This window comes from Hemiscyllium ocellatum, chromosome 24, assembly GCF_020745735.1.
Source record: "Hemiscyllium ocellatum isolate sHemOce1 chromosome 24, sHemOce1.pat.X.cur, whole genome shotgun sequence".
Classification (NCBI taxonomy): domain Eukaryota; kingdom Metazoa; phylum Chordata; class Chondrichthyes; order Orectolobiformes; family Hemiscylliidae; genus Hemiscyllium; species Hemiscyllium ocellatum.
In genome coordinates, this window is record NC_083424.1 from 49,222,904 (window position 1) to 49,275,499 (window position 52,596).

Sequence of the window (52,596 nt, forward strand, 5' to 3'; positions counted from 1 at the left end):
ACACAATGAAACATGAAGAACAAAATAAAGAACCCCTACAGAACTCAATCTACCCAGCTAGACTTAATGATGCTGTTCCGAATACACACAACAGTCCCAATAAGCAAACTCCCTTTGAAAACTATGCTTACAGGTTGAAGTTGAAGGACAGAAAAAAGAGTTTCCAGTCAGCTCCTTGTTGAACTTTCCAGTTCAAGACTGAACTACAACTGCTCAGCTCAGGTCAGCTAAAGAGCTGACTACTGCCCTTTCATTATACAGGTCACTTCTAAAGTATGACCATTTTGGCCTGAACTTTCATCTGTTTACATATAAACAAAAGGCCTCTCAAAATCCTTTTCATCTTTGTACCAAACCAGACTGATCAGAGTCCAGCCCGGTTTATTGCCCCTCTGAAAAAAATCAAGTCTCCTTGAGCCAGGGAACAGCTTTTAGGAAAAATGGGACAAGCTTTGTGACACTGGTTGGCATGGACGAGTTGGACTGAAGGGTTTGTTTCCATGCTGAACATCTCTATGACTCAATGTGGGTGTTACTGGCTGGGACAGCATTTATTACTCTAGTTACCCTTGAGGAGATGGTGGTGATCTGCCTTCTTGAACTGCTGTAGGCTATGTTCTGTAGGTAGACTCACAATGTTATGAGAGAGAGAATTCCAGGATTTTGACCCAATGACTTTGAAGGAATGGCAATATGTTTTTGAGTCAGCATAGTGAGTGGCTTGGAGTGAATTTGCAGGTGGTAGCGTTCCCATAAATCTGTTACTTTTGTCCTTCTAGATGGAAATGGTTGTGGGTTTGGAAGGATCGTTGGTGGATTTCTTGTGGATAGTACACACTGCCGCTACTGAGTATCGATGGTGGATGGAGTAGATGTTTGTGGATATGGTATCAAATAAGCAACCTGTTTTGTCCTGGAAAGCGTCAAGATTCTTGAGTGTTGAAGCTGCACCCATTCAGGCAAATTTGGAGTATTCCATCACGTCAAGGGATGGCGGGCATATTGTCTTTTATTGAAGATAGTCATTGTTTGGCATTTGTGAGGCATGAACATTACTTGCCAAGCCTGGATATTGTCCAGATCTTGTCGCAATATTATCTCAACATTTTAAAACTTATATCACATTTTTCAAAACATTCCACTTCCCACCTCTAAGTGATTGGGATTTATATAATTGTAATGAAAATGATTTTTGCCTTCAACTCCAGTCTCCCTGCTACAGGAAGATGTTAAACTTGAAAGGGTGCAGAAAAGATATACAAGAATGTTGCCAGGATTGGAGGGCTTGAGCTACAGGGAGTGGCTGAATAGGCTGAGGCTATTTTCCTTTGGGCAAGGATAGGGTGAACAGCCAAGGTCTTTTCCCCAGGGCAGGGGAGTCCAAAGCTAGAGAGCATAAGTTTAGGGGAGAGGAGAAAGATATAAAAGGGATCGAATGGACAACTTTTTTCATGCAGAGCGTGGTGAATGTACGCAATGAGTTGTCAAAGGAGATGATGGAGGTGGGTATAATTACAACATTCCTGAAGAAGGGCTCATGCCCGAAACGTCGATTTTCCTGTTCCTTGGATGCTGCCTGACCTGCTGAGCTTTTCCAGCAACACATTTTCAGCTCTGATCTCCAGCATCTGCAGTCCTCACTTTCTCCTATAATTACAACACTGAAGAGGCATCTTGATGGGTATATGAATAGGCAGCGTTTAGCGGGATATGGACCAAATGCTGGCAAATGGGACGAGATTAATTTAGGATATGTGGTCAGTATGGACGAGTTGGGCAAAAGGGTCTGTTTCCCTTCTGTATGACTCTTTAACCGGCTCTCCGCTCTGTTCACTCCTGATGCCGGTGTGTTGAGCTTGGTTGCTAAGGCCCATTCTCCTTCCCCTTGACCAGCTGCACCAATAGTGTGTGTGAATGGACAGAGCTGTCCCGAAACACCCAATCATAAGCAGACAGGAAGGCGGGGCTTGTTGATGCCAGCATTGATTGGCCTGTTAGCGCAACGGCCTGCCGAGTACGAGCGTTGATTGGTCCAATGCCGGACCGCTCTATTGATGATTGGCTGTTTAGATGAGGTTGGGGTATTATTGGTTATGACCAACAGAGGCTCGCTCCTTGCCCGATTGCTGGTCAACGGAGCGGCTTCCGGCGGAAATGGCGATGGGGCGGCAGTGAGTTTAGTTTGCGCTGACAAGCAAATTGATAAAGAGCAAACCTAATTGGCAACTTACTGTAGCGACGCAGCCAGAATACAGTCAAACATGGTAAAGTATCTGGAGTGAGCATGGGAGGTGTTGTCATTGTGGGGTGGGGAGACGGGACGGCGCAATCATGGGCATGGATTCTGGCCTCAGTCAGACTCGATAGCCCCTCTCCTCTGTTTCGTTTTGGGGTTGAGATGTTGGAACTAGCAGAGGCTCTGTGCTCAGTCATTATCATTAAATACCAACAGTAACGGATAAGAAATGTCCTAACAGAACGCATTTGTAATTTTGACTTCTGAATCCTAAAAGATTGTAGGAGCAGATTACTGTAGATGCTGGGATCTGTGCTGAAAATAACAGCGGGTCGGGCAGCATCCATGGAGAGAAAGCAAGCTAACATTTCCAGTCGAGATAGTTCTTGATGAGAGCTGGCGTGGATGGTGATGTAGGAGAGCGGGAATGGAGATGGTGACGAAGAGATGTTGATAATTCAGATTAAGTAATCAATGTGAGAATGGTGGCACAGTGGTGGTTCCAACTGCCAGACTTGAAAGAGCAAGGGTTAGACCCAAAACATCGACTTCTCCACCTCCTGATGCTGCCTGGCTCGCTGTGTTCTTTCAACCTCCTGCTTGTGCAGGGAGGGGAGAGAAGATATGGTGATAGAGAAAGTGAGGACTGCAGATACTGGAGATGAGATGGAGAGTGTGATGCTGGAGAAGCAGAGCCGGTCAGGCAGCACCCTAGGAGGAGGAGAATCGATGTTTTGGGCAAAAGCCCTTCATCAGGAATGAGACTTGTGGGCTGAGAGGGGTGGAACTGGGGCTGGGGTAAATGTAGCTGAGAGTGTGAGGACGGTGGGGTTGAAGGTGATAGGCCAGAGAGGGGGGTGGACTGGATAGATGGGCAGAAATATGGACCGATAGGATAGTTCAAGAGGGTGGTGCTACGTTGAAAGGTTGGCCCTGGGATAAGGTGGGGGAGAGGAATTGAGGAAACTGGTGAAATTCATACCATGAAGTTGAAGAGTCTCAAGGTGTTCTTCCTCCAGGTGGAGGGTGATAACGGTTTGGTGATGGTGACGGAGAGAATGTAACAAATAAAGCTAAAAGAAAGGGAAGAAATGCGAGTTGGTTCATAATTTGAAGGTGTTGAAAGCAATATTAAATCCAGAAGGATGTAAAGTGCCTAGTCTGGAGATCAGTTGTTGTTCCTCCAGTTTGTGCTGTAATGCACTGGAGCATTGCAGCATGCTGAGGACAGGCAAGTGGGCACATAAGCAGGATGCTGTGTTAAAAAGACTGGTTACAGGAAGATTGAGGTCATGCTAGCTCACAGACAGGAAGTGTTCTGCAAAGTGGTCACCCAGTGTGTTTGGTTTCTCCAATGTAGAGCAGGCCACATTGGGTGCAGCAAATGCAATACACCAGGAGGTGCAGGTGAAATGCTGCTTCACTTGGAAAGACTGTTTAGGACCTTGGATGATGAGCAGGGAGTTGGAGGGGCAGGTGTTGCACCTGATGCAGTTACATTGGAAGGGATGGTGGTGTTGGTGGGCTTGGAATGGACTAGGATGCTCTGGAGGGAATGATCCCTTTGAAATATAGGTGGGGGAGTGAGGGGAAGATGTGTTCGGTGGTGGCATTGTAGTTGTGTGTGATGGGGGAGAATGACCCTTTGATTGTGGAGGCTGGTGGCATGAAAAATGAGGATAAGAGGGACCTGGTTATACTGTAGTGAATGACGGGAAGAGGCAAGGGCGGAAGCGGAGGTGATCAGTTGGTTACGGTTGAGGGACCCTGTCAACCACAGTGGGTGGGAAACCATGGTCATGGAAGATGGAAACCATGTCAGTAGTGCTATTTTGGAAGGTGGCGTCATCCGAACAGATGTGATGTAGGTGAAGAAACTGGGAGAATGGGATGGAGTCCTTGGAGGACGCAGGCTGTAGTGAAAGTAGCTATAGGAGACGGTAGGTTTTTAATGGATAGTAGTAGGCAGCTTATTTCCATTTATTGCCTTAAATAATGGTGGGGTTTATTTGTAATTGTTAGAATTTGACAATTCCTGCTTTTTTTGGGGTGGTGGGGTGGTGGTGGGGTGATGGTGGGGATGTAGTGCTGGAAATGCACAGCAGGTCGAGGAGCAGGAGGATTGACGTTTCGGGCATAAGCCCTTCATCATCATCTGCAGTCTTCACTTTCTCCCAATTCCTGCTGAAGCCATATAAAATTCATCTCAAAAACCCTTCTTCGCCAACCACATACTAGATAGTCATGATAAGATGGTGACTTGGGGAAATTAAGTTAGAAATGATGAATCTATTACTGAACAGCTTTTCAAAGTGTTATTTGATCACTTGTAATGAACCACAATTTTGATCATCCCTGTGTGGAAATCGTTTAGCTGGAGAGTAGCATTTAATGAGATTACTGCAACTTTAGGTTTACAAATAGTGTCTGAGGACTGCTAATTTGTCTCCTTTTTGTGAACCTGTCAAAAAGTTTGTGTTTCCTGCTATATCTCTTTTGTTGGTTTAAACTGAAGGCAGTTGCTATGGTTTGAAAATTAGGGCAGTTGTGTTTTTTCAAAGAGATGTAAAATATCTAACATGAATGATACATTTTATAGAACTTACAATGTGCAAAAAGGTCATTTGATTTGAGCAGTGTATACTATGCATATAAGGTAACAGCTCTAATTGCATTTATTCATGGTAATCCTATATATCTTCAAAGGTGATTGTTTCTCTGTCAATATTGATCCTGGAAATAAATTCAACCACCTCATGAGAAATTGCTCATTGTTTTCTGCTTTAAATCTCTTGTTTTTAATCTGTCAATGGCTCATCATTTTTCACACCTCCGTTATAAGAAGCCATATGCTTTTAGTTAAGTTCTTCCATTCTTTCACAATGGTGAACTAGGTTTATGCTACATGTGATTAGGGAACAGAATTGTGGCAGGGGTCAAAGATGATAACTTCACTCTTTAGGTTGGAAGAAATTTCTGCTTAATCGGTACTGGATGTTGCACAAGTTAACGTAAAAATAGTGAAAGGTCATGAGTATGAGACAGAGCTTTATGTTGATGACACAAAGATAGAAATTGCTTTTGTATTTGTGTGTGTCATTGCTAAGGTTATATGTAGGTTATAAGTAGGAGATAGAGCTGAAAATGTGTTGCTGGAAAAGCGCAGCAGGTCAGGCAGCATCCAAGGAACAGGAAATTCGACGTTTTGGGCTACCTGCTGCGCTTTTCCAGCAATACATTTTCAGCTCTGATCTCCAGCATCTGCAGACCTCGCTTTCTCCTAGAAGTAGGAGATGGCCAAGAATATACCGCTATGAGATACCACGAATAATGTATGATTTGGGAATGAGAAGATACACATTGTGGGTGATTCTTTGTCTATTAGTATATAGATGAGAATGGAACTAGATGAGCACAGTCCCACTCAGCTGGTAAGTGGTAGAGACAATGTGGTCAGCCGTGTCAGAGAGTAGACGATGAGAAAAGCAACGAGGGACCGTTTGCAACTGTTACACTCATATTGGATGTCATTTTTGACTTTGACAGCCACTTCATCACTATGGTGGGCAGAAAACTACTTGGAGAAATCCACATTTTCAGTATTGACTCATAGAAGCTGTGTAGGTAGCAAGAGTACATTTAGTATATGTTTCAACAAAACATTTGCTTAATAGGTAATCTAGTTGTCTTTGATGTTACATGGGTCAGAAAGCTACAAGTCTGTAGTTTGCTTCTATTTTTTCTTTTTACCAAGTTCTTTAATGGTGGTAGTGCCCCCAAATCAAAGCTTTGAGCTTTGGTACAGTATGGTGCTGAAGACTTGAGGTTTTTTTTCCCCCTTCAAATCTGTTAATCACCGTCTTGGAAAATTACAGCGGATGCAGAATTCATTGCAGTTTTAGGCTGATAATTCTGGATCACTACTGCCATTTGCATGAAAGTGATTTCAAGCTCTAACATTAAGAATCAGTGCTCTTATTCAAACATCTCCCAAGCAAGGAAATTCATCCTTTATGAAGTCATTGTTTTAAGTACTAAACTAAAAGAAATTCAAGCCAATGTCATGCAATCTGTCCTCATTACATGAGAAAAAGGTTATTTTGGAGTAGGTTGAGAAGGTTTTTTAAGGGAACATGGAGCATTGCCGTCACTGTCCAAACATGCAGGGATTCATTAGTTGAGTTGTGTATTCATTTTCAATCCTTCTCCCCTGTATTACTCATAAAAGTTGATCTTAATGTGAAGATTGACTCATGAATTTTGGCTGAAAAAGTCACAATTTTACATGTGCCTCATGTAAAATCAAATGGACTCCTGTTCTTAGCTATGGACTCCAGCTATGCCTGCCTCTTCGTCGGATATGTGGAACAGTGCATCTTCCGTAGTTACACTGCCACTATTCCCCACCTTTTCTTCCGCTACATTGATGAATGTATCAGTACCACCTCATGCTCCCACGAGGAGGCTGAACAGTTCATCAACTTCACTAACACCTTCCACCCTGACCTCAAATGCACGTGGACCATCTCAGACACTTCGCTTCTGTTCCTACACCACTCTGACTTCATTTCCAGCAACCAACTCAACACGGACATCTACGTCAAACCCACTGACTCCCACAGTTACCTGCACTACACTTCCTCCCACACCATCCTGTAAAAATGCATCCCCTTACTCCCAATTCCTCCACCTCTGCAGTATCTGCGTGTCGGTGGAGCAATTCCACTTCGAAACATCCCCCACCCCACCCCCCCTCCACTCACCCAAGTCCTCACCTTCCACCCCACCAATTTCTGGATACAATGCATCCTTTGCTATTTCTGCCACCTACAGTCAGACCTCACCACCAGAGATATATTTCCCTTCCTATCCCTATCAGCATTCTGCAAGGACCATTCCCTCTGCAACTCCCTCCATTAAGTCCATGACCCCACCCATCCACCTCAACTCCCAACCCCTTTCCTTGCCACCATGGTGTACAAACTGCACCCATACCTCCCCTCTCACCTCCAACCAAGGCCCCAAAGGATCCTTCCACATCCAGCAGCGATTTCCCTGCACATCCAAACATGTCATCTACTGTTTCTGTTGCTCATGATGTGGTCTCCTCTACATTAGGGAGACAGGACACCAACTCATAAACGTTCAAGGGAACATCTCTGGAATACACACATCAAGCAACCCCACTGCCCTGTGACTGATCACATCAACGCCCCTCCCACTCCGCCAAGGACATGCAAGTACTGGACCTCCTCCACTGCCAAATCCAAGCTACCCGGCATCTGGAGCAAGAATGCCTCATCTTCTGCCTTCGGACCCTCCAACCACAAGCATCAAATTTGATTTCACCATTTTCCTCATCTCCCCTCCCCCACATCTCATCCCAGATCCAGTTCTCCAACTCCGCACCGCCCTCTTGAACTGTCCCACCTATCCGCTCCGCCCTCTGCTTTGACCTATCACCGTTGCCCCACACCTGCATCTATCTGTCACCTTCCAAGCTACCCCTGCCTCCCTCCTATTTATCTCTCATGTCCCCTTTTCCCCTACATTCATGATGAAGGGCTTAATCCTGTGTTGTTGACTGTTCTGCTTCTCGGATGTTGCCTGACCTGTTGTGCTTTTCCAGCGCCACACTTTTCGACTCCTGTTCTTCCTTTACCCACCGCACTATCCCTGTACTGCTTCATACACTTGCTGGAAAAAAAGACAGCAGGTAGGAGACATAGAACGGCAGCTTTAATTCACCAGTTTTTGTCGGTCCATCTTAATAACTTCAGAAGTTCCCACACGGCTTCGTGGCATCCAGCTGAGTTGCATCCAACAGTGTTGGATGTGGCTTTGCCTTGCCTACCCGAAATAGAAAAGTCAGTTGTCGCTTGGTGAATAATTGTTCAAAAGTGATACGATGTTTTGCTTCAGTCTTTTTGGCAAGCTGACATGACGTCTCAAGATACCACTATCACTCTTTGCGGCTCACCTATTTACCTGACTTGACTCAGAGGAAGTCCCACACACTTCTGAAATTCCTGTTGGGAGACTACCTGCTGCATCAGGAATTCCAGATATATGACCGCAACAAGCATCCTTGTTAAACCAAGACAAATGGTTAATCAAGCTTCTCTGTGTCAGTGAATTTGTTCTGGTCATGTTCCTAGTACAGAATGCTATGTGGGGCCCAAATCAAACAGTTGTGTCAATGTCTCAAACACATTAAGATCAATTTTTGAGTGTAAATACAGGGGAGAAGGATTGAAAATGAATACACAACTCAACTAATGAATTGACCCATAACTTTGCACCAATGAAATATTGGTCACAAAAACTTGTGTAGATGTGTGCATTAATTATTCTGTGCTTCAGATTAAGGTTTGAAATCTCTTGAGAGTGTTGGTTTGGATGGTTAAACAAGCCAGACTGCATTTATTTGAATTTGCATATTTAGATTTGACGTGTGTGTGTGTGTGTGTAAAATTGGTGTTCTAACTGTGACTCTTAAACACCAATTAAAGAAAATTCTTAGCAACTTGAAAAATCAAATTTTGAGGGAAAATTATGCCCATTGTCTGAGAATACAGTACTGAAAATGGATTTTTGTGCTATTGTATTAAGTGACGTGATGAGCTTTTACAATTTGAGAAAGATGCAAAAAAGGTGTTCTCGAATGCTGCAGTCGTTGTACTAGGTACCCTTGTATGGTTCAAGATGCTCAGTGGATTTGAGCTTATTCTCCCCTTTTTAATTCAATTTAAAGTAGCAACAAGGTTGCAAAACGTATTTTCAAATCGGTTTTGATTTAAAAATTTGAATTTCTTTATTGACTGTTAGATTACATGCGTGTTAAAATACACAAATATGTTCTTAGCTTATAAGCAATAGACAGCATTGTGTCTTCACTGTAGCAGCTTCAGGTTGCAGGGACAAGTTGGACCGAAGGGTATGTTTATGTACAGCACAGAAACAGATATATATAAAATTTGATTGTTCTCTCCTTTTTAAGATTTTTTTAAAAAAAACTATCTCTTATCTACTTTTTGGTCACCTGTCTTAACGTGTTCTGATGTGGCCTGGTGACAAATTTTACTCCGAGATAAATCTGCAGATGCTGGAGATCAGAATTGGTGTGTTATTGGAAAAGCACAGCAGGTCAGGCAGAATCCGAGGAGCAGGAAAATCAATGTTTTGGACTGGAGCCCTTCATCAGGAAACAAATTTTGCTCATAATGCTCCTGTGAAGTGCTTTGAGACATTATACTAAATAAGAGTCATTATGTCAATGGAAGTTGATACTTTCTCTGAATTAATTTTATTTCTGATGATTAGTCAGCTTAATGCCTAGAATCCCTCTGTGACACATTGGGCCCTGAGGAAGGACCAGGAGTGTTCAGACAAGAAAGAAAGACAAGGCTAAATGAAACTTCCAGCATATTCTATGACTTCCTTCAGTAAACCCTAGAAGATACAGTAAATATATTTTTTCTGCCTTTTTTGATGCAATGTATCTTGATCTTTTTCTTTGACATTTCCTCATTCCCTCTTTCTTTTTCTTTCCTCTTTTGTTGTAGTTTGCCTTCAATATGTTTGACCAGGCAATTCCACACGCCTTTCGGAATCGTTTCTCAACACAATACCGATGCTACTCAGTCTCAATGTTCGCGGGCAGTGATCGGTCAGACGTAGAGAAAGGAGGCAAAAGTAAGTGGATGGGGAAATGGGGCAGTGGGTGTGATTGAACATATTTGTTGGCAAGCTAGTGGCAAATGAATTTGCTCCATAAATGAGAAGGCTGAATAGCAAGTTTTATAGAGGTGGAAGAGGTTTGATATTCTGTGTCCTGTTGATAAATATTATTATTATTATTATTTTTGATATGAGTGCTAGGTATTGATATGAAATATATTTCTAAATGCCTATTTGAAAAATTCAGGAGAATCACTAATTGAGACCATGTGGAATAGTATCATCATTAAAGGGGGAGTTTCTGGGGAAGACTGCTTTGTGAGATAAGTGCAGCTTTGCTAAGTCAGTGGTGCTATATCTCTGAAGATCTGGGTTCGAGCCATCACTCAAGGACCTGAACATATAATTTAGACTGATATTTCAGTGCGTCATTGAGAGCCAGCTGCACCATTCAGATGAAATATTAATTTTATGCCCCCATTGGCATTCTCTGGGAATTACAAAGAATCCCTGATCATTGGTCAAAGAATAACTGGGGAATTCCTCATGTATCCCTTCAACTAGTACCCAGTATTACAGGACCTATTTGTGGCCTGCTTGTTAGAAAAGCAGAGGCACTGGAGAAAGTGCAGTAAAAATTTCTAAAGATAAAACCAGAACTGAGGTTACGAGAAAGACTGAACAGGTTGGGGTTCTTTCCTGTGGAAAAGAGGGCCAAAGATGACCTAATAGTGGTCTACAAAACTAGCACTTATAAGATGGTCACTAATAAATCCAAAATGGAGTTAAGAAAAAATGTCTTTGCAACTAAATTTTTTTCACTGCTGTCTTAGAGGCAATTTGATTCAGAGCTTAGGAATCGCTCTCGCGCTCTCTCTCCACTCTACCTTGCTCTGTATAGACTATTAGCTCATCTCAGACCTTCCTTTTCTTTTCAGAGCTCTTGAACTTGTAAGTTCCCAAATCAGTGCCCAATTCTCTCGGAACTATTATGAAAATCTCTTAAATTATGCTTCTGCCCCTTCCACAGTTATGAAACTTCCTGCCAAGGTCACAATGTATGCCCGTGTCTGTCTTAACCTGTCTATATTCTTCAACATGGATAACTAAACCTCATTGTCCTCCAAAGACTCTTCACTTCCACCCAGATGTCAGGGACTGTCCTTGTAGGGTTCCATACTTACTTATCATAGCTATGATTCACTTCCTGCTGTGGGCCATTAACTCTGATGTCCCTAAGAATTTGTCCTTCTCCCTGCCTTTTTACTAGGGCCTAACATCAGTTTTCACATGTAAGATGATGGCATCCATCTTTACCTCACCATCACACTTGTGGACTCCACTGCTATAGCTAAATAGCAGACTGTGTATCCGACAGCCAGTGTTGGGTAAGCAGAAATGTCTTCAAGTTAAATATTGAGAGGCTTAAGCCATTGTTTCGATCCCCGTACCAAAGTCCACACTGTAGCTTTCAACTCTCTCTTGCTTCAAGTGATATTCAGTCTATCCAACCTTTCTTTGTAGCTAAACTCACTCTCCCCCCCTCCCCCCCCCCCACCTCCCTGCGACACAGTCTCCAAAGCATCCACATCTTTGTAGTGTGGTGACCAGAACTGTACACAATATTCCAAGTGTGGCCTAACTAAGGTTCCATAAATGCAGCATAACTTGTCTCTCCTTGTAGTTAACGCCCCTTCCAATGATAGCAAGTGTGCCACAAGCCTCAACTACTGTTATCTACTTGCACTGCCACCTTCAGTGATCTGGGGACCTGCAACCCAGATCCCACTGCATATCAATACTCCTTAGGGTTCTGCCATTCACTGTATAATTTCCACTGTACTTGACCTGATCTTGTCCCAGATAGAAGTTTATAAGATTGTGAATGGCATGGATAGAGTGGAAAGTATAAAGCTTTTCCCTGGATGGAGGGGTCAATTACTAGGGGACACAGGTTCAAGGTGCAGTGGGGGATGTGGGGGAGTTTGTCAGAGAATGTATGAGGCGCGTTTTTCACATGAGTAACTAGAATATGCTGCCAGAGGAGGTAGTGGAAGCAGACACAGCAGCATTCAAGAAGCACCTGGATGAATACATAAATATTTTGGGGAGAGAGGGATACGGATCCTCTCAGTGAAGCCAGTTTTGATATGGAAGGGCAACATGTGCTGACCCAGGCTTGATGAATTGAAGGGCCTATTCCTGTGCTGTATTGTTGTTTGTTCATTGCTTGCTCTTTCTACCTGGTGATACTTTGAGATTGATCCTTTCTGTTTGCGATCTTTTTGAAATATTTGATTTTTGACGCAAGCTTTTAACATGTGTGCCGTCATGATGACTGAACTGCTGCTGAAACCCTCATTTGTTCCTTTGTTATCTGTACACTGACGTCCAGAATCCACTTCTGTGCGGTCAAATTTATCCAAAATGCTGCTGCCTGTGTCTTTATTCACACCACATCCTTTCACCTCTCGCCACGGTGTCCGTTGGGTCCTGATCATGCATCATCTTCATTTTAAAACTTCATCTTGTTCATTTTATCATACCCCACATTTAACCGACTGCTTTCTATCTTTGTAATCTTCTCCTGCCACAGAACTCTTTTGACATAACTTCAGTCAACTAATTCTGTCCTCTTGTGCATCTCCAATTCCTATCACCACCATTAGTGACTGAGCCTTCACTTGCCAAGTTCCCAGGTTATGGAACTCCCCCTCTACATCCCTTTTGTCCTTTTTAAGGTGCTCCTTTAAAGCCTGGCTCTTTATGGGAACATTTGATCATTTAGCCTAAAGTCTTTTTGTGGCCTAGTGTATATTTTGTTTTGTGATCTTCTTATTCGGCATTGGGATGGATTATTTTGTTAAAGAGTAATATACTGTATTTGATATTAGAGGAGCTTGTACTTTATTATGCTTATCTGCATTGTGTTCAACTTCTCTCTGCAGTAATAATGCCACCATCTGCTCTGGATCAACTGAGTAAGTACCTGAAGCCCTGAGAACCGTTTTTATCATTGCTTAACTTACATTAAGGATACTTTTAAAAGTGAATTTAGCAGCAGTTTGCAAAAACAACTAGTTCCTTTTATGCCTGGCTCATGTGTGTCTCGATATACGTCCTGTCAATTTTCTTGAATGAGAACTGAAGAGGGTTTCAGTCATAAAGCATTAACTCCATCCAAGTTTTCTTTTTGCTTTTAAGAAATGTGCGGTGTTCTGATCATGAGTTTACCTTTTGAAATTAAGGTTTTAACCTAAATACTTGACTACAGTAACAAGTTGTAAATGAGGAATCCAGGAGCAAGAAGGGAAGTTGTGCACCCAAAGGATGATTGACCTGTGGAGTATGTTGCATGTGAGGCTGTTGCTGAGAGTAGAAGTTGAATTGAATAAGTACAAATGGGGAAATGGGATAAGGACAATTGGAAAGGGACGGACCTGCTAAAGTTTTTCTTTGCCTCAAATATTTCATGTGCTTCTGCCTTTTGTAGCTATACTAGGACAAATTTATATGTTTTATTTTCCATCAGGTCGCCTGAATATTACATACCCAATGCTTTTCAAACTTACAAACAGAAAAACTGACCGAATGACACACTGTGGTGTCCTGGAATTTGTGGCAGAAGAAGGTATCTGTTACCTGCCTCACTGGGTGAGTGGTGACGGTGGGGAATGTGACCACAATACTGTATTTTGAGAAGCAGTGCTGCAAAAATAAAACCCTGTGAATGTTTTACCAAGGTTTTACTGATTTTTGGAACTTGAGCTGATGCTGAAAGGTACAGCAGAGCCATAGTATCTGCTGATTCAGTTTCTGTGGATTTACCGCAGTCCAAAAATATGCTTTGGAACATTCCAGAAATAATTCCAGGGGTCTGCCAGGGAGACAAATTTCCCATTTAAATGATAGAATTCGCTACTACCCACGGTTTTGGGCATCCGCAGTGGATCTTGGAATGTATCACCCATGGATATGGGGGACACCTGTATATGTTTTATCACTGAGAGCCAGGATTCCCTGAAGATAACTTGTAGTCAGGAGGCTAGCTACTTGGATTTTCTTCCTTTATTTTTGCAGAGATGTCTTTCGATACTTGAGGATATTCTTTTGGTTTTATTTTTGAGTATAGATTTAATAATTTCTATGATAAACATTTAATAGAAATGAATGTTCAGATAATTTCAATTTCAGCATTGTACATAATTCAGCATAGTCAGAATTTAATGCGACAAATTCTTTTTTTTTAAATGAAACAACTACCAATTAAGCAAAGTGTTGATTTCCTTTAGATTAGGAATTCAAGGCAGTTTCCTTCTCAGAGCTGAAGATGCCATGGAAGAAATTTGTTTGGTATTTCAGTCAAAAATACTCCAACCATTGTCATAAAAAAGCAAGCTAAATGCACACTCAGCATGCTGTTATCGGTGACAACTGCTGTGCATAAAATGATTGCTGCATTTGTTTCAGTGATTATCTAAAATACAAATTGCCCGGGCAACTAAGCTCCTTTTATGTTTCTTGGGAGTGACAGGAGGGCTGGAGTTTCAAGATTGGGAGGCCACAGCGGAAGTGGAAGAAGGAGGGAAGAAAGGGATGCTGCAAAAAAAATCAGATCAACTTCAAACTAAAATATTTTATTGAGCAGGATCCTATATTTTGCATCTTGGTGTGCCAACTTCTGGCAGGCAGCTGAGTCACTTGAGAATTAGATCAGCTTTCTTTCTGCTCTTTGCACCATCTAAATGTGGTGTGCTAGGATACTGTGCCTCGTATTGTTACAATGAGCAATGCAGTTCAGAGTAATTCATTGCAATTTATTATGTGTCTCAAACTAAACTTTTAGTGAAAGAATAGTCTTAAACTGAAAAGTCTGGGCGGCACGGTGGCTCAGTGGTTAGCACTGCTGCCTCACAGCACCCCAGATCTAGGTTCGATTCTAGCCTCGGTCGACTGTCTTTGTGGAGTTTGCACATTCTCCCTGTGTGCTGCATGGGTTTCCTCCAGGTGCTCCAGTTTCTTCCAATCCAAAGATATGCAGGTTAGGTGAATTAGCCATGCTAAATTGCCCATATTGTTCAGGGATGTGTAGGTTAGGTGCAGTAGTCAGGGGTAAATGTAGAGTAATAGGGTATGGGAATGGGTCTGGGTGGCTTACTTTTTGGAGGGTTAGTGTGGACTTGTTGGGCCAACTGGCCTGTTTCCACACTGTAGGTGTTCTATGATTCTGTCTGCAGAGGTCCAGAAATGCTGAAAGAAATTGCAGTGCTCAAGCCCTCTGACTTGTTTGAGAGAGAACTGAGGGGATGGACTGGTTATATTTCACTTCTGAATTCCCAGCACTGTCTCTCCTCCATAGGAAAGATGTTGCAAAACTTGAAAGGGTACTGTTTTGAAACTTGAAAGGGTTCAGAAAAGGTTTGCAAGGATGTTGCCAGGGTTGGAGGGTTTGAGCTACAGGGAGAGGCTGAATGGGCTAGGCCTTTTTTCCCTGGAACGTTCGAGGCAGAGGGGGCTATCCTTATTGAAGTTATAAAATCATGAGCGGTCTGATGTGGGAGTCTTGGCCTGGCTGCATTTCAGAGTATTCCATCATTTCTAAATCAGCTTTCCCTGAGTCCAGGAGGCAGTAACGGAACTGATGAATTTTGTCTTCATTTTACCTTTTTTCATTAAGTATGAGTTCTGTCACTAATGTCGGTGCCAGCTGTGGTGACCTATGAAACTTTTCACTGTACCTTTTCATGTAAAGGTATACATGACAATAAATTTCTATTTTTTTTTTATAAAAGTTCTGACAACCACACAGGGTAAATGCAGGAAAGATGTTCTCGATGACTGACAGGAGTCTGGAACCAGGGGTCATAGACTAAGAATACAGGGTAGTCCATGTAGGACAGAGATGAGAATCCATTTCTTCATGTTGAACCTGTGGAATCCACTGTCAGTGAAAGTGGTTGAGATTGTGGCATGCTTTCAAGATAAAGTTCTTCGTGCTAAAGGGATCAGTGTGGGGGGAAAAGTAGGAACAAAGTACTGAATTGGATGAATAGCTCTGATAATTTTGAATGGGACAGCAGGTTTGAAGGGCCAAATGGCCGCCTACTTCTCTGATTCTTTGTTCTTAATTCCATATAGAGAAGTAAGTGTCTGCAGTTTGCTTGCAATGCCTATTTAGTAGCACAACCAGGATTAACCAGTTTCGGAGAGGTCACTTGTCTGGCAAATTTTTGTCTGTCTAATGATAGAGGCGCTCCCAATGCCGAGTGTAATGTTGCAACTTGAATGGATATGCTGTACATGTGATGCTAAGGTTGATATGTAGTTCACGATGCAAAATACATTTGTTCATTTATTTGCTTTCATTGTGGTTTATCCTCCTATGTGTGCTCTAATGAACAAATCTTTGTCTCTAGATGATGCAGAACCTGCTGCTGGAGGAAGGGGGCCTCGTTCAGGTAGAGAGTGTGAACCTGATGGTTGCCACTTACTCCAAATTTCAGCCACAAGCTCCGGATTTCCTGGATATCACAAACCCAAAGGCTGTGTATCCTTCAGTCGCTCAACTGCAGTGTGACTACATAGCTTTTATTTCATTGGCTGTAGTTTTAAACTGGATTTTGCCTCTCACTGATCATATATATTTGAGATCATGTATGTATTATGGCATGCAAAATGGCATGATTATGTTACAAGTTGAATGGGCCAACGGGTCCTTTTTGCTGTCTGTCATGTAGGTGTCCACCTCATTACACTAAATCAGTGTAATTCAAAGAAATTGTTTATTCTTGAGATTATAATGGAAACAAATTTCAACATTGCAGTAATGGCTGAAGACTAGTGACAGAATATGTGATTTAATTCCAAAACAATCAATCCTTTTTCACACCACGCAGCAGTCATAAAACAGCATTGTAAAGCTTGAGGGCAGCAATTCCTGTAATATAAATTTACAAATCCCTATTGGAGTCCACAGTTTATATAATTTCAACTGTGCCCATGAACAATAAGTATCTAATAAATGTTGAATCTGTCCTATTCTTGATAATCTAGAGTCAGTATTTGAATTCATTTTGGAAATTTCAATAACATTTTTTATGGATGATTTCTATTTTGTAATGGTTTGTTTATAATATAAATATTTTGTTCAGATCCTTCTGCTATGTTTTATTGCATGCCATCAACATTGTTTTCTGTTCAGCTATTCTCTATCTCATCATATTAAGGAAGTTCCTCCTGGATTCCTTTAGTGGACTTACTAATGACAATCTTTCAACTTATGGGCCATAGTTTTGAATTGGTTATGAGTGAAAATGACTTCATGATACTGCCATTTTCAGACCTTGATTTAAACATGCCATTCTGCAATATATTAAAAAGAATCCAGGTCCAAATTCTAACAAGAAAATAGAAGCAAATAGAAGATCATGATTGCATATGGAAAGTTATTAAAAGAAAAATAAAGTATGAGAAAGAAAATTGGGCAGATAAAATGGAAACTTTGTTTTAAAAAACGTTCTTAAAATGCTCAGTTACTGTTTGAAGGAATTAAATTTCTATTGAAAGAGTGTGACTTAACACTTGTAATAGTTCACTTTCAGTGTCAGAGGTTGGTTGGCAGTACTTAACAATTATAATGTAGTTAGACGGGTATTCATACTTGAAGTGACAAAACGTTGTGGCATGCTTAGTATATGTACCATGTAAATACAACGTCCTGCCACTAAATGCATTTTACAGGTGAGGCAGACAATAAGTATTTTCAGCGCTAATAGCAAATAGGTGCAACTTGAACAACAACTTTGTTCTTATATTTGTTTTTTATCTCCATTTTAACTGTCCCATTCCCTCTGATTGTGCCTCAATTGAAGATTTATTTAAATATACAATCAGTTAGCCTTAGTATTGTACAGGACTGTTTAAACCATTCTTTATGTTTCTTTATGTTTCTTTATAAAGATTCTTTATGTTATGACCCCAGTTGAAGACCTGCCTGGAAAAGTCCGATCCCAGAATTAAATCACATTTTTAACTGTGATTTATTTACAAACTAATCACTGATTAATAACAGTCACAGTCACTTTCACACAATGCAGCAGATTTCTTGAATAGTATGACAGAAGTTTATTACACAAAAGTGGGGGATAAAAATAAATCAAGCTATCTCAATTTGTATGACAGTTGGGAAGGTATCAAAAACACACAGCAAAACAAAGCATCATCCTGTTTCCTGACAGTACCGGTACATAGAGTCAAGTCTAGAGAAATCAAACACTTTAAGTTGAAGATTAAACTTACCCCTTCCAGGTTCTTCCCCATGAATTTTGGATAGAAGTTCAATCATCTTAGGTGAAAGTTTCACAATCTAAACTCTTATGCTGAGGCAACATATTCCCTGAACTGCCCTGAGACATTCTGCAAGGAGAGAAACTAAATGAGCATCTAAACTCAACACTATGGCCTTCTGAACAGAGAAACTTAATTCTGAACTTAATTTTAAAAAGAAACTTGTTCATCTTAGATCCTTCTGAAATGAAAACCAGACTATTGACTGTATGTTTACTATGTCTATCTTCAACATTGCTTTATATGAACATCTTTCCATTAACAGGTGTTTGCAGTCATAAACTCTGACACAACTGAATTAGGTCACTGTGCCAGAAGGACTCTCTGATCTTTGTTGTGTATTTTTAAAAGAAAACCTCTCTCAAAAATAGTTAACACCAATAGGCCACCATTTTGAAATCCAAACTTCAAACCTCTCCCTCTTTGTGCATCCGTTATTTCATTCAGGTGCATGTGTAGTTGTTGAACACTGGTTCAAAGAATATTACACCCCATTTAATAATTCACTTTCTTTTCTTTTCCCTAATCCTTACCCAAGGTCACCAGGTTAATATCTGTAAATCAAAATATATGTGAAAAATACTCCTCTTAGAAATTCACACTCGTATCTGTCTAAGTCATAGAGATGTACAGCATGGAAACAGACCCTTCGGTCCAACCCATCCATGCTGACCAGATATCCCAACCCAATCTAGTCCCACCTGCCAGCACCTAGCCCATATCCCTCTAAACCCATCTTATTCATATACCGATCCAATTGCCTCTTAAATGTTGCAATTCTACCAGCCTCCATCACTTCTGGCAGCTTGTTCCATACACCTACCACCCTCTGTGTGAAAAGGTTGCCCCTTAGGTCTCTTTTTATATCTTTCTCCTCTCACCCTAAACCTATGCCCTCTAGTTCTGGACTCCCTGACCCCAGGGAAAAGACTTTGTCTATTTATCCTATCCATGCCTCTCATAATTTTATAAACCTCTATAAGGTCACCCCTCAAACTCCGATGCTTCAGGGAAAACAGCCCCAGCCTTTTCAGCCTCTCCCTATAGCTCAAATCCTCTAACCCTGGCAACATTCTTGTAAATCTTTTCTGAACCCTTTCATGTTTCACAACATTTTCCGATAGGAAGGAGACCAGAATTGCACTCAATATTCCAACAGTGGCCTAACCAATGTCCTGTACAGCCGCAACATGACCTCTCAACTCCTGTACTCAATGGTCTGACCAATAAAAAAAAGCATACTAAATGCCGCCTTCACTAACCTATCTACCTGCGACTCCTCTTTCTAGGAGCTATGAACCTGCATTCCCAAGATCTTTGTTGAGAAACACTCCTTCGGACCTTACCATTAAGTGTATAAATCCTGCTAAGATTTGCTTTCCCAAAATGCAGCACCTTGCATTTATTTGAATTAAACTCCACCTGCCACTTCTCAGCCCATCTGGAGCAGATCCTGTTGTAATCTGAGGTAACCCTCTTTTCTGTCCACTACACCTCCAATTTTGGTGTCATCTGCAAACTTACTAACTGTACCTCTTATGCTCGCATCCAAATCATTTATGTAAATGACAAAAAGTAGAGGGCCCAGCACTGATCCTTGTGGCACTCCACAGGTCACAGGCCTTCAGTCTGAAAAACAGCCCTCCACCGCCACCCTCTGTCTTCTACCTTTGAGCCAGTTCTGTATCCAAATGGCTAGTCCTCCCTGTATTCCATGAGATCTAACCTTGCTAATCAGTCTCCCATGGGGAACCTTGTCAAATGCCTTGCTGAAGTCCATATAGATCACATCTACTGCTCTGCCCTCATCAATCTGCTTTGTTACTTCTTCAAAAAACTCAATCAATTTTGTGAGACATGATTTCCCACGCACAAAGCCATGTTGACTATCCCGAATCAGTCCTTGCCTTTCCCTCGGGATTCCTTCCAACAACTTGCCCACCACTGAGGTCAGGTTCACCGGTCTATAGTTCCCTAGCTTGTCTTTACCGCCCTTCTTAAACAGTGGCACCACGTTTGCCAACCTCCAGTCTTCCTGCACCTCAGGAAGAGGTGATACAAATGTCTCAGCAAGAGGCCCAGCGATCACTTCTCTAGCTTCCCACAGAGTTCTAGGATACACCTGATCAGGTCCTGGGGATTTATTCACCTTTAACCATTTCAAGACATCCAGCACTTCCTCCTCTGTAATCTGGACATTTTGCAAGGTGTCACCATCTATTTCCCTAAGTCTATATCTTCCATATCCTTTTCCACAGTAAATACTGATGCAAAATACTCATTTAGTACCTCCCCCATTTTCTGCGGCTCCACACAAAGGCCGCCTTGCTTATTTTTGAGGGGCCATATTCTCTCCCTAGTTACCCTTTTGTCCTTAATGTATTTGGAAAAACCCTTTAGATTCTCCTTAATTCTATTTGCCAAAGCTATCTCATGTCCCCTTTTTGTCCTCCTGATTTCCCTCTTAAGTATATTCCTACTTCCTTTATACTCTTCTAAGGATTTACTCGAGCAATCCTGTCTATACCTTACATATGCTTCCTTCTTTTTCTTCACCAAACCCTCAATTTCTTTAGTCATTCAGCATTCCCTATACCTACCAGCCTTTCCTTTCACCCTGACAGGTATATACTTTTTCTGGATTCTTGGTACCATTTGCTGCACCAAAAGCACCTATAAGTTAGATTCACTTTTTTTTTGTACGAGTATTCAGAAGTAAAATAAACATATTAACAGCATATTAACCTCTAAATCCTGTGCCAGATAGAATTTTTTTTTCAAGAGAGGAGCACTTCAATACAGGGCTCATATGTTGTTGGCTCACTTGATTTGCCAAAGGAACCATGTAGCTTAAGATCTGCAGCAGGTAACGGTACATTAGTTGCTTTATTATCCTGAAGTTTATGTTGCCCTTTATCAACTCCACCGGCAGCATGGTGGCTCAGAGGTTAGCATTGCTGCCTCACAGCGCCAGGGACCTGGGTTCGATTCCAGCCTCGGGTGACTGTCTGTATGGAATTTGCACATTCTCCTCATGTCTGCATGCGTTCCCTCCAGGTGCTCCAGTTTCCTCCCACAGTCGCAAAGATGTGCAGGTTCGGTGAATTGGCCACGCTAAATTGCCCATAGTCTTAAGGGATGTGTAGGTTAGGTGCATTAGTCAAAGGTAAATATAGGGTAGAGGAATGGATCTGAATGGGTTATTCTTCAGAGTGTCAGTGTGGACCTTTGGGCCGAAGGGCCTGTTTCCACACTGTAGGGATTGTGATTCTACAGAACTGAGTACAGTACCTCACTTCATTGGTGAAATTGGTCATTGAATTTCCTGGTACTTTGTCTAATGCCTGTGTTCTGAGTGGTTTCTTAACATTCTCCTCTCAGATTGGAAAATGCCTTGAGGAACTTTGCCTGCTTAACTACAGGTGATGTCATTGCTATCAACTATAATGAGAAGGTGAGTAGTCAGTGCTGAATGGGTAGGACTTGACTGTTTCTAAGGTGTGAGTATTGCACTAGGGATACCTGGACATAAGTTCAAATTTATAACTTGCTTAATTTTTAGCACTAGAAATATAAAGAGTTGTGTGCAGTAAGCATGCTGTGATTTCAGAGTGTTAAAAGCTCCATCTCCCTGTCTTCCCACTCCACTGGGTGCTCCGGTTTCTTCCCACAATCCAAAGATGTGCAGGTTGAGTGAATTGGCCATGCTCAACTACCCATTGTGTTCAGGGACGTGTAGGTTAGGTGCATTAGTCAGGGGTAAATGTCGGATAATAGGGGAGGGGAATGGGTCTGGGTGAGTTACTCTTTTTGGAGTGTTGGTGTGGACTTGTTGGGCCAAAGGGCCTGTTTCCACACTGTTAATTCTGTAGGGACTCTAATGCTACTGTCTGTGTATTGGGATACATAATGCATCTATTTCTACAAGCTCAATGTAATATTTCACATGTAGTAAGGGGATGTTAATGCATTGTGTCAATTTGATCTGTAAATATAGGAAAGGCTTTTGAAGAATTTGTGTGTTTCAGATCTATGAGCTTCGAGTCATGGAAACAAAACCAGATAAAGCTGTTTCCATTATCGAGTGTGATATGAATGTAAGTTTTTTTTATCATTTAGCTCCAAGTTTTTTGTTTCCCGGTACAACTAATTTTGAAATTCTAAAACGTGCTCATGCGATGGTGCCTGCCTTATCTGCTGATGTGTTTGCCACCCTACCAGGTGATCTATAAGGTTATTAATTTTGTTGTGAAGAGTCAAGGGACTCTTGCCCTACTGAAACAGTCAAGCATAGAATCTCAACTGGTATTTGAGTGTTACTGAAGAGGTGCTGTACTATTGAAGATGTCACTTTTCAGTTGAGATTTCATATGCTGTCTTGGATATACAGAAGATCGTATGGGCAAATGTAAGAGCTCGGAAATTCTCCCAAAATTTCTTCTAACATTACCAGTAAAATTGTTTACTTAGTGATTTATCTCATTGCTAGTTGTAGAGCCTCACTGTGTTAATTTGGCTGTGAAGTTAGTCACTGTTGTGATGTACGCTATGTATGAAAAGTAATTTGTTGGTTATGAAGTACCTTTGGATATCTAGGGGACATAGCTGCGACAGAAATATTAGTATTTGCACGTTTTTCTGCTTAGAGAGGATAGATTAAACCAAATTTTTTGTGAGGCAACGTCTGCCATCAGAGTTAATGTTGTTTAAAAGCAATTAAACCCACAATATCAGAATTGTTACGGCACAGAAGGCCATTTGGCCCGGCATGACTGCACCAGTTCTCCAGGTAAAAAGCCTTCCACATCCATCACCCCAAAGGAGCCTTCCACATCCATCAATATCATTTATTGTATCCGTCGCTCCTGATGCGTTCTCCTGTACATTGGGGAGACTGGACGCCTCCTAGAAGAGCGCTTCAGGGAACATCTCCGGGACACCCCATGTAGATTAACCCCACCGCCTTGTGGCCCAACATTTCAACTCCCCATCCAACTCTGCTGAGGACATGCAGCCTGGGCCGCCTCCTCCACCGCTCCCTCACCACCCGACACCTTGAGGAAGAATGCCTCATCTTCTGCCTCCGGAACACTTCAACCCCATGGCATCAATGTGGATTTCACCATGTTCCTCATTTTCCTCCCCCCCCCCCCCCCCCGCCCACCTCACCCCAGCCTTCTAGCTCAGCACCGCCCTCATGACCTGTCCTACTTGCCTATCTTCCTTTTCACCTATCCACTCCACCCTCCTCTCTGACCTATCACCTTCATCCCCACCTCCATTCACCCATTGTACTCTTTGCTACCTTTCCCCACCCCCACCCACCTCTCATTTATCTCTCCACTCTGTGGGCACCCTGCTTTTGCCCAAAACATTGATTTTCCTGCTCCTCGGATGCTGCCTGACCTGCTGTGCTTTTCCAGCACCATTCTAATCTAGACTCTGCACCAGTTCTTCAGCAAGCTGTATGACTTTAAGCCATTTCCCAGTCTTTTTACCATATCCATGTACATTGTTTCTATTCAAATAGTAATCTCCTGCCCTCTTGAAGATCTCAATTGACTCTGCTTCCACCAAACTTCCACACAGTGCATTCCAGGCCCAAACTATTCATATTTTTCCACCAATAGTGTTTGTGTCAAACTGTCCACTTTTGAATTGTTTCTGATTTAATGTGTGTGTGTGCTTGTGGTTTTGACAGAGTACAGTGTAAAGTTACAAAGTAGTAAATTTGTTATGCATTTTTTTTACCATTCTGTAAAGAATAGTTTGTTTTCAATCAATAATAACTTGCCTGTTAATGTCAAAACCCGATCTGAATAACTTTTGTCCTGAACAGCAATGTGTTGGGCAAATTAATATCTTAGTATTTTAATTGGATCATTATGCATTTGTCAGAGCTTGTGGAATAGTAGGGCTTGATTATTGGTGCACTTTCCCCAACTGAGTTGTAACACTTTTTTTTAATGTATTAATCTCTCTTTGTCTAGTATCAGAAGTCATCACTTTTCATCATCTTTGTTTAATGCGTAGGTAGATTTTGATGCTCCGTTGGGGTATAAAGAGCCCGAGAGACATTATCAGCCTGAAGACACCTCGGTATGAAATTACTGTAGCTAAATATTTTCCGTCATTCAGGTTTAGTCAGAAATTTAAACAGTTGCTATCTATGCTGAAACTTTCACTTTTTGTACCTCTGATTACATAGTATGTGTCATGCATTTTGAGTCACATTCCAGTTGAAAACAAAATATTCACAGAGAATATGCAAAGAGTTACTTAATTTGAAACTTGGCATTGACACATTTGACCACTAGTTACTTCATTGCTGGTTCTGTTAGTGAATATTAGTGGAATGAATTTCTGGATATGTATCTCAATGGTATCCAAATGTGATTTGGAGCTTTGTGCAATTCAGCATCCAAGAAAGAAGTTCTTTCTTTATTAGCCATAGATTATGTATGCCTGCTTATCCTCATTTTATTTCCCTTCCCAAGTGTTTAACAATGCCCTCCAGTGCATCACCTCCACTTCCCTCACCTCTGCTCTCAAGTCTGACCTCTCCAACCAGAATAAGGATAGAACCCCCCTGGTCCTCACCTTCCACTCCACTAATCTCCAGAGAAAGTGCGTTATCTTCCACCATTTCCGCCACCTACAGTCAGGCCCCACCACTAAAGATATATTTCCCTCCCACCCCATCTGCATTTCAGAGACCATTCCCTCCACGACTCCCTTGTTAGGTCCCCGCCCCTCACCAATCCACACTCCAAACCCACCACCTTCCCAGGCCACTGCATGAGATGTAAAACCTGCACCTACACCTTCCCCCTCACCTCCGGTCAAGACTCCTTAGGATCTTTTCACATCCGGCAGAGATTTTCCTGCACATTGACCCACCTCATCTACTGCATCCGTTGCTCTCTATATGGTCTCCTTTACATTGGGGAGATGGGACACCAACTTGCAGAACATTTCAGAGACCATTTCTGGGACACAAGCACCAAACATTCCCACTGCCCTGTGGTCAACCACTTTACCTGCACCCTCCCACTCCGCCAAGGACACAAGTTCTGGGCTGCCTCCACTGCTAAATGAAAGCCATCTGCCAACTCGAGGAAGAATGCCTCATCTTTCACCTGGTTGCCCTTTAACCACACAGCATCAACATTGACTTCAGTAGTTTCCAAATCTTCCCCATTCAACCCCACACCTCCATCCCACCTCATCCCAGAACCAACCCTTCAACTCGGCACTGCCCACTTTGACCTGACTATCTTCGTCCATTTTCCTTCCCATCTATCCACTCCACCCTCTGTACGGATGTATCACAATTACTCCCCTCCTGCATCTACCAATCACCCTCCCACCTATTTCCCTCCGCCCCACCCCACTCCACCCCCATCAGCTCCTATTTATCTCTCATCTCCCTTCCCCTTCCACATTCCTGATGAAGGGCTTATGCCCAAAACATTAACTTTCCTGATCCTCGGATGCTGCCTGACCTACTGTGCTTTCCCAACACCATCCTTTTCGACTCTGACTTCTGTAGCATCTGCAGTCCTTTCTTTCTCTCTGTTATTCTAGTTTTCCCAATGTTGACTTCCAAGTGTGTTGTTGACTTGCCAGGTTTGAATTTAATTAAAGTATGGTGTTAACTGTTCACTCGTGAGTTCACCATGGCAATACCTCTACCAATCAGAATCCACTTGCCAACCAAACAGCACTTTCTTCTCATGCATTGTAAATTATTGTTCACTTTGTCCTGATGAATACAAGACAAAAAGCTTCAACAGATTTTTTTCAAAGACAACCTACTCAGGTTCTGTATTACCAAGATAATTTTACATTAAGCAATTTGTTCTAGATCACTTTGCAGAAACAAGTTACTTTATGATATACTGGAGTAATATATATGATGCTAAGAGTTGGAATTGCTTTATGACTATGTACAAATTACTGGTAGATATAGTAATTTAGCCAATTTTACACTATTGGGAGCAAGTACAATTTGAGCCTTAGAGTAAGGATAGACTGGGCCATTGTGCAGAATTCCAATCCATGGTCAACCCATCCCACACCAATTTTAATGTCATTTATATTTACTGTTTTATGTGATCATCTTTGTTTTGTTTCTAGGATATAGAGACTGACCACGCTGCCTTTGTTCCAATTGATTTAGGTTTCAGGGTAAGTAGAAAACAAAATACATCCATGATTTGCATTAGAAACCGAGGATTCAATTTTAGTTGTGGTGCATTTATTAAACCGGCTAACTTTCCATTTTACAGGCCCTATTCAGTCTGGCTCCAGATTGTTCAGGATGTCCTGTTGTAACCCCTTTATCCTGGGTTATGTTGAAAATTTGGTATTTTAGATTTGTTTTAAGAGTCCCACTTCCCCAAATTTGAAGATTGTCTTTATCTGTTCTTGCCTTGAGGTTAAGCAAGTATTTTTTAACCTTGTCAGGCTAAAAATTGGCAAACACTATTTAAGAAATACTTTAGAGTATAACGTTTGCCCCCCATTTAGTTCCTTTTACAGTGTTTGAAAACAATAGTATGCCTCAAGAATACTTGTTCAAATGCACTTTTTTGTATTTATTTTTAAAGTCAGCTCAGTTCAATATTTGGCTGTAGAATGTGTTTCTCTGACTCATGTCAAGAACATTGCAATTCTTAAGCAACTCTCTCGGAATTGACTTTCAGATGCATTTAGTAATTCAGCACTTGTTACAGTATCAACCTCCGTTCTTTTATAACAGCTTCTTGCCTTTTGTTAAGATTTGCAAGCTGCCTACTTAGATTCTCCAGTTTGTCCAGAATCAGACAAAAATTTTGACTCCTACATGCCAGAAAAAATTTTCTAGGGCATTCTATATTGTTAATTATTGACTATTTCAGTTTAAAAGAAGTATTCCAAAAACTGGATGAATTGGATAAAATTCATCCAGCCGCCTTGTGTCTCATCATATATTGGCATTCTGTTGGGGCTGGTACTTTACCCAGTCTGACACTTTTGGCCCCAGTATGAGGCCAGTGCATCACATTGAGTGATGAGTCATACCATTAAGTGATTCTTACTTTCTGGTCCTAACTCCATCACAGGTTTAATCAACTATGGTGCATGAGTTGAATGCTGCCAGAAATGGTGAATGTACCCCTCTCTCTCAAACTCTTTGAGTCTAACTCATTGACCCAATTCTTGCTAGAGTTCCAAGAGAATTTTTATGTTCAGCTAGATTTCAACAGGTTGTAAAGGAGAATGGTTGCACTTGTCAGACAACAGTCACCACAGCCCAAGGATCTGCTGGGTTTCTTGGAGTGGATTCTTAGTCCAGTCACCTTTTACTAATTGCCATCCCTACATCAGCAAAGCAGCCGGCCATTGCACTGACCATTCCACCATTCTGCTAAATATGTAACCCGTGTGACTGAAGCAGTGTGTATCCTCTAACAACAGAACTGAGTAACAATCTCAAAAGTGAGAAAGCCCATTGCTATTGCCCATTTCCCTGCCATTGATATTTACGGATATGCGGATGATGAACTAAAGTAGCTGTATCGATGCAGTGACTGCTAGAGTAGAGATTGGGTGTCTTTAAAATGCTCAAGTCAGATTTTTGATGGAATATTTGCAAGATTGATGACATTCCCCCTTAATTATGGGGGTCAATGTCCCTGGCTAGCGCCAGCACTACCTTCTTGGGGGTCCTAGTAAGAAACGTAACATTCCCAATGTTTTCCATATATTTAGAACACAATGTCATTCCAACCAGTCTCAAAGTATAAACATGCTAAAGGACCTTTGGTGTCTCAGTGCTTAGCACTGCTGTCTCACAGCACCAGGGACCTGGGTTCAATTCGACCCTTGGGTGACTCTGTTAGGAGTTTGCACATTCTCCTTGTATCTGTGTGGGTTTCTTCCCACAGTCCAAAGATGTGCAGGTTAGGTGGATTGGCCATGCTAAATTGCCCACCGCGTTGGATGCATTAGTCATGGGAAACATAGTTACAGGAATAGGGTTGGGTGTGGGTGGGCTGCTGTTGGGAGGGTCATGGTGAACTCAATTGGCTGAATGGCCTGCTTTCAGATAGTGAGGACTACAGATGCTGGAGATCAGAGTTGTGTAGTGCTGCAAAAGCACAGCAGGTCAGGCAGCATCCGAGGATCAGGAAAATCAATGTTTTGGGCTGAAGCCCTTCATCAGGAATGAGGCTGGAAACCTCTGGGATGGAGAGCTGAATGGGAGGGGTGTGGGGCTGGGGAGAAGGTGGATGGAGGTGGAGATAAAGGTAATAGGTCGGAGAGGAGGGTAGAGAGGGTAGGTGTGAAGGAAGATTGACAGGTGGGACAGAGTCATGAGGGCAGTGCTGAGCTGGAAAGTTAAGGTGGGAGGAGGGGAAATAAGGAAACTGGTGAAGTCCACATTGATGCCCTGGGGTTGAAGGGTCCTGAGGTGAAAGATAAGGTGTTCTTACTTCAGGCATCGTGTGGTGATGGAGGAGTCCCAGGACCTGCATGTCCTTTGCAGACTGGGAGGGGTAGTTGAAATGTTCAGCCACAGGGCGGTGTGGGGTTGATTGGTGCAGGTGTCCCAGGGATATTCTGTAAAGCCTTCTGCGAGAAGCCATCCAGTCTCTCCCCAACGTAGAGGAGACTGCATCTGGAGCAATGGATACAATAAATGACGTGTGGAAGTGCAGGCGAAACTTTGAGGGATGTGGAAAGCTCCTTTTGAGGTCTTGGATGGAGGTAAGGGGGGAGGTGTGGGCACAGGTTTTGCAATTCCTGTGATGGCAGGGGAAGGTGCCAGGAAGGGGAGAGTGGCTTGTGTGGGGGGGGTGGAGGTGTTAACCTGCCAGGTGGTCGCAGAGGGAATGGTCTTTGTGGAAAGATGGGGAGAGAAATATATCCCTGGTGGTGGGGTCCTTTTGTGGGTGGTGGAAGTGTCGGCGGATGATGCGATTTATGTGGAGGCTGGTAGGGTAGAAGGTCAGGACTGGGGGGTTCTGTCCTGGTTTCACCTACTTCCATACTGTAGGGATTATATGATTCTATAAAATGAGGGAGAGTAAAACAACAAACTTTACAATACTAATTAGAATAAGCTATAGCTGCACATTATGTTCTTTTGTGACAGCTGCCGGTCAATGGATTAAAATACATAAACTTTGAATCACCCACATATGAACCACCAAGCCCCTCTTCAACTTTTTTCTATTCAAATTTCCGACTTTTGAATCAACAATGCACGGAGATCAGTATTCTCAAAGCCAGTGCTTTATATTGAGTGATTGAGATCCTATAATTAAGATAGTTATGTGTTATCATGATTTGTTGTACTCTCAAGGCATTTACTGGTGCTGGGAATCGGCTAGATGGGAAGAAGAAAGGAGTTGATCCCAGTCCAGCACAAATCAACCCAGAAGATATTAAAAGGTTAGTGTCAGATTGTGCATCCTGTGTTCAGAAAGTGTACCTCCTGCTGCTGATATATATTCAGCAACATTTGCTGTTCTTGTTGACTATTCTAGAGTTTTTGTGCTCTCTAGCTTTTAAACTTTTTGTTAATTGTTTATGGGATGTAGATGCCAGCATTTATTGCCCATCTGTAATTGCTCTGGAGTTATCAATGATTCTAAAGGAATCTAATAATTGGAGCCTTATGTATCATTCTCTTGTGTTCTCTCTGTCTCTATTAACATAATGGATGGTACCATAGCTGCAATCTATAATCAAAGACCTGACAAAATGTTCCAGAAACATAAGTTCAAATCCTGCCATGGTAGCTATGGAGAAATTAATTAATAAATCGGTAATAAAATGCTGTTCTTGTTAAGAATTGTGTTGAAATTTCGGAGGAGGGAGTGTGCTTTAATGACTCAGAGTAGTGGATTATTGTTAAAATTGGCTTACTGATGTTTGAGAGGAAATCAGCCGCTCTTACATGAGCAGGCCTACATAATGTGGTTCACTCATAACTGCCCTCTGAAATGGCAAAGCAAGCAACACCGTTATTGGTATATATGCACTATATTTTCTGCAGTAGTTCAAGAAGGCAGCTGACCACCATCAGCTCAAGGCTAGTTAGGAATGGGCAATAATCAAGTCCCAAGAGCAAAAATGAAAAGATGTCTCTTCGTAACTACTGTTACAGATACATGACTACGGGCTTGAAGAAGGAAAGTGTTTCTTCTGAGAAAAGGGGGTTAACATGTACAGAATTGTTCTATTCATTCATACAAACTCTATCACTCTCACTGGACTAAAAAGTGACTTAAAATATATCTGGTCTCACAACAAGACTTGACTATATTTGACAACATTTCTCTGAAAAATGACACTATAAATGGTTATATTAATTGCTTTGAACGGTTTATGGATATTCAAAAGCCTCGCATTGACTTTAAGCGAGACCTCCTGAAATGTATATCTGTGGAGTCATTCACTTTTTAGAAAAGATTATTTTAATCTTGACAAACAGTTTAAATCACATTTGGAACAATGCACAATTTTGTGTACATACTGTCAAAAGAATATTGACAAAATTGAAAAATTTGAGATGTTTTTAGGGTGAGCTGGAAAAAGTCAATCTAATTTCTCATTAGAATAAGGAAAATAGGGATATGGTGCAGATCCCCTCCTTTATACTACCTTGTGTATCACCTAGGAATGAGAATTCAGGTGATTTATTCCCAAGTATCTAAGCACTGTTAAAGTTGGTAAATTGCATGTAGAATAGTCTATTTGGTATTTTTTGTTTTGCTTTGTTTTATTTCAACACTATCTGCAACCTGATCCAAACTTGCCAATGCTTAAAGTTGTGGATAATGATTATACAGAGAACTGAATTTTGCATTTATGTAGCATGTTTCATAATCTATAATATCTTATATTTTAAAGATCTTAATCAATGGGTTACTTTTAAATTGTGAATGGCAGTAACCAATAGTGCATGGCAAAGTCCCATAATACAAATAAATTACCTACTAAACTGCTTTAGTAACACTGTAAATTTTATATTGATTGTATTTAATTATGGGTAGATGGAGGGCATTATTCAGGATTCACTCAAGCAGATATAACGAGACACTCCGGCTCTTATGGTGTACTGGTCGTGTCTCTACATTTGGATTAGAAAGTCTGGTTCAAGTTGTGCCTCACCTGAGGATGTGATGGCTACCTATATACCCGAATAAGTTGATTTTAGAATGTTAAACTGGAAAGAGTGCAGAAAAGATTAACAAGACATTGCCAGGACTGGGAGATTTGAGTTCTAGGGAGAGGCTGAATAGGCTGGGGCTTTTTTCCCTGGAGTGTCCGAGGCTGATGGGTGATCTTATACAGGATTATAAGATCATGGGCATCAACAGCCAAGGTCTTTTTCCATAGGGTGGGAGGTCCCAAAACTAGATGGCATAGATTTAAGGTGAGAAGGGAAAGATTTTAAAAAGGACCCGAGGGGCAACCTATTCACAAAGAGGTTGATGCATGAATGGAACAAGCTGCCAGAGGAAGTGGTGCCGGTGGGTACAATTACATCAATTAAAAGGCATCTGGATAGGTACATCAAAAGGAAGAGTTTAGAGATATATGGACCAAATGCTGGTAGATGCGACTTGGTTAGATTGGATGGCTGGTTGGCGCATGACTCTATACAAAGAAATACTAATGGAAATTGGTTATATAGTTGGGTTAAGCATCTGCTAGTTTCATATCTGACCAAAAAAACTCTCTGTACTTTATACTGTATTTGGTTGTGAATACTTTTATGTCCACCTGAGAGAAGATAGGACTTTGCTTTAACACCTCACCCCAGAAAGTGGCAATTTCAGTAGTGCAGAGTTCATCGGTACAGCATGAAAGTATCAGTCAAAGTTTCACTTCAGTCTCCTGAGTAGGGTTGACCTGTGCCTTGCTCTTCGATGGAGAGATACATGTTGGCTACTCTTGGGCCAAGGCTGAATTTGGGATGTTTGTTTAATTGGTGACTAAATGACTCGAGGACAGTGTAAATTTACCAATCATGTGAAAAATGCTTAAGACCAGTACATGTTCAGAATTCTGAACAGTGTTAGTTAATGGTAACTGCAGACCAACATTTTATTTTAACCATTTTCTTACAGAGGAATCCCAAACTACGAATTCAAAATAGGAAAAATCACCTTTATCAGGAACTCACGGCCACAGCCTAAGCGAATAGAGGAGGTGAGTGATCATAATCAGCTCTTTCTCTACTAAATTGTGTGTTCAGGCTGAGAAATGAGCTTGTGCATTCAGTATTCCAAGTCCAATATTACTAAGTCACCACAACTGGGTCAGATGCATTTTAGGATACTTTGTGAATTAAGGGTGGGAAATACCATGAATCATTGCTTTGTCAAATGAAACTGAACAGTCATTTGATAATAAACTACTAGGGTGTACACAGACAGAATAATATATTAGACTAATTTATAAATTCACTGAGATTTTTACCATACTAAACTAATAATGAAAAATCAATCTCCTACACAATGCGGAATGTTGCAGATGAAATTCACTGCATCTAATCATTATGTTTTGGTAGGAAGAATAAGGAGCAATGTAAAATAGAAAATTAAAATGACATTATAAAGGAGTTGCAAGAACACATTGACCTGGCAGTGTATGTGCACAAATCATTTAGCTGACAGGACAGGTCAAGAAAGCAGTTAATAAGGCATCTAGGATGCAAGACTGTATAAAGAAAGATGCAGAAGACACATGCAAGCAGGTTATGGTTAACCTTCAACTAGAATACTATCCAATTCTGGCCACCACAAATTAGAAAGGAAATTAAGACATTAGAGTGGCTGAAGTAATGATTTAACAGAATGATTCCAGCGATAAGCATAAATTAGAGAAGTTAGGATTTGCATTAGATAGGTTTGAAAAAAAGAATCGATAAAGGTTTTTAGATTCACAGCAGAGTTGCAAACCAGAGGACACCAATTTAATGTAGATTAAAAAAAAATAGCATTGGCAGCATTAAGCAAGAATGTTTCATGCAACAAATGATTGTGGTCTGGAATGCACTCTCTGAGACTACAGTGAAAGCTGATGCAATTGCTTTCAAAAGAATACTATTTAATTACCCCGAAGCCAGAATTTTGCTGTGGAGAAAAGGGAGAGGAGTTGTACAGGTTGTGTTGCTCTTAAAGAGCCAGCATGGACAAGATGGATAGAATAGCCTGCTTCTTTGCTGTAACCTAAAATTTTGCATTATGGCAAGATGTGAAAAAATGGTTCCCTTTCCTTATGGCCTGCCTGATGTCTTTGGCCATTCATCTCATGAAATTGAAAGGACCACCAACTATTTCACTGACTTGATATTTCAATCTCTGATCTTTGGTATACCACAATGGGAGTCTGTTGTCATCAGTCATGAATCCAACTCAGTGATTGATACCTGGTTGCAACAAGGAAAAGAGTCTGTGAATAAGAGTTGGAACCTCTTCACAATCTTGGTGCAGATCTGAGTTTGGATTCTGCCTTGCTATGATGTAGTTGGTAGTCCTTGATATTTGCACTTGTTACCTGATAAGTACAGTCCCACTGCATGGCTTATAATTGATAGTCATTGCAGTTCTAGGTTTTGAGCATGATACTTGTATAAAAACAAATTGATGATTGCACAAAGAGGTATTGGCCTGAATGAAAACAATAGGAAGGGGAAGGGACAGTGGTAATTTTATGGTGCGAAATTTGGAACTGCAAATATCCAAGAAGTCCGACCGAGTTTAACAACAACTTTTTTATTTTTTAAAGAAAAATCTGTTTCCCAGCTGCAGGCAGCTGGATGGCTATTGGAAAAATAGGGCTTGTAGCAACAGCTGGAGATTCACAGAAGTCCCAGGAAGGTTTTGATCTGACTGTGGGGTGATAAGACATCAGACAAATTCCAGATGTTTGCAACCTTCTCTTGGCCCATAAGTAGTGCTATAAAAGGGACAATGATTTCCGATCCAGTATTTCAAGTCTGCCTTCAGATATTAGGTTTCCAAAGTCTGGGAAAGCCCTGTCTGTTGGTGCTACAAATACAAGCAATCTTAAAACACACAGGGTGCTGGACCATAAAATATTTGAAGGAGTCTGCTTCTGAGAACACAATGGCCATCTGCTTCACTGCCCACTACTGTTAAAATTGCAAATGGGAAGTGAAGTACAAGCCTTCTCCTCTTATAAAAAAATGTAACCAAGGTGAATTGAGTTTATAATTAGCTATTATCTTTAAAAGAATAGCTTTGATGTCTAATGCAGCTACATTGAACTTGTAATAGCACTGAACTACAAATAAATGCCACAGGTTGGTTTAAAACCCTCAGCTAAACATCCATCAAGCATGTGTCAACATTCATTGTTGTAGCCTTTGTTAGTCAAGGGAAACTGTTTGCTATTTTAGTCATCTATAAATGACCATCATGTCAAAGTAGCATCAAATCTAGCAAATAAAATTACTTTTTCAGATTGTGATGTTCCTTTGTATATGAGCTAGTTTATGGAAACAGAACTTATTGACTGCTGTGAACTTGCTTCCAATTTCTTCATATTCTGTAAAGTGTGTATTTTGTAACTTTGTTTATTAAATCTTTTATTTCAGGCAGGTTAACATGGTTGTCTTTTTCGTCTTCACTTAAGTTGCGGCATGTATTGGTTGAAATGTTCATAATTCACACTCCAACATGGCAATATTTCCAGTGCAGTGTGTTTCATGAGGTTCATAAAATTCTCAGCTCTGATTTTGTGTCAGGGAAAAATCACTTAGTCCACTCATGATCTTTTCTGTTGGTACAGGATTCTGGGACCAGCAGGTTTATCGCCTTCTCTGGAGAAGGACAGTCTTTACGCAAGAAAGGAAGGAAGCCTTAGAACACCTGGTGGGAGAGTGGTGTCTTCTCTGTTTGTGGGAGGATGAAAACTTGAGCTGGAAAGGACTGGCTGACCCATCTTTTCAAAGAAATCTTTACGTGTCTCAAATGGAATTCTTTACATTCTGTCCCACGAACTGGAGTGAACCTGGTGGTTTTACATGAAAGAATGATTTTGACTGAAGTGACTGATTTGAGAATGTAGTTCAACACAGCAGGTCAACTGAAAACATTGCTAAAAACTATTAGGTGTTTACGAATGCAACTTTTGTTCTGGATACACTTTCCTTAAGTAAACCACTTTTCTGACAATTGGCTTTAATTTGCTTTTTTTAAAGATAGCTTCTTGCTCTGAGTCAATACTATAAAGTCAAGAGTTCCACAAATCATATGATGTGAGTAGTCATTTTTACTTTGGGAATGTGCGTGATATAAATCTAGGTCATTGTTCACTGTTGGTTGGTGTCAACTTGTAATCTGATAAATATAAGGTTATAGAAGGAACATTAATCATGTATATTGAGCTCTCAGTCCAGTCTCATGCTGAAACCCTGAAGAGGAATGGGTAATAAAGATCTCCAAAGATCAGGGAACTCCCGAGAAGAAATGAGACATGGAGCTGGCTGAGGAATTTAAAATGTGCTAGTTATTGTGTCATTTGATTGAACTGCCTTATTGAAAGATTTGGAGCATTGATGCAAAGTACAGTTGAGTAAAAGAAACTTGGAGTTCAAAATGTTGTAGTTCACACTATTAGTCACAGAGGTGTACAGCATGGAAACACCCCCTTCAGTCAACTCATCCATGCCAAACAGATATCCTAAATTAATCTAGTCCCCCTTGCCAGCATTTGACCCATATCCCTCAAAACCCATAATATTTGTTTACTCATCCAGAATCCTTTTAAATGTTGTAATTGTACCAGCGTTCTCCGCTTCCTCTGGCATTCCTTACGCGCATGGGAAATGTTGTCCCTTAGGTCTCTTTTAAATCTTTCTCCTCTCACCCTAAACCTATGCCTTTTAATTTTGGACCTCCCCCTCAGGGAAAAGACCTCCTCTATGTATCCTATCCATGCCCCTCATGATTATATAAACCTCGATAAAGTCACCTGTCAACCTCCACTCCAGGGAAAACAGCCCCAGCCTATTCAGCCTCTCCCTGGAGCTGAAATCCTCCAACCCTGGCAACATCCTTGTAAATCTTTTCGAAATCTTTCAGGTTTCACAACATCCTTGTGATAGAGGGGGAGACCAGAATTATGCAAAAGATTTCAAAAGTGGCCTTACCAATGTTCTCTCCAGCCACAACATGACCTTCCAACTCCTATACTAAATTCTCTGACCAATAAAGGAAAGCATACCAAATGTTGCCTTCACTATCCTATCTACCGGAGACTCTACTTTCAAGGAACCATGAACCTGCACTCCAAGGTCCCTTTGTTCAGCAACACTCCTCAGGACCTTGCCATTAAGTCTATAAGCCCTGCCCTGATTTGCCTTTCCAAAATACAGCACCCCACATTTATTTAAATTAAACTCCATCTGCCATTCCTCGGCCCATTGGCCCATCCCATTGTACTCTGAGGTAACCTCCTTTCTCTGTCCACTATGCCTCCATTTTTGGTGCCATCTACAAACTTACTAACTATATACGTCTTATCTTCACATTCAAATCATGTACATAAATGATGAAAAACAGTCGACCCAGCACCAATCCTTGTGGCACTCCACTGTCTGAAAAGCAACCCTCCATCACCATCCTCTGTCTTCTACGTTAGAGCCAGTTCTGTAACCAAATCGCTAGTTCTCTCTGTATTCATGAGATCTAACCTTGCTAACCAGTCTCCTATGGGGAACCTTGTCAAACGCCTTACTAAAGTCCATGCAGGTCATGTCCACCTCTCTGCCCTCATCAATCCTCTTTGTTACTTCTTCAAAAAAAACTCAATCAAGCTAGTAAGACATGATTTCCCACACACAAAGCCATCAGTCCTTGCCTATCCAAGTACATGTAAATCTTGTCCCTCAGGATTGCCTACCACTGATGTCAGGCTTACCATATTATATAGTTCCCTGGCTTTTCCTTACTCCTTTCTTAAATAGTGGAACCACATTAGTCAGCCTCCTAGTTTTCCAGCACCTCACCTGTGACTATCTCAGCAAGGGGCCCAGCAACCACTTCCCTAGCTTCGCACAGAGTTCTAGGGTACATTTGATCAGGTTCTGGGGATTTATCCACCTTTGTGCGTTTTTAGACGTCCAGCACCACTACCTGTAATATGGACATTTTTCAAGATGTCACCATCTATTTCTCCACATCTTCTACATCTACATCTTCAGTGCCCTTCTCCATAGTAAACACTGATACAAAATACTAATTTCATATCTCCCCAGTCTCATGCGGTTCCACACACAGGCTGCCCTTCTAGTGTTTGAGGTTCCCTATTCTCTCCCTAGTTATCCTTTTGTTCTTAATGTATTTATAAAATCCCTTTGGATTCTCTTTAACACTATTTGCCAAAGCCAACTCATGTCCTCTTTTTGCCCTCCTGATTTCCCTCAAGTATACTCCTGCTGTCTTTATTCTCTTCTATGGATTCACTCGATCTCTGCAGTCTACACCTGGCATATGCTTCCTCCGTTTTGTTCACCAAAGCTTCAATTTCTCTTGTCATCCATCATTCCCTACACCTACCAGCTTTGTTTTTGGAGTCTCATGATCTCATTTGTGAAGGCTTCCCATTTTCCAGCCATCGCTTTACCTGCAAATGTCTGACCTCAATCAACTTTTGAAAATTTTTGCCTAATACTGTCAAAATTGGCCTTCCTTCAGTTTAGAACTTTACCCTTTAGAACCTGTCTATCCTTTTCCATCACAGTTTTAAAACTAATAGGATTATGGTCACTGGCCCCAAAGTGCGGCCCCACAGTGCTCCCACACTGACACCTCAATCACCTGCCCTGCCTTATTTCCCAAGAGTAGGTCAAGATTTGCAGCTTCTCTAGTAGGTCCATCCACATAATGAATCAGAAAACATTCCAGTATACACTTAACAAATTCATCTCCATCTAAACCCTTAACACTATGGCAGTCCCAGTCTACACTTAGAAAGTTAAAATCCCCTACCATTACCACCCTATTATTCTTTCAGATAAATGAGATCTCCTTAAAAAAATTGTTTCTCAACTTCCTGCTGATTATTGAGGTCTATAATATAATCCCAATAAGGTAATCATCCCTTTCTTATTTCTCAGTTCCACGCAAATAACTTCCCTGGATGTATTCCCAGAAATATCCTCCCTAAGTACAGCTGTAATATTTTCCCTTATCAGAAATGCCACTCTCCCTCCTGTTTTCACCCCTCCTTTCAATTCTTCCTATAGCATTTGTATCCTGGAACATTAAGCTGCCAGTCCTGTCCACCCTGAGCCACAGCTCTAATTTCTGTGATATCCCAGTTCTATGTTCCTAACCGTGCCCTGACTTCATCTGCCTTCTCTGTTAGGTCGTTTACAGCGAAATAAATGCAGTTAAATTTATCAGTCCTACCTTGTTCCCTGCTTTGTTCCTGACTGTTTGACTTGCTCCTTTTCCCAACTGTACCAGTCTCTTTCCTCACAATCTCCCTGCCTCCAATCCACTACTTTTACTAGTTTAAATCCTCTGCAGCAGCTCTAATACTGGCAGGGAGTTTTGCTACAGTTCCCTTCCAATTCAGGTGCAATCCATCCTTCTCCCACAGAAGAGATTCCAATGATCCAGAAATGTGAATCCTTCTCCCCTGCACCAGCTCCTCGGCCATGCATTCATCTGCTCTATCCTCTTATTCCTACCCTCACTAGCTCGTAGCACTAGGAGTAATCCAGATATTACTACTCTTGAAGATCTCCCTTTTAAATTCATGCCTAACTTTTATTCTCCCTTCAGAATCTCATCCTTTTTCCTTCCTATGTCCTTAATTCCCATGTGTACAATAGCCTCCTGCTGGTCCCACTCCCCTTTTGAGAATATTCTGCACTCTCTGAGGTATCCTTGACCTGACATCAGGGAGGCAACACACCATTCTGATTTCTCACTGTCAGCTACAGAACAGTCTGCCTCTGACTAGAGAGTCCCCTATTACAATGGATTGCTTGGAACCTGATGGTCTCCTTGTTACATTAGAGTCAGTCTTAGCACAAACAGCCAAGTTTCTGGTACCATGTTACTCCGAGAGTACATCACTCCCTACATTTTCCAAAACAGTATACTTGTTTGAGATGGGGATAGTCACCGGAGACTCCTGCTCTACCTGTTTCCTCCTCCAACCTTTCTTGGAGGTAACCCATCTACCTGACTGTATCTGGGGCTTTTCTCCCTTCCCTTCCTATAAATGCCACACATCACCCCCTCCTAGCTCCTGTAAATTCCTCATTGCCTCTAACTGCTGATCCATTTGATCCAATAGGATCTGCAACCATACATACTTATTGCAGATGTAATTATCAGTAACATGGAAACACTCCCACATCTGACAGGAAGAACACATGGCTCTGTTGATGACAATCTTTGCACCTTAACAGTCTACAGACCCAGAAAATAGCAGTCTTACTGCTGTAAAACGACACTGCCCCAGGCTAGCATAGTACCTATGTTTTATATTTTAAAATTTTAATCAAGACGGATCTTAAAAAAAAATGTCCAAGAGAACCCACTCTACTCACTTTTGTAGATTTACAAGAAAAAAGCAAGGTTACAGGTAAAAACTATGCACTTATCTGCTCTCTTGCTGTGAGCTTTCCCACACAGGTTTCTGAGGTCAGCTGCGAATTTCTTTGTTTGTTAATTTTTCGTAGACTCACTCTGATGTCCAGAAATACTTGAACACAAACAGCAAAGACAGTAGCTGGGCAGATTCACTGCTGTATCAGAGAGCAGTGTAGGTTTCTCTCTTATGTGCTGTCTCTCTGACCATGTAGCCTTTGTCCCTCTTCCTCCTTTTGAAGTGCCGTTGTTTTGATTTTCTGCGAAGTTCCAAAACAATTCAAGAACTTAAAGCAGTAATTACTGTTCCTGGAATTCGAGGAAATTGGCTTCAGCACCTAAAATACCTCAAAGGAGTGGCTCTTACAGCCACAAGTTTTGTCTGTCATCCATTTTGGATTATCCAGCAGTACACCTTTTGGCAAGTTTCCCCTTGGAACCCCCCCACCCCCCAACAGCACCACGTTGAATGGCAGGATTTCAACAATCACTGCTTGTGTGGTCCTTGCTAAACAAGTTTAGGACAAGCGAGGTCTCTATCCTGTCCAACTGACCTCCACTCCTGGAGTCTCAATACAAACACTCAGAAATTGTGGTGAGGTATAAACCATGCTGCACTTCTAGAGTAATAGTCAGGCAGCACAAAAACATGACCCATAATCCCAAACTAAACTAGTCCCACCTGTCTGTGCTCTGCCCGTATCCCTCTAAATATTTCTTGTTCGTTTGCGATTTTTGAGAAGCTTTGTAGCTCAAGTTGAGGTTCAGGTTGTAAATTTACTCATTGAGCTAGTAGCTTTGTTCTCCGGCGTTTCGTCACCATACTAGGTAACATCATCAGTGAGCCTCTGAAGTGCTGATGAACTGTCCCACTTTCTATTTGTGTCTTAGTCTGTTACGGTGGGTGGTATCATTTCCAGTTCTTTTTCTCAAAGGTTGGTAAATGGGGTCCAAATCGGTGTGTTTGTTGATGGAGTTCCGGTTTCAATCAGGTATAGACTGTTTGGAAGTGAGAGCAGGCACAATACAAACTTTTCAAAGAGAAATTGATAAAAACAAGAAAAAAAGTTTAAGGACTGGAGAAAGAGCAGAATAATGGGACAGTTGAATTACTATTGCTGGCACGGGTACAATAAGCCAAATAGACTCCAATGCTGTGAGATACTGTCAAACTAAACTTATGTAGTTTCTTTCTCCAACATCAAAACCCGTTGTTTCCAAGTACAACTTAATGAATGCCATTTTCTTATTACTCCCTCAAAGAACAGGTTAGTCAAACATGATTTCCCTTTCATAAAATCATGTTAATTCTGCCTATTTGCATTAAGATTTAAGTGGCCTGGTATAACTTTTAATCGTCGATTTCTAGTATTTTCCGTTTAAATATTATTACTAGGTTGACTAGTGTGTGGTTACCTGCTTTCTATTTCCTTCCTGTCTTGAATAAGGGTTTTACATTTGTTTGCACTGTTGATGACCCCACCCATCACATAACTGATGATTTGAGATAATGCTGACGGGTTGCTAATTGGCCAAGTTGGATTTGTCCTGCTTTTTGTGACCAAGACCATCTAGGCAATTTGCCACCTTGTTGGGCAGATCCCAGTGTTGTAGTAGTTCTAGAATAGCTTGGCTATGGTCACGGCAAGTTCTTGAGCCCAAGTCTTCAGTTCTATTGCTGAAATGTTGTCAGGATTTGCAGCCTTTGCAGTATCCAATCCATTCAACTATTTCTTCATATATATGGAGTGAATTTAAGTAGCTGAAGAGTGGGATCAATGCTATCAGAGAATGCTATCAGAGACCTTTAGCTGAAGGCTGTTGCAAATTCTTCACCCTGATCTTTTACAATGATTTGCTGGCTTTGCACATCATTGAGGATTAGGGTATTTGTGGAACCAACACCTCCAGTATCTATTTAATTGTCCACTACTATTCATGACTGGATATAGTAGGACAGCAGAGCTTAGATCTGATCCATTGCTTGTAGAATTGTTTATTTAAAGCTGTCTTTCATTTGCTGCTAATGCTGTTTGGCATGCACCTAGTCCTGTGTTTTAGGTTTACTAGGAATGCCACTCACTTTTGAGTATGCCTTGTGCTGCTCCCGGCATGCCTCCTGCAGTCTTGATTAAATCAGCGCTGATGGCAGAGTGGGGAATCTAAGTTTCCAGACAATTCTGCTGCTTCTGATGAACCAAAGCACCTCATAGATGCCCAGATTTGAATTGCTGGGTCTGTTCAAAACCTATCTATTTAGCATGGTGAATGTGCTACACAACAGGGACCTGGGTTCAATTCCCGCCTCAGGCGACTGACTGTGTGGAGTTTGCACGTTCTCCCCGTGTCTGCGTGGGTTTCCTCCGGGTGCTCCGGTTTCCTCCCACAGTCCAAAGACGTGCGGGTCAGGTGAATTGGCCATGCTAAATTGCCCGTAGTGTTAGGTAAGGGGTGTATGTAGGGGTATGGGTGGATTGCGCTTCGGCGGGTCGGTGTGGACTTGTTGGGCCGAAGGGCCTGTTTCCACACTGTAAGTAATCTAATCTAAGTAATCTAATCTAAACATAATGTAAGGTACTCTGAATGTGAAGGTGGGACTTCATTTCCATAAAGACTGTGGTGGCCACTTCTACTGACACTGTCATAAACAAATGCATCTGTCGCTGAGAGGTTGGCTATTGGCTAGTCTGTGAGACAACTTTCCCATTTTTTGCACTAGCCCCAATATGTTATTAAGGAAATCTTAGCAGGGTTGACAGGGCGGTTTGCCAATGTCATTTCTGGTGCTGAGAATGATACCATGTGGTCTGATAATTTTTTTAAAGACTTTTAGCTATTTCTTCCAACTGATTAGCTTGTTAGGGCAGCTAAGAGTCAACCACACTGCTGTAAGTCTGGAGTCACATTTAGCCAGATGGGATAAGGATTGCAGTTTTCCTTTTCCAGAAGCCATTAGTGAATTAGATGGATTTTACCGTAATGGGCATTTAATACCAGGTAGTTTGTTTTTTCTTTTTGAATTCTGATTCTGCCATAGTGGGATTCGTGCTTGTATTCTCCAGAGCATTACCTGAGTCTCTGATTATTTGTCCAATGACATTATTATTATGATGTGTTTAGCTGCTCCCTAGACATTTCTTGAAGCTGAATTAGATCTTGACCACTGTGGATCTGCCTGCTGTGAAAGCGTATTGTGCCTGAGTATTTCCTTGGCTCATTGTTGGAGTCTTGTCAGAATGACTGAGAAATGCTTTCCCAAAGATATTGAGGGGTGAGATGACAACCTCCTAGACCCCGCTGCTATTTGGATGACTGTTGACTATCAAAACTGGAAGGCTAATGGCTGGCTCTCCAGCCCTACAGGAGCTGCAGTCTTCCAGCACAGGCAAGGGAATGTGAGGCTACCTCCATCTTGAGCACTCTTTTAAAGAAAAAGACCACGAATGCCAGACTGCTGTTATGGACAGAAGCCCCTCCACAAAGCTGATTGTGGCTGTAGCTGTGGCTAGAGAGATGGCGCATGCATTGTGGCGTTGGGGTTCTCCGAGTGATCCTGGAAAGCTGCCCTCTCCCTGCACTGCAGCTACTTCCAGGCGTTTGTCATGCTCCCAGTGCCATGCTTGGCCCAAAGCTTCATTGGGAAATTCTAGTTCACTGCCAAGCAGAGGTTTTCATTGTGCTTTTTTAAATTGAAATAACAAGTTACCAGAACCTGTATCATGTCTGATCTATCATCCAGGAAAATGGCGAGGACGTTGAAATGTGGCACAAACCAACCACAACTGAGTAATTCCGTATCTGCCTGCTTGCATTTCTGTTCTTCCTCCGATCAGTACCAGAGTCCTGTCCTGTCCTTTAACATTGCGGCAAAAAGCTGGCATCTTTGACAGTGAAGTGTGCCAGAAGAACTGGGATTGAACCCACAGTCTTCACAGAGCCATCTGTTTTCTCAGTGACATAGCAGTTTAATCTTGGCTGCAAACTAATTAGAAACTAGAACTGAAGGGTATTTAAGTCATAGATTCATAGAGCCATACAGCATGGAAACAGACCCTTGGTTCCAACTCGTCCATGCTGACCAAGTTTCTCAAACTAAACAAGTCCCGCTTGCCTGCATTTGGCCAACATCCCTCTAAACTTTTCCTATTCGTGTACCTGTATAAAGGTCTTTTAAATGTTGTACCTGTACCTGCATCTACCACATTTTGAATCAGCCCAATATCAGTTCTGAAGATGTCATATCAGACTCTCTATTTCTCACTCCAAAGATGCTGCCAGCTACTGAATTTCTCACGGCATTTTCGGTTTTTATTTCAGATTTCCAGCATCGACTGTATTCTGAGCATATGAACAAATAACAAGTGTCGGCCATTTGGTACTTTGTGCCTGCTTTACCATTTAATAAAATCATAACTGATCTAATTTTAACCTTAACTGTTAAACATTTTTCATATCTTTGATAATCAAGAGTCTACCTACCTCTGCCTTGAAAAATACATAAAGGTTCTGCATTCACTGCCTTTTGAGGAAGGAAACTCCAAAGAGACTCAACTCTCGGAGAAAATAAGTTTTCTTCAAATCGTTTTAAATAGGACCCCCCCACCCCCAACCCCCGTTATTTTTAAACTATCACCCCTAGTTCTAGTTTCACCCACAAGAGGAAACATGCTTTCAACATCCACCTAGCCAAGTCCCCTCAGAATCTTTATATGTTTCAATTACCTGAGACCTTGTGATATTTCGGGGGATACAAGGCTAAACTGCCTAGCCTTTCCTCGTAAGGAAAACTGCTTATTTCAGGAATGATTTCAATAAAGCTTCTCTGTACTGTTTCCAATGCATTAACATCCTTCTGTAAGCACGGTCACCAGTACTGTAACAGTACTCCAGATACAGTCTCTCAAATGCCCTGCATAATTGAAACATAACTTCTCTCAAGTACTGGGACACCCTGATCCACCTGCTTCCTCTCACCACTTGGACAATATGCAGCTATTTCTGCAAAAATAAACAATTTTACTTTCCCACAATTATACTCCATTTGCTGGATTTTGCCCACCCACTTAACCTATCTATGATCCTTAGTATGCTCCCCTTCACAACTCTCACTCCTTCCTATCTTTTTGCCATGATCAAATTTAGGTTCCATACCTTCGATGCCTTCATCCAAATCATTTTTAATAATCTCAAAGCATTGAGGCCTCAGCACTGACCCCTGTAGCACACTACTTGTGGCATCTTTCCAGCCCATGAAAGACCCATTTATTTCGAATCAAAACTAGAAATTTCTGAAAAAACTCAGCAGGGCTGGCAGCATCTGTGAACAGAAATCAATTAATGTTTCTGGTCCGGTGACCCTTCCTCACATCCTTCCTCACCGGACCCTAAATGTTAACTTTGATTTCTTATCACAGGTGCTGCCAGACCTGCTGAGCTTTTCCAGAACTTCTGTTTTTGTGTTGGAATGACAGCATCCGCAGTTCTTTCATTTTCTATTATTCCTCTTCTCTGCTGCCTATTGGCTAGCCAATCTTCTCTCCATTTGGAGACAATGAGATCTGCAGATGATGGAGATCAGAGTTGAGAGTGTATTGCTGGAGAAGCACAGCAGGTCAGGCAGCATCCGAGGAGCAGTAAAATCGACGTTTCGGGCTAGAGCCCTTCGTCAAGAAACAAACTTCTTCAAGGTGGGCATCCTTGGAAGATGAAGGGCTCCGTCCCGAAACATCGATTTTCCTGCTCCTTGGATACTGCCTGACCTGCTGTGCTTTTCTAGCAATGTTCTCTTCTTATGTCAACTCTGACACTATTTGCTTTTATTTTCCACAATAATCTTTGATGTGGCACCTTATGAAATAAATCCCTTTTGAAAATCTAGGAAAGATTTGTGGCTGTGTTATAAGTGATTTCTGTCTAGGCTTTCTGAATCTCCGGAGAATAGTTCCTGACACTTGGCTAACTATTCTAACTCTAGGGATCTGATTCAGAACAACCGGGTCCTGCCTCCGAACTCTGCCAACCGCGGACTGTCCTTTAACCCTTGTATCAAGGGAGACTGTCCGCAAGGTTAAGTTCAAAAAGGCGAACTCCAAGTTGACTGGTATCAGCCCTTATCCCCACTGGCTATCACTTCTCCCGTGGCAAATCGAAATACTGCGAGACACACACAAATGGAGCAACAGATGTTTATTCAATCTTCGAAGATTGGGCGAGTTTCCAAAAAAGACTTCGGAAATCGCAACGGAAGATTTTACAGCACTAATACTTATACATTATTTTTCCATTCAAATACATTGGTGATAATTTCATTGGTTTAAACATCTCACGCTATGGATTTTTCTTACATTAAAAATCATTAATGACAATTCCATTGGTTAAAGCATTTCACGCTTTTCTCTGCCAATTTCTTTGATTAAAATGTTATATTATTTTACAATTTCTGCTATTTGGTATCTTCATGTTCTACTAGTTATAACATTTATTGATTTTTGTGTATGTCATGAAAAGAGCTTTCATTGTATTTTGCCCTCTGTGTCTAACTGAAGCATTCCTTGGTTTCTTACCCAAGGTTACCATGTTCCTAGCTTTACAGAGGTGACTTACAGTTCATGCTTCTTTATGGCCTTAGTAAATTATTAGTCTTACAATTTCAACTTTTATTCATTAAATTTCTGTTTTAGTATAGAAATTACCCCACTTATACCAAGAGAGTGTGTGTGTGTGTGTGTGTGTGTGTGTGTGTGAATTGGGTGTGTGTGTGTGTAATATGTGTGTGGTGTGTGAATGTATATGTGTGTGTGTGTGTGAATTGGGTGTGTGTGTGTGTAATATGTGTGTGGTGTGTGAATGTATATGTGTGTGTGTGTGTGTGAAGGTAGTGTGGGTCTAGTGTGTATATGTGTGTGGGTCTTTGTATGTGTGTGTGGGTCTAGTGTGTATGTGTGTGTGTGTATGCGCGTGAATTGGGTGTGTGTGTGTGTATATGTGTGAATAAAGAAATATGTGTGTGTGTGTGAAACTGCAGAAATTACATTAACCATATCAGCTGGAAGAGCGTTTTTGAGGTATTTTAGGTGTTGGAAGTGATTTCCTTGAATTCCAGGAGCAGCAATTACTGTTTTATATGTTGTTACATTGTTTTGGAACTTTGGGGGAAAAAAAAAGTCAAAACAATGTCACTTTTAAAAGGGAGGAAGACAGACAAAAGGCAGCGAACAGATGGTCAGTGAGGGAGAGAGAGAAAGAAACCTATGACAATACATCCACTATATCTTTTATCTACAGCACAAGTTACTACTGAAAGAACTCTCATGCATTAGTGAAATGTGATTTCACCTTGACAAAACTCAGGTCATTCTGCTTGGTTACTGTGAAATTATTAAAGTCTCCCTGTTATAACATCCTTAACAATAGCTTCTAATGTTACCTCTTTGCTTTTATATCAGTATTTAATGGTTAGACTGTGTTGACTGCCTGTGACACAACTGTCACTGTTTTGTATTAGATTAGACTTACAGTGTGGAAACAGGCCCTTCGGCCCAACAAGTCCACACCGACCCGCCGAAGCGCAACCCACCCATACCCCTACATTTACCCCTTACCTAACACTACGGGCAATTTTAGCTTGGCCAATTCACCTGACCCGCACATCTTTGGACTGTGGGAGGAAACCGGAGCACCCGGAGGAAACCCACGCAGACACGGGGAGAACGTGCAAACTCCACACAGTCAGTAGCCTGAGTCGGGAATTGAACCCGGGTCTACAGGCGCTGTGAGGCAGCAATGCTAACCACTGTGCCACCGTGCCGCCCCAAATATGTTTTGTTCCAGACTGCAGGACCACTGCGTGTGCGCACACACACACACACACCCTGTATCTGAAATTCTTTCTTTAGAAGCTGTTTAGAATTAAACTTTCTAACTGATGTTGTTTTGTATCAAGTATGTATCCGCAGTAACAGGAAAACATTCTGTGATGCAACAATCTGTGTTTAAAAAGTGTTCTAAACAGTAATTTGACATTAAGACATTTAAGTCCTGAAATGCTTTTGTAATCAAATGCTGATGCATTGTAGACATAAGAGTACCTGTTTGTTTGTAAATTATGTCCTGATTGTGACAGACCATTCAGACCATAATGAGATTATCTGTTTACCTTGTGATTCAATATTTTTTGAATGCTAAAATCTGACAAGTTAGCAATATTTGAATGTACCTCTTTGCTGCTGTTGGAGCTTTGAATGAGCACCCAGTGGGGCATGGACACAACACAAGATGCTGCTAGTGATGTAGCACATAATTCGAAAGACTGGATTGATGTGCTAGGTATGTGCAATTAATGGTGTAGTTACTAGTAACAACATACATGACATAAACTGATGCAAATAATTCACTGTGCAGGCAATGGACTGTTGAAGAAGAAGATTCTGAAGTGTGGCAATGCTAAACTGGAGAGACCCGGAAATGGACAGAATGTGAAAATCTGGATGAAGGTGATGCATGAAAATGGAGATGTCATCCTGGGCCGCCAAAGGATCTCATTCACTATTAATGGAAGAGATGTCATTAAGGTGAGTGAACAGAATACCACTAAATACAATATACAATCAGTATGCCATTGCACACAAACAATAAAGCATTAGAACTCCCATTTGTGGATATCAAACGTGCATTCTATCAAACACTCTGATCAGTGAATACCCAATCATATCTGGTTAGGATTTATACCACTGGGTAATTTTTAGTTGCGTAGCCTTAATAACTGGTTGTAATTAGTAGATTAAGTTATTAAACTGAATTAGGCAGCAAGGTGGCTCACTGTACCAGGGATCTGAGTTTGATTCCAGACTTGGATGACTGTCCATGTGGAGTTTGTACATTCTCTCTCTGTCATTATGGGTTTCCTTCCATAGACCAAAGATGTGCAGGTTAAGTGAATTGGCCGTGGGAAATGCAGTGTTACAGAGATAGGGTAGGGTAGCAGGGTGGGATGCTCTTCAGAGGAGTAATATAAATTCAATGGGCTGCATGACCTGCTTCCACACTGTAGGGATTCTTTGGTTCTATGAAATTATTCTTATCTGGAATCTGTAAAACTTAATGGCACATAATTCAAATCTCTAAAGTTTCAACTTGTACGGAATTCACAGCCATACTATAATTCATACCTGTTTATAAAATAAACGCCTGCAATTTAGAGAATTGCATTTTCCAGCACCTTTAATTCATATCTGCCTTTAACTCTCACCTATGCATCCTTTACACGATGCTATAAATCATATGATGGGCAGACATTTCACCTGAACATTATTATAACACTTGGTTATAATTTATCCACCTGCCCGTAATTGACATCTATGTGTAATTCAACACTATGTATATTTGTGCATTATTCATATGCATGGTTGTGAATTACAGTGATAAATTATGGCTGTCTGTAACTAATACCTGTGTTACTTCAGACCTATAATAACACACAAACTGTATTAGATTTCTTAGAGCGGTATAGAAATTGCACTACAGCCTCACAGCACCAGGGACCCAGATTCAATTCCACCCTTGGGCGACTGTGTGTATGGAGTTTATGTATTCTCTCTGTGTCTGCATGGGTTTCCTCCAGGCGCTATAGTTTCCTGACACAGTCCAAAGATGTGCAGGTTAAGTGGACTGGCCATGTCAAATTGTCCATAGTGTCCGGGGTTGTGTAGATGGGTTAGTCATAGGAAATGGAGGGTTATAGGATAGGAGGATGCTCTTTGGCATGAGGGTCCGAATGGTCTGCTTCCACACTGTCGGGATTCTTTGAAGTGTACTCTCCTTACGACGTTACAGGTAGAGTTTAATAAGGGCAGCAGAAGGCTCAATGCCTGGTACCAAAGCGAGTGGCACCTACTCTCAACCAATTTTTGGGATCCCCAAGGGAATGAAGTCTCTAATTGGCAACATGAACCCTGTTGCTGTGGCTCCTAGGTGCAAAATTGGGCAGAAATCCTGTTTGGTAGGGTGCCAGACAATTAGACACCAACAGTTCTCCATTACTATCTGTGGCTGGAAACATTAAGTATGTTTTTAGTCAACTTGGTGCATGTGTTATGAGACTGAAACCTGGACCTTCTTCCCAAAGCTAGGGGCAATAAGTCATGACAATAAACAACTTCTTCAAACATGTTATGATACACCTCCATGGCAGGTTGGAATTCAACCTGGATCTTTCTGGTATGGAGGTAGGAACACTGCCATTGTGTCACTGAGCCTCCAAAGGAGTTGTGGCTTGTGCCACATTGCTGAAAACCTGGACAGGTATGCAAGTGTGGCCGGGTTTCTTTATTATGATGTGAGACGTGGCATAGGTGGCATTCAATGCCCATTCCTGATTGTATCAATCCAGGGGCTTGGGCAAGGCCCGTCAGCTGCTTTGGGGTGTTCAGGGAGAGGGATACGACCTCTACAGTTTGGTGTGTGGTCCATGGTCAGCCTGGGAGACCAGTGCAAAAGTCCAGGGAATCGCAGAAATTCAGCTGGGGACATGGGTCAGCTGGGGGCCTGGTCAGGCAACGGGATAAGGTTGTGCCAGAGGGCACAGTGAAGGTATGAAAAGGCTTGGGATTCCTTGGGTCATGGAAATTCTACTCCATTATTTAGCACAAAATCTTCTGAGTCACTGAATAGTCTTGGTCAGAAAGATGAACAGTGTGACCTTCATGAGGTAGAGAGCAAAAATTTCCTTTTTTCAAACCGGAGTTGAGTGGAGGTTTCTTGTAGTGAGCTGAAATTGGCCAATTTGAACACATTGGGATCTTATAATTAGTTAACTATTCCTCATTACTATGTAGTTTCCTGATCCCCAGGAAGGAAGCTGGGGAACTCCATGATGGGACTGGGAGGCAGCATGTCAGGGTACAGATGGGATAATGATTATTGAAGAGGACAACTCAATAGGTAGGAGAGGGAAACAATACAGCATGAAAGAGCTGGGGTCATGAGAAGAAGGGTATGTCAACAGTTACACCACGACTCTGGCTTTGATTGGAGTCAGGTGCAGTGTGCATGGGAACAGGACAAAACTATTATTTGATGTCTTGGCTTGATATACTTGGGGCTGAGGGGTCAAATAGGGAAATGAATGGTTAGGGATACAGATCATGGGAAAGTAGGGAAGATCAAGATCAAAGGGTTGATGTGGAAAGTTACCAAGAAGGGACTGTGTTCATTTGGGTGTTCACCCAAGTTAAGATGCTGAGCCTGAGACTCTGAAATGTAACCCTGGTTTTCTTCCATCATGCTGAAAAGTGGAATGGAGGTGAAAATTGCTGCCACTGTCCCCACAGTGGGCAGGGTAAGCTTTTCATTCTGAGAGGGAGTCTTCACTTTGATGTGATGAGAGGCCATTCAACGGACAACAGCATCAAACAGAATGCTCTCTCAAACCACCCAACACTCACCCCACCCCCCCAACACACTCACACACTCTCCTTCTCTCTCTCTCTGTATCGCTCTCGCTCTCTTTCTTGTTCTTTTGCTCGCTCTTACTCTCACATCCGCTCTCTCACTATGTAATTCTCACTCTGTCACACACATTCTCTCTCACCCACTCTCACCCTCTGTCTCACTCTCACGCTGTCTCTCTTACTCTCTCTGTCTCCCACACACTCTCTCTCTCTTTGTCTCACTCACTCTTTGTCTCTCTCTCTCTCTCTCTGTCTCTGTCTATCACTTTCTCTCTCTCCCACTCTCTCACACACACTCTCACTCTCTCTCTCTACTCTCCATTACACTATTTCACTCGCTATCCAGCAGACTCTCTCTCTCTCACACACTCTCCGTCTCTCATACACACTGTCTCTCTATCTCAATTTCTCACTCTCGATCACACTCATGCTCTCACTCTCTCCAACCCTCTCGCTCAAACTCCCTCTCTTTCCATCCCCTCTCTTTCCATCCCCCACACTCTCCGACCCTCACACTCTCCGACCCCCACACTCTCCGACCCTCACACTCTCCGACCCTCACACTCTCCGACCCCCCCTCTCTCCGACCCCCCCTCTCTCTGACCCCACTCTCTCTCTGTCCCCCCTCTCTCTCCGTTCCCCCACCTTGCTCCGTGTTCCCCCCCCCCCCCCCACCCCGGCTCCCTCTCACACCATGTCTCTTCCCCTCGCCATCTCTCTCTCTCTCTCTCCCCATCTCCCCCTCTCTCCATCCCCCTCTTCTCCGTCCCCCAACCCTCTCTGTTCCCCTCTCTCTCCGTCCCCCTCTCGCCCTGTTCCCCCCTCTCTCTCTGCCCCCTCTCTCTCCGTCCGCCCCCTCTCTCCGTCCCCCCTCTCTCTCTCCGTCCCATCTCTCTCCGTCCCCCCCTCTCTCCATCCCTTCTCTCTCTCTCCGTCCCCCCTCTCTCTCCGTCCCCGCTCTCTCTCCGTCCCCCCCCTCGCTCCGCCCCCCCCATCGCTCCGTCCCCCTCCGTCTCCCCCTCACACCATGTATCTCCCCCTCGCCATCTCCCCCTCTCTCTCCCAATGTCTCTCTCTCCCCATCTCTCTCTCTCTCTCTCTCTCCGTCCCTCTCTATCTCCGTCCCTCTCTCTCTCTCTCCGTTCCCACCCCCCTCCGTTCCCCCTCTCTCTCTCTGTTCCCCACTCTCTCTCCATTCCCCCCCCCCTCCGTTCCCCCTCTCTCTCTCTCCGTTCCCCCCCTCTCTCCC

The 52,596-nt window shown here is 42.0% G+C and overlaps 1 protein-coding gene across 1 annotated transcript; it reads left to right on the forward strand.

The window, feature by feature from the left end:
• Positions 1–2,101: 2,101 nt before the first annotated feature.
• On the forward strand, positions 2,102–35,543 carry ufd1l (ubiquitin recognition factor in ER associated degradation 1). The gene is made up of 12 exons (XM_060844069.1): positions 2,102–2,264; positions 9,802–9,931; positions 12,865–12,897; positions 13,449–13,570; positions 16,333–16,463; positions 21,644–21,716; positions 22,291–22,359; positions 24,296–24,361; positions 26,402–26,452; positions 29,616–29,704; positions 32,392–32,473; positions 35,081–35,543. The coding sequence occupies exons 1-12, from the start codon at positions 2,262–2,264 to the stop codon at positions 35,153–35,155; spliced, it is 924 nt and encodes a 307-aa protein (XP_060700052.1). The 5' UTR covers positions 2,102–2,261; the 3' UTR covers positions 35,156–35,543.
• Positions 35,544–52,596: the final 17,053 nt, after the last annotated feature.

Excerpts from the sequence above, each read along its gene's own strand:
- ufd1l (XM_060844069.1), top strand. Across the intron at positions 9,932-12,864 it reads CGTAGAGAAAGGAGGCAAAA|TAATAATGCCACCATCTGCT; the intron begins GTAAGTGGATGG and ends TTCTCTCTGCAG. Across the intron at positions 22,360-24,295 it reads TTATCGAGTGTGATATGAAT|GTAGATTTTGATGCTCCGTT; the intron begins GTAAGTTTTTTT and ends TTTAATGCGTAG.